The sequence below is a fragment of the Arachis hypogaea genome, chromosome 12, assembly GCF_003086295.3.
Source record: "Arachis hypogaea cultivar Tifrunner chromosome 12, arahy.Tifrunner.gnm2.J5K5, whole genome shotgun sequence".
NCBI lineage: Eukaryota > Viridiplantae > Streptophyta > Magnoliopsida > Fabales > Fabaceae > Arachis > Arachis hypogaea.
This window is the reverse complement of record NC_092047.1, coordinates 24,966,874-25,038,962: the sequence shown is the minus strand read 5'-3', so window position 1 is coordinate 25,038,962 and position 72,089 is coordinate 24,966,874. Positions and strand designations below refer to the sequence as shown.

The window sequence follows — 72,089 nt, the reverse complement described above, 5'->3', positions numbered from 1 at the left end:
TGTTTTTCATAGTAACATCAAAAGGGAATATAACAAATATGCAGTAGAATCATAATTCGTTATTCAAACCTTTACTTACTTTTTATGAGGAGCATAACATATGGATTCCACATACAGTATTGCTACGGTTATCAACATGTCCTCTAAGCAGTTATACTGACTAGCTAAGATAAGAGCTTTGAAATAAACAGGGTCCAAGGGAAGCTAAGCCATTTGATACCCAATAGGATCAGAGAGCTGATAGCCATCTGTTAAAGCACCTAGTGAAAATAGCTATTCCAATGATTTGATAATCACTGTCCTGTTCAAACATGAAAGGAAACAAGCTTTCAATAATATTTTGCATAGTATATTAGCATATAGAAACAGTAATATATATATATATATATCCCAGATGGCCCGAGTGTGGATCAAGGAGGGAAAGGGGAAGAAGGTGAAGAAATAAAAGTTAATGCCAGAAATAAGGATGCAGATGCAAAAATAGGAAAGTAAATATGAAGTTAGATGCGGCGGTAGTCCGCACGCATATGCAAGTTAGTTATGTAGTTAGATGTGGCGGTAGTCTGCACACATATGCAGATGCAGAAAGCTTAAATAAAAACACGAAATTGAAGTACTGGATATGGTTTTATTGAATAAGGTTGAAAAAGAAGAAAGGGAAAGAAGAAGAGCTGGAGAGCTTACAAAGGAACTCTCAGAGCTTCTCTCTCTAACTTCTCTCTATATTGTGTATCACTGAAGGATACCTCACAATGAGAACGAGGTCTCCTTTTATAATTGAAGATTTTACTGTTTCTACAGTACAGATGATGTTAACCGGTACTATTTCTACAGTACAAGTTGATATTCTTTTGATTTTTTGTGATTAAATGAATTTCAAAATTAAAGACTAGTCCTCTCCTAGGTCGATTCCAAAGCAGTCATCTTCATTTTGATGATAACCGCTTGAGGATTCTGCTGACGAAGTAGGATCTTCTTTGTGTTTTTTATCTTCTTCATTTGCGTGATTTGTTGAAGATGTTTTGCTAGCGTTTCCTTTCATTGGGCTCCTGCGAGGGCTGCAGCAATTTGGGCTTTCTGATTGAGAAACAAAGCCGCTTCTGGATCCAAAATCTTCTGATTATCGAGATTATTTTTGAACCATTCTCTGACCCTTTCTGGATAGGCCATTGATGAATCAAATTGAGACCACCATTTTACGTAACCATGCCTTTGTAGGACTGAAAATGATTTGGGGTGGTCTAGTTTTGCATATTTGTATTGCCAGGAAAATACCCATGCCAATGAAAAAGTTGAGAAAAATTTTAATATTACAGAAACACATGTTTCCTGGCTGTTAAATTTTGATTGAAAAAGTTTATACCCTTTATCCGTAGATAAGGGTAGAATTTCTGGAATTGGCCCAAAGAAGTCCCACCATTGGTAGAACCAATTTGGAAAAACATAATTGGTTTTTCTTTTAAAGTAAACTAACCATGAATGTCTGAACGGAGTATTTTGAAACCAAAATACTTTAGTCCAGGCTTCCATGTAGTCCTAATAATTGAAACCTATTGGGTCATAATTTTGAGAAAATTTTTTAATTTTGTTTACATTGTTCCCAAATTGCTTTGGGGACAAAATTCTAAGGATTTAGATAGTTGAATGGGTTATGAATTCAGGATTGGTTTTCTCCTTGTAATGTTTAATAGATACTGAGTCAGTATCTATTAAGATAAATTCGTAAAATTAGCGAGTTTTGTTGGGTGCCAATGGCCTAAAGTGGAATCCAGTAGGGAAAATCTTTGGGATGACTTTGTTTGGCGAGCTATCCCAAAATTCAGGCTCCATATGGATAATGTTTGAGGGTTTGTTTGTGGACATGTAACTGGTTTAGGCTTTCTATGTTTTGGTAGTGATTGTGGATGTTTGGGGTGTTTGGACAATAGCTTTTTCTTTTGGTTTTTGTATGACTATTTTTTGATTGGCTACTTGGGATATCAGTTGAGTTAAGTCAATTTCCTCATCTGACTCACTGTAAATGTCAGCCCAAGATTTTTTGTTAAGCTTGGTGAGACCTTGGTCTTGTAAGGCCAGGAGGGTTTTGATTGGGAAGGCGTAGTCTGCCTTGGTCTGTTTGGCTTGATTGTTTGTTGGTTCATTGGATTGTTGAGTAGCTTGTTGGGTAGATTGTTAGGTAGATGACCCAGTTGGGGTGCTGGACCCTGATTTTTTTATTCGCCCAGGAAGGGCTAGGCGAACGCCTCTGCCTCTAGCAGAGGCTAGTGTTGCCTTTTTAGGCATTATCGTATCCTTGCTTGCCTCCCTGCAAATATTCACGTGTGAGAAAGTCAGGGAGAGAATTTGAGTTATCCTTGATGTGCTCAATATCAAAATCAAAAACACTTAAAATGGCTTGCCATCTGGAAAAAATTTATTTTGATGTGAGATTTTTAACATCATTTTGTAAAACTTCTTTGGCCGATTTACAATCAACTCGGACTAAAAATTTTTTATTGAGTAAATCAGACTGAAATTTTGTTATACACAAAACGATGGCTAAAACTTCTTTTTTGATGGTGGAATAGCTTTGTTGGGTACTATTCCAATGCTTTGATGTGAATGCAATGATACACTCTTTACCATTCCGTTTTTGTTTTAAGATACAACCATATCCTAGGTCAGATGCATCTGTTTCAATGATTTTGAATGCATGGGGAACAGGTAGGTATAGACAAGGAAGATTGCGAACTTTGGTTTTGAGAAATCTGATGATTTCGGAATGTTTGTCCGTCCATGGTGGGGGATTCTTCTTAAACCTATCATGAAGAGTCTTAATGAGATTGTTAAGATTTTGGATGAAATCGGAGACATAATTGAGACATCCTAGGAACCTCTGGAGCTGAGGTTTATCAAGGATATAGTCTGGAAATTTTTCTGCAAACAAAATTGATCTTTCGATAGGAGTTATTGTTCCTTGGAAAATCATGTGACCAAGAAAACGAATTTTTGTTTGGAAAAGGACAATTTTTTATTCTGAAACTGCAAGCCCGTTTTTTTGGATGATGTTCTAAGCGTTACCTGAAACTGGAGGTCGATCTCGGCTGAGATCTTCTGTACGGATCGGTGCCGACGTGTCCGGCTGGTGAGTGGCGGCCGGAGTTGTCGTGTCCGACTTGTTGGACTGACTGCTCTGCTGATTCTTGGTCACCGAAGGGTGGGGGGTACCTGCAAGAGACTCCGATGCTTAAGTTGGCATGAGTATTGAACAGGTTTTTTGTAGAATCAGAGTATGAGTTATACCTGGGTGCTCCAGTGTATTTATAATGGCGTGGAGTGACCTTTTTAGGTAAGATAAGTTAGTTATCTTATCTTATCTTATCTTTGGGTGAGGTCAGCTTATCTTCTATGGAGCCGCCCTTATCTCTATAGGCGTGGGCTGCCTCTGGATATGGGTCGCATTCCTTGAGTTGGACCCTTCTTTGGGCTTTCCTGTCGATTTGGCCGAGTTCTTCGTAAAGAAGTCGGTCCGCTTGACATAAAGAGGTCGGTCGCTTTGCTACTGAACATCCCGGTTTAGACAGCTTGACCCAGGGTATGAACAGTGCCCCTGCTTGAGCTCGGTCTTCTTTGTTTTGGGCGAGTCCTTGACTTCGATCCTTCTCTAATGAAGCCGAACTCAAGCATTTCATCGATTCCTTTGTAGCGGCTTTTGAATATAGAACGTTTTTCTCTAAAAGCGCGCGCTTTTATATCAACGCTTTGGGAACGTGTGAGGGTTTAATACTTTTATTAATTAGTATTAATTGCCCCGTTTTTCTTTGGCTCTTTATTTTGATTTTTGAAAAACCAGAAACGGTTTCTCTTCTTCGCTCTTTTCGTAACTTCTTCGTAATTTCTTCTCGCTCTCTGTCTTTCGCCCACATTTCTGCTTTTCTTGCGTTACGGCGTCACTCGGTGATTTTCTGGGCAGCTTTCATTTTTACGTCTCCTTTTTCCCTTGAAGCTTCTTCCTTCTTCAGGTTAGTTCTTCTTTTTCTTTCGTTGCTTTGGCTTTGTGATGAAGTTTTGATTTTGCTTTAGAGAAAGTTTGGATCTTTCTGTTTTTGTCGCGCCTAATTGTTGTTGAAATGTGTGTTCTAGGAGTTTCTTTATCTTCTGCATGATCCTTTTTGCCTTTTCTGTTGCTTGATGCTTTTTAGGGCTTTGCATGTTCTGTTGTTTCTGTCTGATACCAATACCCAGAAAATCTGCATCTTTTCCTCGCTTTGTTTGAAGATTGCTTTTTTGTTTGATTCCGAAAACGGTTGTGCCTTTGATGGTTTCTTCTTGGCGTGTATTGATGTTTGGGGATGCATGCTTTTTTGATGGTAGACCGTGAGGCAATGATTTTGATGACTTTTTTGTGTTTTGCTTTGATGAAAAATGCCATCTGTTTGCAGTCTTCTTTTCTTGTTTGAGAGGTGTTGGGGTGCGAGCTACAGATTTTTCCTGAAAACCTTGCTTTGTTACTGCCTCCAAAGGATGCCCCGAGACTTTGGTTTGAGTCTTGGGGTTTTCCTTTTCTGTTTGTTCGCCTGTATCAGTTTGATCGAGTTGTTTTATCCCTCGTTCGAGATATTTTTAGTAATCCCATCTCTTTTTCTTATTGTAGGATTAGTTGGCCTCATGTCTTCTCGCAATAACATTGTAGAGATGTCTTCCAGAGTTCCCAAGGGGATGTCCGATTGGCTGGACTCCCTTGTCTTGATGTGTGTTTCTGTTGTGGATGCTGAATTTTGCATAGAGCTGAGGAAGCTTCATAGGATTTGTGGTAACAGTGCCTGGGAGAGGGATTATGACCTTGTTGCTCCTGATTCTGATGAGAGGGTTTGTTTTCCAACCTCCATCGAGGGGGAGCGTCCCTTCTTCTATGCCTATGAATATTTCTTCAGTCAACTGGACATTACTTTTTCTTTTATTGCTTTTGAGACCGACCTATTGTGGTCGTGTAATATTGCCCCATCCCAGCTTCACCCCAATTCCTGGGGTTTTATCAAAATTTTTCAGCTACTTTGCCAAGAGTTAGGTGTAACACCTTCTCAGGCTCTCTTCCTTTATCTGTTTATTTCTGCCAAGCCTGGTGGCTCTTCGAAAAAGAAAGCTTCCTGGGTTTCTTTCAGGTCTGCCCAGGGCCATAAAGTGTTTGCTATGTATGATGAGTCCTTTAAGGATTTCAAGAATTACTTCTTTAAAGTTCGTGCTGTCGAGGGGGCCTGCCCCTTTTTTCTTGATGAAAATGATGAGCCTTCTTTTCCTCTAGAGTGGCAGAAGGATGTGAGAGTGTCTCGCTATTCCTGGGAGATGCTTGACGATGTTGAGCGTGCCTTTGTTGTTGTTCTTGAGGATTTATGGGGAGAACCACCCCATCTTGATACAAAAAGGTTTTTGAATGACCCATCCCTGGTCTGGGCTGTTTTGGGTATTTGCCTGACTTGTTTCTATGTTTGTTTCTTAGTTTGGCTTCCTCATCTTGTGATTGTAACCCTTTACTGTGGCTGATTTTGTATTTGCAGAGATGTCAAAAAATAATGATTCCATGAAGGCCTTCAAAAGGGCAAAGAAGGTAACTGCTGCTCAGAATATCTCGGCCAAGGCGGCCAGGGAGGGATTTTCCCAAGTGTAAGTGAAGCCGCCTGTGCCGAGTTCTCCTGGACCGATGAAGGTGATCCCTACTCCTCGGGTTCGTCTAGCTGACCCTCCACCGACTTCTGTCTCTAGTTCTGGTGCTCCTCCCAACAAGAAACAAAAAATAGTTGAGCCTTTCAACCTTGATGCTCCTGACTTTAATGCAATTGAATTTGTGGATCAGCAAATTGGTCCCTACGGTGCCCTTCCTATGGATGATGTGTCGCTCCTTCGTCATCTGGACTTTATAACTCGAAGTAGTGTTAGGATGGCATATATGGGGGCTGCCCTATACCGGACTGCTCAAAATCTTCCTCTCCATGCCACCAAAGCCTTTATGGAGGAGGCTAAACAGGAGTTTGATCGGATGAAGGGCCTGAAGGAGGAGCTTAAAGTAAAGGAAGCCAAGTTGGAGAAGGATCTGGAGAACGAGAAGGCGAGTTCACTTTCTCTGGCGGCCTCTGTGAGGCTGGCCGAGGATGCGGCGCTGATGCATAAGGACAGCTATGTCACATCCTATCGGGAGGGGATGCGTCTGAAGGAGGAGTTGGAGAACGCCCGAGCTGATTACTCCGAGCTCCAGGGTCATCTTGTTGGCAGCGTAACTGCTGCATATGAGAACCTGAAAGAGCAAGTTTGGATTATTGCTCCCGAGGCTGACCTTACTCTCTTCAGCCTGGATAATGTTGTTAGAGATGGTAAGATTGTCCCTGATGATGAGGATGATGATGTCGAACCCTTCCCTGTGTCTTCTGCCAAGGTGTCAGCTCCTGCTGTTCCTCCTACCGAGGTCGGCACTCCCGCTTCTGATCCTGACTGCCAGATCTTAAACCGGGACGATGGTACTGTGGATGCTATTCCACTCCAGGCTCGCCCTCCTTCTCCTCAGGCTGATGTTGCTAAAAAGTCTTCTAATCTTTAGCTGATTTATTTTGAATTTTTGTGTAGTTGGCCCGGCTTGTGGGCTTTTAAACTCTTTATTTCGTGGTTGATTTATTTTGCTGACACTCTTTCTGGTTGCTTGTTTAGCAACCCATTATTTTGAAAAACACAACGAGTAGCTTCTAAGATTTTGGGTCTGACCCTGAAGCTTTTTTATGTCATGCTTGCTTGCGCCTGTCTTAGCTTCTTTATATGTTTCGAGAATGTTGAAGCCTTGTTGCTCAGAATATTTGAATTGCTTTGTACTTGGAGGTCGTAGATGCGTGGATCCAATTAGCAATCCATGACCGACTTCTTTGTCCTTTTTCAAGTGGTTGACCGACGTCGTCATGTCGATCTTTTCTCGGTTATTTTTAGTAATCTTCTTTTTTGGACCTTGGTCAGGTCTCTTTCAGAGATTACTTTTATAACTTGTTTGTTGTAGGAGACCGACTTCGTTATGTCGATCTCTTCTAAGTTATTTTTGTAATCCTCTTTCTTGGATCTTTATCAGATCTCTTTCAGGGATTACTTTTATAACTTGTTTGTTGTAGGAGACCGACTTCGTTATGTCGATCTCTTCTAAGTTATTTTCGTAATCCTCTTTCTTGGATCTTTGTCAGATCTCTTTCAGGGATTACTTTTATAACTTGTTTGTTGTAGGAGACCGACTTCGTTATGTCGATCTCTTCTAAGTTATTTTTGTAATCCTCTTTCTTGGATCTTTGTCAGATCTCTTTCAGGGATTACTTTATAACTTGTTTGTAGGAGGTCGACTTCTTTGCGTCGTCCTCTTTCTAAGTTATTTTTGTAGTCCTCTTTTTTGGACCTTTGTCAGGTCTCTTTCAGGGGCTACTTTTATAACTTTTCATTTTGGGCTGACTTTGTCGTGTCGGGCCCTTCTAAGTTAAAGTAATCCTCTTTAATAGGGTTGGCCAGATCTCTTTCCAGGGTTTACTTATAACTTGGGTTGACTTGGTCCGACTTCTTAACGTCGGCTAGTCTTTAAGTTATTATTTAGCAATCCATAAGACCTCGTCAGGTTCTTTTTCCGGATCACTTTCAATAACTTCTTACATTATTCTGTGTTCATCTTTGCCGATTTGTAGAAGGTGGTTGCTATCTTTAGATCGTCTTTTAGGTGAATCGCGTTTTCACCTTTATCGGACGATTGTCTTTATCGTGATCGTGCAGTGAAATTGTTTTTCACTTTATGCCGATCTGTTGCTTTATAATCGGACGATGAATGCTTCAGATCAATGCATCTTGGAAACTTGTAGATATCTAAAATATATTTTATCCAAAGGAAAGTGCAAATATATACATGTGGGAATTTTTCATCCCTTTAAGTCGGATAGTGTTTGAGTCTTAACTTGGTGCCTCATTAAAAAACCTTTTCAGGAAAAAGAGTGCATCCAATAGTGAGATCTTTTATCTTTTCTAGCTGTAGTACCTTCTTAGGTTGCAGGCGTGCCATGATCTGGGAAGCTCTCGTCCATCGAATTCGGACAGTCTGTAGTAGCCCTTCCCAAGTACTTCTACAACTCAGTAGGGTCCTTTCCAGTTTGCTGCTAACTTTCCTTCTCCTGGTCGAGTTGTTCTAATATCATTTCGGATTAGGATGAGATCATTCTCCTTGAAACTTCTCGGCACTACCCTTTGATTATATCTGGAAGCCATTCGACGTTTTAGTGCTTCTTCCCTGATCCGAGATCTTCCTTGGATTTCAAGTAGTAGGTCGAGCTCTTCTCTCTGAAGTTGGAAGTTTGCTTCCACATTGTAATGAACCACTCTAGGCGATACTTCCTCAATCTCTACTGGGATCATTGCTTCTATTTCGTATGCTAACCGGAAGAGGGATTCCTTTGTGGTGGAGTGTCGTTCGATACGCCCATAGAACTTGTGGAAGCTCTTCTGCCCAGGCTCCCTTTGCGTCTTGTAATATCCATTTTAACCCGGCCAATATGACTTTGTTGGCAGCTTCGGCCTGTCCATTGGCTGTTCCACGGAGGTGTACTGGTGCTTTATGTTCAAGTCGGCTACTAATTTTCTGAAGCCTGCATCCATGAATTGAGTGCCATTGTCTGTGGTGATGGAGTGTGGAACCCCGAACCTTGTGACAATGTTTCTATATAGGAATTTTCGGCTTCTTTGAGCAGTGGCGTTGGCTAGGGGCTCTGCCTCGATCCACTTTGTGAAATAGTCTACCCCTACTATGAGGAATTTAACTTGTCCTGATCCCTGGGGGAAGGGTCCGAGAAGATCAAGTCCCCATTTTGCAAACGGCCAAGGCGAAGTTACGCTGATAAGCTCTTCTGGCGGGGCGATGTGAAAGTTGCTATGTTTCTGACATGGTGGACATGTCTTTACAAATTTTGTAGCTTCTTTCTGTAGAGTTGCCCAATAAAATCCCGCCCGGAGTACTTTTTTGGCGAGAGCTCGTGCTCCGAGATGATTACCGCAAATGCCGCCGTGTACTTCTTCTAGCACTTCCCTTGTGTTGGAGGTCGGCACGCATTTTAGTAATGGTATTGAGATCCCTCTTTTGTACAGGATGTTGTTTATGATAGTGTAGTACTGTGCCTCCCTTTTTAACCTCTTTGCCTCCTTTCTTCTGTGGGGGAGTGTTTCTGCTTTGAGGTAGTTAATTATGGGGGTCATCCATCATTGGTCTTGACTTGTTATGGCTAGGACTTTTTCCTCTTCCGAGATTGACGGGTTTTGTAGCATTTCCTGGATGAGGCTTCTATTGTTACCCCCTGGCTTGGTGCTAGCTAGTTTCAAGAGTGCGTCAGCTCGGGCATTTTGTTCGCGGGGTATGTGGCAGATCTTATATTCCCCGAGTTGTCTGACCTGTTCCTTGGTTTTATCCAAATACTTTTTCATGGTGGGATCTTTGGCTTGGTAGCTCCCTGTTATCTGTGAGGTGACTACTTGTGAATCGCTGTAAATGTTGAGTTTTTGAGCTCCAACCTCTTTAGCCAGCTTCAAACCAGCTAATAACGCTTCATATTCTGCCTGGTTGTTTGAGGCCGGGAACCCGAACTTGAGGGAGAGCTCAACTTGGGTTCCTTGGTTGCTTTCTATTATCACACCTGCGCCGCTTCCAGTCTTATTTGAAGAACGGTCCACATAGAGATTCCATTCTGTGGAGATTTTCAGGACATCTGTGAATTCTGCGATGAAGTCGGCCAGATACTATGATTTGATGGCCGTCCGAGCTTCATATTGGAGGTCGAACTCGGATAACTCGACTGCCCATTGTAAAATTCTACCTGCTAAATCTGTTTTCTGCAATATTCTTTTTATGGGTTGGTTAGTTCGAACCTTAATGGTGTGAGCCTGGAAGTACGGGCGAAGTCGTCGAGATATTAGAATGAGAGTATAGGCAAAATTTTCTATCTTCTGGTAGTTCAACTCGAATCCTTGTAGCGCTTTACTAATGAAGTAGACGGGTTGTTGCCCACTTTCGTCTTCTCTGACTAGTGCTGAGGCTATTGCCCGACTTCCTACTGCGAGATATAATATGAGCGGTTCTCCTTTTCGTTGCCGAGATAGGATAGGTGGCCGTCCTAAGAATTCCTTGAAGTCTTGGAAGGCTTGTTCACATTCTGTTGTCTATTCGAACTGCTTTCCCTTCCTTAAAGTAGCATCGAAGGGAAGAGATCTTATTGCTGATCCTGCTAAGAACCTGGATAGGGCGGCCAATCTCCCGTTGAGTTGCTGTACTTCTTTGACACAGGTTGGGCTCTTCATGTTGAGTATGGCTTGACATTTATTCGGATTTGCTTCAATTCCTCTTTGTGTGAGCATGAAACCTAAGAATTTGTCCACTTCTACTGCAAAGGTGCATTTTGCGGGATTGAGTCGCATGTCATGCTTCCTTATAGTGTCGAACACTTGAGCCAGGTCGGACAATAATGTCTCTTCACTTTGTGTCTTTATCAACATGTCGTCCACATAGACTTCCATGATTTTTTCGATGTGATCTGAGAAGACTTTATTCATTAGCCTTTGATAAGTGGCTCCCGCATTCTTGAGACCGAAAGGCATCACAATGTAGCAGTAATTTGCTTTCAGCGTTAAAAACGAGGTCTTTTCTTGATCTGGTGGATACATGGGGATTTGGTTGTATCCCGAGTATGCGTCCATAAATGAGAAGTATCTATATCCGGATGAAGCATCTACCAGAGCGTCGATACTTGGGAGTGGGTAAGGATCCTTTGGGCAGGCTTTGTTGAGATCGGTATAATCGGTGCACATTCGCCACTTCCCATTTGATTTTCTCACCAAGATGACGTTGGCTAGCCATAGTGGGTACTTGACTTCTCTTATGAATCCTGCCTCCAGTAATGCTTGTACCTGTTCTTCCACAGCTTGGGATCGCTCTAGCCCAAGTTTTCTTCGTCTTTGTTGTACCGGCCGAGATCCTGGATAGACCGCCAACTTGTGGCACATTAGCTTGGGGTCTATGCCTGGTATGTCTGCGGCTTTCCATGCGAAGAGATCGACATTATCTCGTAAGAATTGTACCAGTAATTCTTTTGAGTCTCCTCTCAGGATCGTACCGATATTAGTCGTTTTGTTCGAGGTGTCTCTGATCTGAACCTTCTCTATCTCACCTTCTGGCTGCAGACGGAGTTCTTCTCGTTTCTGAACTCCGCCAAGCTCAATTGTATGAAACTCTTCTCCTCTGCCTCTGAGGTTTAACTTTCGTTATAACAGCGGCGTGCCATCTTTTGATCTGCTTTTATTGTGGCTATCCCCTCTGTAGTTGGGAATTTATGCATAGATGTGGAGTTGAGACTATTGCGCTGAGTTGATTTAGTATTGTCCGACCTATTAGAGCATTGTAGGCTGAACTCACATCGACCACAGTGTAGTCTATTTTGAGTGTCCTGGATTAGTTCCCTTTTCCGAAGGTTGTATGTAGTGATACGTATCCCAGTGGTTGTACCAGGGTATCTCCCAACCCGAACAGACTGTTCGGGTATGCCCTAAGCTCCTTGTCTTCTAGGCCGAGCTTGTCGAAGGTAGTTTTGAATAAAATGTCGGTGGAGCTCCCTTGGTCTATTAATGTGGGGGTGGAGATTGGCGTTTGCCAATATGATGGTGATGACCATGGGGTCGTCGTGTCCCGCGATGATACCGGATGCGTCTTCTTTAGTGAATGTGATTGCAGGGATGTCGGGTGCTTCCTCCTTTCCCTCGACATGATATACTTCTTTGAGATATCTTTTGCAAGATGATTTGGAGATTCCTCCCCCTGCGAATCCGCCGTATATCATGTGGACGTGTCTTTCTGGTGTACGAGGTGATCACGCGGTTCGTCCGATATCTTCGTCCCTCCGTCTCTTTCTTTGGTCATCATCTCGGGTGGCCAGAAACCGATCTAGTTTTCCTTCTCTCACCAATTTTTCTATGATCTTTAAATTGAAGCACTCGTTGGTGAAGTGCCCTCGCACTCGATGATATTCACAATATTCATTCCGGTTTCCTCCTCCTCTTTTGCCTTTGAGTGGCCGGGCTGGGGGTATTTTCTCCGTATGGCAGACTTCTTTGTATACGTCGACTAGGGATGCCCTGAGAGGGGTGTAATTGTGGTATATTTTGATTTTCTCCCCTTGTCGATCTTATTTCCTTTTTGATTCCTTGTCTTTATCTCGGCAGGGGACCCTGGATTTTGAGGTTTCTCCCAACCGAGCGTTTTCTTCCATGTTGATGTATTTTTCTGCTCGCTCCTGTACTTCGTCTAAGGATGTAGGGTACTTCTTTGATATAGATTGGCTAAAAGGTCCTTCTCGTAGGCCATTGATGAGTCCCATGATGGCGGCCTCTGTTGGCAAGCTTTGTATGTCCATGCATGTTTTGTTGGATCTTTCCATGTAGTTGCGGAGGCTCTCCCGATCTCCTTGCTTGATCCCCAGTAAACTGGGGACGTGCTTGGCCTTATCTTTCTGGATGGAAAATCTGGTTAGGAATTTTTTGGCCAGGTCGTCAAAGTTTGAGATGGGGCATTTTTTAGGACAAACGGCATTACATTCCATTCATATTGGCCGAATAGAACTGTAAATGCAGTTTTATACCTATCAGATTCTTTAATCTGAATTTGCCAAAAACCAGATTTCATGTCAAATTTTGAAAAGATATTTGCTGAGTTTAATCTATTGAGCAAATCTTTTTTGTTTGGAATGGGATAACAGATCCACTGCAAAGCTTGGTTCAAAGGTTTGTAATTGATGACAAGTCTAGGGGTTCCTCGTTCTATCTCAGCTTGTTTATTGACATAAAAAGCTGAGCAAGACCAATGACTCTTACTAGGGCGAATTAATCCTTTATCCAAAAGATCTTTTATCTCTTTTTGACAATGCTGCAAAAGCTGCTCATTCATTTGAATAGGACGAGCTTTTGTAGGGATTTTTGATTCTTTGAAATCTTTTTCATAAGGAAGATCAACAATGTGTTCTTTCCTTTTCCAGAAGGTATGAGGCAAGTTAGAACAAATAGACTTTTGAATTTGATTAAAGAGATTTTTGATTCTATCTTGGATCTTTGGTTGAGAAAGTTGTGATTCAAGGGTTTTAAAAGATATTTCTTCCTTCAAAAAGAAAATTTGTTTGGTCTTGGATTCAATTAAGTTTAAAGATTTTTGGGTTGGTGAGTCTAGAAACTCAAAGAAAGTTACGTGTCTTCCCGTAAAAGAGGTAAGTCCAGGAAAATCTGCTAGGTATGAAAACAAAAGGATTATGAAAGGTGTCCCCAAGACTACATCGTTTTTTATGTTTTTTGCTATGATGAAATTAGTAGGAATCCTAAGATTACCCTTTTCAACAAAAGCATCGGTTAATTTGAAATTGATATTTAGTCTTTCACCCGTTATCAAGCTAAGACGTTCAGTACTCTTTTCAAAATATTTTGTGGGGATCAGACCTTCCTTAATACAATTTGAATCTGCACCTAAGTCAAAAAGTGCTATGGTTTCAAGAACAAAATCTTTAACGACAAGTCGGATATGAACACGATGTTTCATAAAAGAAAACACATTTATTATTCTCAGGATTTCTTTTCCCTTATTGTCGTTAGAAATTTTTTCTTCTTGTTTTTTAGAAAACTCAATTTGGTTTATAAGAGGATCAAGTTCCTCATCAACAGATTCTTCTTCTTGCATAAATTGTGAGAGAATAAGTTGATGGTTGTCTTGATTTCTTTTGATTTTTCGGATTTCCTTTTTAAGGTTGTTAACCTCAGCCTGGAGATCCTGAATAGTTATGGGACGAATAACTTGTTTTTCTAATTTTTTGAAAATTGGTTTGACGTCATATTTATTGATAAGGACCAAATTTTTGGGCTTCTTCTTTTCTTTTTGTAAAGATCCTTTTAGTTTCAAAAGAAAGTATTTCTTTTGTTCTGGATTGTCAATAGCCTCAATAGCATCAAATAAGAGATCTTGGTCCTTGGATAAAACACTAATTTGCTTGACATCGGAATCTGAGGATGATCCAATATCATCGACTTGGATATTATTGATATCATCCGAAGATTCTCGACCAGAGTCCTCATCTGAACTTTCAACTAAAAGATTATTAATCTGGTCCTCAATCTGAGGATCAAGGTTCAGATTATTAATCTTTCTTTTCAACCTACAGAACTTGCTAACATGTCCTGGTTTTTTACATGTGTAGCAAATAATGGGATTTTTTGTGGATATTATCGAAAATTATTTTCATTTTTGGAGTTTTGAAAACCTTTTCCTGATCTCCTGAAATTCTTTCCAGGATTGGGTTTGAAAACCTTTTTATTGGATGGTCTTTTAGATTTCCTTGGATGACAGGCCGGAAGACCGAATTGTTCACAGAAGGTTCCCAAGTCGATACGATTCTATGTTTTTTTCTCGAGCAAGTTGCCGTTGTATCTTGTCATCCTGACAAATCTTTAGAGAAACTTTTTGGATGAAAGAAATAAGTTGGCCATAACTTAACTCGTCATAGGGTATTATCCCGTCCGGAGTTAAGCTACGAATTTTGTCCGTTACTTTATCTCCCAGGGATTTGGGAAGTCCTGCAAGGAATTTTTCTTTCCAGAAAGGTTGTTGACTGTCTTCTCTAGTATAGACCCTTGTAAGAAAGGTGTCCTTATACCATCGAAAGTCAGATAGAGTTTTGCATCTAAGATTGGAAAGTAATTCAGCAGAACGATCTTTCCAAAGAGATGGGTCACCTATGAAGTGGCTAGCTATGGTGAAGATTAAGGTATTGACGGCATCAGGGATAGGTTCCCCATCGTCTCCAATAATGGGTTCGTTTTTATCATTGACCTTTATGGCAAAAAAGATAGACTATTTTTGAACATCAGAAGGGTAGTTATCCCACCATCCCTTGAGTTGGCCTGAGAATCCGGAAACAATAACATTGGCTATTGCTTCCTCAGAGGTTTCATGAGCAGCTTGATAGGTTGTTCCTACCATGGTCATGTGTTGTAGCATGCTCATGATGTTGTATTCTGTTTTGCCATCTATATTCCATTCATAAACATTATTGGCATTGAAGCTGACAAAACCTAGTTCCCTTTCTTCGAGAGCTAGATCAGGGGCAGATAAACGATTATAATGAGAGGTAGAGGCTTTGGTTAAACCCTTCCACTTAGTCATAGAATTGGTCATGATGGGGCTAATTTTGAGAGATGATTTGTCAAAATCATCATTTTGGTCAGAAGAGGATTCATTGGAGTCATCGCCAATGGCATTAATGGCCTTGGATGAGCGAGTTTGTATGCGAGAAGTAGATTCACCAGAGTTTGTAGGAGTTTCAGGGACAGTACTAAGACGATTTAAAAGTTGGCCAATCTTTTGCATGGCTTCAGAATCACTAGATCCTTGCTTAAAAATAGAAGTTTTAAAACTTTGCTTTGCCTTGCTGCTTATTTTGAAAGGTTTGAAAAGGGATTTTTCAATGGATTTAGAAATAGAGATTTCAAGGATGTTTTTTTAAGACAAAAAGGATCCTGAAGATGAAGATGAAAGGTTGTCACCCAGATATTGTAAAAATCTGTTAGTATAATTGGATTGTTCAATAAGATTTTTAATATCTTTTGATGCAACAGCTTCATTTATATTTTTGGTTTTGAATAGGGAGGCCATAAATGGGTTGTGTCCTTCCGTATTTGAAATAATAAAGCTCCTTTTGGAGGAAACTCAGATCTAACTAAATTTCCATCTTTAACTTTTCAAGTTGAAATAACATTTGCTGAAAGCGAAGTCTGTTTGTTTTTGAAAGGGTAATCAATGTTATTTTTTATGGAATAAGCATGAAACCATTCAAAGAAAGGAATATGCATTTTAACATCGTTTAGAAAATTGTAGTACTTTTCTTTGAATGATTCAATCTGAGCAGCTGTGTATGTACGTAAATACCATTCTCTGTGGAGGTCATATTTCTCAGAGTAAAGGTTTTTACGTAAAGCTTCTCTATTTATAACAAATTCTGTGCTACTCATTGGCATTGGCATCATTCATAGAAGAGTAGGTTGGAGATTGAATAGAAGATTCTATTTCAATATCATCATCGGTTTGATAAACTGCTTGAGAAATGTTTGAATTATTTTGTAATCCTGAAATATGAATTTCAGATTTTATGGGTCTTGAAATTTTTGAAAACTGAGATTGAGAAGTCACTGAAAAAGATCTTCTTGCTGAAGCAAAATCATTAGATGTTCTGGCTTCAGATCTAGAGGAAAAGGAGTTTCGTCTGTCAAAGAAAATCTCTACTTTCCCTGATTCATCCTGTTTTATTTCTCGTAAGAGAGGTGCTTGTCTAGGCTACGTAGGAATGGCTCGATCAATTGACCATGATTGGGGAAGGTCAATTTCATCCCATTTTATGAGCTTTGAGACCGTGACGTTTGCCTTTGTCATGTCAGTGACAAACAAAGTGGTCTCACGATCTTGGGATTTAAGAAGGACTCTAGAATTACAAGTATTCATGACCTTGTATTGAATCCTATATATTAAAGCGGCTAGGATGGATCCTTCCTTCATGTTAAGACCATGAATTCGGATGTTTAGGAAAAGAGAGTCAAGAATGTTGATATCAAGCAAACTGAGTGTTTTATTTGTTCTGGATTGTCAATAGCCTCAATAGTATCAAATAAAAGATCTTGGTCCTTGGATAAAATACTAATTTGCTTGACATTGGAATCTGAGGATGATCCAATATCATCGACTTGGATATTATTGATATCATCCGAAGATTCCCGATCAGAGTCGTCATCTGAACTTTCGATTAAAAGATTATTAATCTGGTCCTTAATCTGAGAATCAAGGTTCAGATTATTAATCTTTCTTTTCAACCTACAGAATTTGCTAACATGTCCTAGTTTTTTACATGTGTAGAAAATAATGGGATTTTTCTGTGGATATTTTTGAAAATTCTTTTCATTTATGGAGTTTTGAAAACCTTTTCCTGATCTCCTGAAATTCTTTCCAGGATTGGGTTTTGAAAATTCTTTTCATTTTTGTCAGCCCTTCGGTCGTGCTCCTTGTCCCCCTTTAGCTCAGTCTACTCTGTTCTAGGTTCTAGGTATTAATTTTTTTTGTAACTATAATTGACCAATTGTTGTTAGTTAATCTGTGAACTGTGATTTTTCATTACTGTGATTTAGGATTATGGATAATTTTGAATAATTATTGTTAGTTAATTTGTGAACCTTGCGGTTGTTACTGGGTTGAATAATTTTGACTGCGGGTTGCTGTGGATTGCTGTGATATTGTAATTGAATTGTATTGTTTGCTCAGACTGCTCAGAACGAAGGCAATGACTTTAGTTGATTTTAATTTTCATTTTCAATTCTTCTTCATTCTTTGATCAAAAAATTGATTTTTGTTTGGGATTCTGCTAGTAGTACGCACATTGAAATTTGAATCATTGAATGGTTAGCTCTGCTTTAATGCTGTATTGTACATTTGTTACCTTATTTTTTTATTTTGGATTGAATCATTGAAGGATTAGTTGATTTAGTTCACTGGTTAACCTTGTTAGTCTTTATTGAAATTGTGCTGTTGTTTTGTGTTTTTTATATATAGTGATGTATTGTTGTGTTTTGTGACTCAATTGTACTTAGATTGTGACTGACTTGATGACTTAATTGTGCTTTAGATTGAAATTATTGAATGATTAATTGATTATTGATTATTGATTGAGCATGGTTGTTCTGTTGTGATGCTGTTGTGTTTTGTAATTTTTATACAGTAATGTGTTGTATTGTGACTATCTTGATGACTTAGTTGTTTTTAGATTGTATGAACACAAATCGCTCTGACACAGCCTGCCATTTCTCGACCATATGACCGACCGGATCATTTCACGAGGTTGAATCTCGATGCAATGACTTTCGATTGGTCGTTTACCCAAGGAGGCCCCGAAGAGGATCCAAGCAACGAGTTCGAGGTTGGACAACAATTTAAGAACAAGGAAGAAGTCATGTTGGCAGTTAAGCAGTATAGCATCAGGAGGGCTGCGGAGTACAAAATAGTAGAGTGACTAGTTGAGGTATAATGCACAATGTATCCAGTTCGAGCCCGGTTGTAATTGGAGCATACTCATATCATATCGCCAAAAGTAAGAAAAGTGCGAGGTTAGGAGATATTCTGGTCCTCATACTTGCATGCAAGCATCGATGAGGCAAGACCATCGTAGGTTGGATTCGAAGGTGATTGCGCAACACATTTTCACGATGGTCAAAGTCGATCCAACAATTAGTATCAGGGTTTTGCAAGGAGGTGCAGAGAATCACTTTGGTTACAAGGCATCCTACAGAAAGGTTTGACTTGCAAAATAGAGAGTCATTGCTAGAATATATGGCGATTGGAGGAGTCATACAACGAGCTTCCTCGTTGGTTATTCGCTATGCAGATGAACTTATCTGGTAAGATTTATTTCATTATGGTTATTCGCTGTTAAAAAATTCAAACATGTACAATAAGCTAACTGAAAATGTGTCTTTAGGTACTTGGGTGCAACTAGTGGCACAGCCTTGGCCTGGTTCCGCCAATGCTGTCATGTTTCATCAAATTTTTTGGACGTTTCCACCGTGTGTTGAGGCTTTTAAGCATTACAAGCCACTTATTTCTATTGATGGCACCCACTTATATGGTAAATACAGCGGTACAGTCATGCCAGCACGGCCAAGCCCCCATGATAATTGGCCACACGTCTCAAGGTCCTCTAGTAGGGGGAGCCACTTGATGTGCACCCAAGAGTCAGATGCATATGGGAATAGTATATCCCCTATCAAAGGCATCATGTACCCTCTCGTGTACCTCAACCTGCGCTCCTCTGTGACGTCCTGCTCCAACTCTCTGCAAACCATGTTGTGAAACCAAGTGAACTTTATAGTTCACTTTGTCTATCACTATCTGTCCTCTGGACCAGAAACAACACCCAGAATCTGCTCAGATAACTCCTCAATGGTTTGTCCCTAATGGTGCTGCTCCCACCCACCTATGCATCTACTCACAGGATCACCGTCGATCCTGAGTCCCAGCTGATAGGTCACGTCCTGCAGGGTGATAGTCATCTCTCTGCATGGTAGATGAAACATATGAAGGCCTCCACTTCTCTATCAACACCGAGGCAAGTGGCCAGTTGTGCTTGAACTCAACCATATATGCCACATACTTAAACCCGACTCGTCTGAGATATGGCCTAATCTGCTCCGGCGGCCATGTCATCAAATTCCGCCTGGTGCGCAAGATCTGAGGCGCCTACCAAACAGAAATAAAAAATTAAAAAAAAGGGACGATGAACACATAAAATAACAAGTTCACTGTTTATTAATTACAATAAAATAAACAATAGTGAAAAAATTGTACCACTCGATCAAGCCTGCCAGTAATGTGCTCAGCCTGATCCAATCTGTACATCGTATCCTCGTAGCCCAATAACTGTTGCTCCATCTAAACACACTCTAGTAAAATGAAATCACATACACTGAACTCATGTCCTTTTACGTTAACTAAATTATTAAAAAATATATTTAAATCTATAATTGCTTATAAACTTACTAATTTAAATTTAACCCAACTACATGACGCCATCAACTAACACCTAAACAACCCTAATTAATAACTAGCTGAATCTTAAATTTTACTAATCAAATTTTTTTTAATCTAACTTAACCTAATTAATTATTCTACTAATTACCTTCTAATTCACAACTTAAACTAATTATTTTGACTAAACTAACTAACAATTTACTCTAACTAACATGTCAACAGTTAACAATAAGTCTAACTAACATGTAAACAGTAAATCTGTTACTTTAACTAACATGTGACTTCTAACTAGTAACTTTATCTAACATGTAAACAGTAACTTTAACTAAGCTTAAAAAAAGTAACTCTAACTAACATATTATTTACTGACCTGAAATTGAGAATGTCGTCCACAACAAACTTCACGAACGTCAAAAAGACAAAAAGGAGGAACAGAGTAAATTTAGAAGAGAGATTGTAAAAGAAAGGGACAAACAAAAATTGTCCCACTAGATTTTTATAATGTGTCGAACTCATCTTAGAGTTTGTCGGAGTACGACAAACTTGCCTTAATTACAAAAAAAAAAATATTTCGAGAAATAAAATTTAAAATTCTTATTTTAAGAATTAATTAATTTTTTATTTTATATTAAAAAAAACTCCATGGCACTAGGTGTGCAGCCAAAAAGGGTTGAAACCATTTGCTTTTTATGTTTGGCATATAAGGATTTGAATTAGAAATTGATGAAATGTTTGTTGGCTATTTTGTTTCTACCTTCACTCATGCATCCTAGATTGGAGTGAGTGAGATATTCCAGGCATTAGTTTGTACTTTGCAGGCCGTGTTTGTCGTCTATAAATGAACAAAACTATATAATCCACTAAAATAGATTTTCTATTTTTTTTAATTGATTTTGTTGAATGTTATTTTTTATTTTACAGTATTTTTTCACATATCTTCTTCTTATTTCACTTAAAATCTCTAATGTGAATTATGATGCACGGACACTCACACAGATACGGAACACGACACAATACGGGACACGCTAACACGCGAATTTTAAAATCTTATAAGACACGAGAACATGTATACATATAAAATATAAAGTATTTTTTTAAATAAATCGTAATGATATTTTTATATTTTATTGATATTGAAATATAAATTAATTTTTTTATTATTTTTAATGTCTTATTTTAATTATATCAAGTATTTAAAATATTTTTTTGGTTTAATAAATAATAACATATACTATATCTAAATTTATTTCAAGAATATATATTAACAATAAGACTGGATACGCTGACATGTGATAGTATTTAGGTGTGTCCAAATATATTTGAAAAAAAAAATTTATTAAGACACAGTTGGACACAGCAGACACGCGTGTCGGACGAGTGTCGTGTCTATAGCAAACTCAACCAAGTGTCCGTGTTTCATAGATTGTGAAAGAACACATTTGACAACATTAACTAAAAAGAATTGAAAAAATCTATTTTTGGCAATAATTTAATTTATATACTTTTGTTTTTTGAAATTTAGTTAATATGTATTTTAGGACAATATTAAGATTATTATTGAAAAATCTCTAAAGAAAAGGATTATCGTTGAGAAAGTTTTTTATAAAAAATATAAAAAATTAAATATTTAATATATTTTTTTTAAATATTTATAAAAATGAAAATTTTAAAAATTTTATTAATAATAATTTTAATATAATACCTATAAAAAACATATTAGCTGCCTTTTAATCTTTTTGCTCTTTCCTTTTTTCCTCTCTTCTAACTCTACTTTAATTTTTACATGTAAAAACTAAAATGGTATACAATACGACCCTGTTGTTAGGTGTTTTTATCACTTTATGGGAAGATGGGGTAAATTGAAGTCACGTCACTCGTCAGGTTCTTCCCTTCGGCTCCCATTGACCTCTAATAGAAGAAACCAACAAGAATCTCAGGACAATCTATCTAAGCTTGGGGTGATTCTGATTTTATTTTAGTATAATATATATTATTTGAATAGTTTTATATGTATGGTTACTGGTGGAATTATGTTTTGGTATAAATAAATTAACTGAAATAATTTTAATCATTAATCGAAAAACTTTTTATATAAAATTTAACATTTTAATTAATTTGTATTATTTATTAAAATAAAAAAATGGAAAAAAAAAAAAAACTCTTGTCATTGAGAAATTTTTATATTTTCAACTAAACTTTTTTTTGAGGAAATTGGTAGGATTGTAATTGTAGGTCAGATAGAGAGAAGTGGGACCCACGTGATAGTAACGCGTGTGTGCAAAAACAGAGTTTAGTTCAGCCTATAGGCCTATAGTCCTATTCCTATGGCAGTAGCCTCAATGCTATTGCCCTATTAGCTACCAACAAATCTGCCATATATTAACATCATTCTCTTTCTTCTCTGCCATTGAGTAATAAATAAACAAGAGCAATAAATACACTTTAAAAGTAATAAAATTTTGAACTTTTTATTTTTTATATTGAAATCACAATGGTATTTTATTAAAATGTGGACTCTTGAGATGTTATTTTTAAATATAAAATTATTTAATTAAAAAAGTAAAAATTAAGCAATTTAATTTATTAAAAGTATAAAAATTGGATCATTTAATTTATAAGAGATACAAAAATTATATTGTCTGATTTGTGTTAAAATAAATAAAAAAATTGAAGTACAAAAATCAAATTTTTCGATTTATATACTTTTTACAATTTTAAAAAATACAAAAAATTATAATGTTAAAATATATCACTATTTTTATTTTCATAAAAAAAATTCTAAAAATCTCAAAATTTTATATTTTTGTAAATTTTTTTATAGTTAACATCTTAAAATATTTGTATACGTAAAATACTATTTAAGGTGCATTTTAACAGTATAAAAAAGGGTGAATTTTAAAAAATTAAATATTATTATTTTGACTATTTTAAAATTAGATGCTATTTTATATATTAATTATTTTTAAACTATAACGCGAACAAAAAATACATTAATATGCACTTTATAACTAAAATTAATACTTAAATGTAAATTATTTTAAATTTTTTGAATTCACGAAGAAATTAATATATAGAACTACTTTAAATTCTCTTAATAAACTCTATTAGGTATATTAATTTCTCAATAGAAATTACTTATACATTTTTAAAGAATTTTATTAAAGAATGTCTTTTAAATGCTAATTAAGATCATCAAATAGAAATTGTGTATCAAAAAGTTTAAAAGGTTTAATTTTTAAGTTATGAAATAAATTAAAATTTTAAAATTATTTTAATAAAATTATATTGAGTTGTTAATTAGAGAGATAATCTCGATAAAAATATAAAAATAGAAAGTAAAAAAATATTTATCTTAATAATATATAGGAGAGATCTTTTCATCTTTCTCTTTTAATTATAGATTTTGCAAACAAATATTTTTAGAATATTTCTTAATTTTTTAATTTTTAATAAATACATTATAAATTTATTAAAAATTTTAAATTAATAAAATTTCATTATTTCCCTAAATATTGCAGGTAAATGAGAAGAGACCGTTAAACAAACATTAAACTAATATTATGAAAAAGCTGAAAAAAGAATAAAACACATAATGAGATGCAAAGAGAGAGAGAGAGAGAGAAGTGAAAGGAAAAACCTTGGACTATGAGAACGTGGGGTTATGTAATGTTGTGTTGTGTTGTGTTGTGTCGTGTCTGTTCCTTCGCTCTTTTCTCTGTCTTATAAATACTTGTCGGATTCTCTGCAGATTCTGCCATGGTTACTTACACTGCAACACAAACGCTTCGGCTTCTCATTGTTTTGACCTTGAATTACAAAGACATGTCATTTTTCTATTATTAATGTCCATAGGACTAGCGATTTTAAATTAGAGTGGAATATTATAAAAAAATAAAAAGAATCATTTAGATGAGAGTATTTATAAAATAAAAAATTCATAACCATTTAAATTGTATTTTTTATCTTTTCTTTTTATTTTAAAAGAATTTGATCTATAAAAAATAGATATATACATAAGTTAGATAGTTAAATTTCAATTTTATCTAACTATTTTATTGGATTAATTTTCAAATTTTGACTTGTTTTAAACTAATTCGATAAAAATTAGATAAGATTGAGTCAGTCACACATATAATTGACATATATATAAGGACAAGTTACCGAAATAAAATATTTAAAAATTAATATTATCAAAATACAATTTTTAAACATTGTAGACGCAAATACAACTTTTATAATCTATAAAAACCGTGAGAGAGGCATAGTGGATTATGGATTGCACGTAAATCGTTACAGGATGCAGCAGTTTACATTGAAACACGTGTGAGGAGAAACTGCCACACCTTGTAGCAGTTTCTGAAGAAATTGAATAAAAAAGAAATTCCGGCACTCCTATAGCAGTTTCTTCACAAATGCCACATAATGGTTTCTAGTTGGTTAAAAATACTTATAAATACCAAGCTGGAGGCAGTGGTGTAGCACTGTAATGCTTTTGAACTGGGTTAAGCCTTATTTGGATTATATTGGTTGTTGATATTCAAAACTTTGCGAAATTTTTAAAACAATATGAAATCTTTATATAAAATAATTTATATGTGAAAAAAATATTGAATATCTAGTTTTATTAGAATGGTTACTAGATGAAAAATATAAGTGGATCTGGAGGTACTAACATGAAAAATAGACATGCTAAACTATGAAGGCACAAATAACGATAAGCTTTACTCATACCAAATAATCATAAAAAAAAGTATCATAGTCACAATTACAATCACTCAATAAATATAAAACAAGACACACAGAAAATTCTAATTCTCTTAATTTGTGTAACTATGACTAAAATCATCGCCTATTATTCCTCCTTAATATGAATTTGGGTAAGCGCTCAACGTTTTGTATCTACGTCCTTGATATCTTGCTCCTAATAGTGCACTTATCTTTTCACCTCAATCGAGCAGTGTATTACTTTGTACTGCGTCGTTCCCGAAGATGGTAAGGAGAGAGGGATGAGAAACAAAAATTTTTCAGTAATTTATCTATATGGTGTCATCGAATTCCCTAGCTACTCCGAGTTTTAAAATAAAAATAGTGATGATGCAATGTTGTTCAATTATTATTTTCTAAAGTCTTTGTTAGTCAGAGTGGTGTGACTTTTAGATGCTTCTCATTTACTTATGTTATGACATGTGTGACGCATACAAAATGTCTATAGCATGAAAACATACAAAATGCAAACTCATAAACATTGGTTTGATGTTCTCATAGATCATAAAGAGGCAAAATAAATAATAAATAGGAGAAGAATAGTAACATTGGCATAGATAAGTCAAACAGAATAGATCTGAATAAAATAAAAATCTTAAACAATATCATACATCAAACAAAAAGAAACTTTGGATAAAATAAGAATCTTTGAATGAAATAATAAACATAATCATAAATAAAAAAAGGATTAAAGAAAAACAATCATGATCACACTTTTCATTACTTTTTCTCATAGCTTTTATGGAAGGTATTGAGCTCAAACTGGTATAAAAGGTGGGAGTCCCCTTCCCTTACCGAAGGTTCTTATCCTAAACGTTTTGGCGATCACCTTCCCTTACCGAAGGATCATATCGATATCTTGTCTTTGGGGGTCGCCTTCCCTTACCGAAAAATCATTCCCTCAGTTCAATTTACAATCAAGGTTATTTAGACATACACAAGAAGATAGTTATGTAAACAAAGATATATTATTATATAAAATTGATGGGAGTCCCCTTCCCTTACCAAAGGTTCTAATCCCAAAAGTTTGCCGATCACCTTCCCTTATCGAAGGATCATCTCGATTCGATCACCTTCCCTTACCGAAAGATCATCTCGATTATCTTGTCTTTAGGGGTCACCTTCCCTTACCGAAGGATCATTCTCTCAATTCTTTAATGCATATAAGATTGTTATTATAATGTATAATGCGTATGTAAGAAAGAGACATTATATCATGACATGCAATACTAACATCTATATTCAAAAATATTTAAGATAGGTCATATAAAAATTAGCATAAAATCCCATACCTCAAGTGAAGTTCCTATATGTATTCCGATGCAAATAGACGCGATTTGTTAGTAAGAGAAACTTGTTCCATGACTAGACTTTGTATATATTTTGATGTAGGTATGAATCCTTGACTAGATAGAAAGAATTTTCATATTCCGTAATGTGCATAATTCGAAAAGAATATCTTCTTGAATAATATATGAGTGGACTTTATGAATACTAGAATATTTTATATAGAAAAAAGGGAGTAGAATGAAAAAGGAAGGACTCAAATAATTCTTAGGTATATACAGATCATGTTAGGAGAATCTAATTCACGTTTATGTGAAATCTCTAATCTAAATCATCACTTTGTAAGCCCTATAACATTTTCTACGTTTAGAATTTGAAAATAGCTATTAAATACAAATTTATAGATAATTGAGTTAACTTTAAAACGAATCTTAAACAAAGTCAATTGGATAACCACAGATTGAGATATTTCCAAAATACTGTTAGTATATCAGGCTGGCTCATAATAGCGCAATTTTCTACTATGGACTTGTGACAGATTTATCTACCTAGCTTAATTTGAATTTGATTTTGTACTGAACTTAAGGGATAAAGCTAGTTTTCTTATCTTTTCATGTAACTAAATATCATTCAAATTCAATAAATATAGAATTAATTATGACTATATTTTAAAAGGTTGTTTATTGTCGGTTAGAGATTTACTACCACTAGTGCATTCATATATTTGAATTTTAAATTAGATGTGTTAGTTTTTCAAATGTATTATTTCCTAATTTTTTTATTTTGAATTTAAATCTTAAATTATTTCTATTTTAATTAATTAATTAATTATTGATTAATGACTTGATTCAAAAAGTTGGGATGTTACAAGTGGTATAGTAGTAGATTGTCATTTTCACAAATTTCCAAATGGATAGTGAGGAGAGTTTTTTAGTTTTAGTCCATTGTTCTGAAAAAATTCAAAAAAACAAAAGACACGGTGTTAAATTCACTGATAGAGAATCGGTGAGTGGCTTTATCCGATCAACAAATACGTTGCCAGAGCTAAAAACGAGTATATTGCAAAAGACGGGAGTTGTGTAGGATAAAGTAGGCGAAGAAATTGTTCTACAAGATTTCGATTGCGGTTGTGTCAACTGGTGTAAAGTATGAAAAATTTGTGATAGGGTCGGATGAAGATATGCAGGTTTTGTTTCATTCTCGGCGAAGTTTTCCAAAAGTGAGAATACACGAGCTGTATGCCAAGTTGGAAGATGGCGTCGACAATTTTGGGGCATCAGCGCCGAATCCTCAGTCGACTACGGTGGGAATGCTTCTACCTCGATGCTTGTCGTTAGCTGATCCTCCATCTGTTGAAGTTAGAATAGCTAGGTCACTCCATATGATTCCGGGTATTTTAAGTGACGGTAAATTGGATCGGGTTGAAAATATGATGCGAGAGGATGATTCAGACGAAGAGCCTGCTTGCATCATGGGGGACAGTGATGAGGATACTCCAAGGAACCCACCTACACATCAGGGGCTATGAAGTTCCGGGACACGGCAACATCCTCCACATTTCACAATGCTGAACTTGGAAGCTGTCGGCCAGCAACCGAACATATATCTTACCTTTAGGGTCAAGGATTACATGAGGGAAATCCTGCTGTGGAATTTCAGATTGGCAAATCTTTCCGAACTAAGGAGGAAGCTATGTTGAGTGTAAAGAATTATAGCATTCGCATGGAGTTGAGTACAAGGTGATAAAGTTAGATCATCTCATCATGGGAGATGCAAGGAGTTCGGTAAAGGTTGCACGTGGTTGATTCGCATTACACTTTGGCAACGAAAGAGTACTTGGGAGGTTAAAAGGTACAACGAATCTCACACTTGCTTGGCTACATCGATTTCGAATGATCATCGACAGCTTGATCATCATGTCATTTGTGTGAGGATCTTTCTGTTGGTTAGATCTGATGCAGCGGTTAAAGGTATTGCAGGAAGCTACTAAAGCAACCTACGGATTCAGACCTAGTTACAGGAAGGTTTGAATGGCAAAACAGAAAGCAGTTGCACAGATCTACGGAAATTGGGAAGAGTCGTATACCGAGTTGCCCCGTTGGATCCTTGGTGTGCAGTCCACCATGGATGGAACCGTGGCGTTGTTAAAGACTTCTCCAGTGCGTGTCGGTAATCAGGTTGATGAATCTACCGTGTACTTTCATTGTCTTTTCTGGACATTTCCTCCATGCATTGCGGCATTTCGACATTTCAAGCCATTAGTCAGCATCAATGGTACTCATTTGTATGGAAAGTACGGCGGTACTTTGTTTCTGGCTATCGCGCAAGACGGTAACTCGAATATCTTGCCCATTGTCTTTGCACTTGTGGAAGGGAAAAATGCGGAGTCTTGGGCTTTTTCTTATCCAACTTGCGTCAACATGTGACTCCGCAAAAAGGTATTCTAGTGATCTTTGACAGACACAATGGCATTAAGGCTGCACTGGAGGCACCTGACAGTGGTTGGCTACCACCTCATGCATATTGAGCGTTTTGCATTCATCATGTTGAAACTAATTTCTCCCTCAGTTTCAAGGGTCAGAGATTACTACTTGTAAATGCTGCTTATGCAAAGACTGAGGCAGAGTTTGACTATTGGTTTGATATTGTTATGAGGACAGAAAATCCAGCCATGTGTAATTAGACGAACCGAATGGAGTACGATAAGTGGACTCAACACCAGGATGACGATAGACGGTTTGGCCACATAACGATGAACATATCGGAGTGTGTTAATTATGTATTGAAAGGCACACGAAATCTCCTTATCACTGCATTGGTGAAGTCCACATATATAAATGTACTTTAGAACAAGTAAAAAATTCAACTTTTAAATTTATAAGTCCTACATTTTAAAATTTAATGTTTAAAATTTAAAGTTTAAGATTTAAATCTTAAATTTTAAATAATAAACTACGAACCTTAAATTCTATTTCTAAAATTTAAGTCTTAAATTTTAAATACTAAACTACAAACTTCTAATTTAAAAATTTTAAATTTTAAATCTTAGTTTTCAAATACTATATTTAAAAATTAAACCCACAAACCTTAAACACTATCTTTAAAATTTGAACCCTAAATCTCAATTACTGAAGGACAAACATTTTACTTTAACACTAAATTCTTAATTTTAAATTTTAAATCTTAAATTTCAAATACTAAGCTACAAATCTTAAATTCTGTATTCTAATTACTGCACCTAAATACTACATATTATGTTATAAAATTTAATAACTAAAAGAAAACAAACTTACCTCTTCATTGATGCCGCCGGCAACGTGAACAACGTCGTTAAGTCAGTACAAGCTGCCTTAGGAATTTCAAGTGGTCAAATCCTCTCTCTCTCAAAATGAAGAATTTGCTATTGAATCCGGCGGATTTATAGGCACATATAAATCACTATAGGGATACTGTGATTTCCTAAATGTAGCATTTGTGAAGATGTCGGTATAAGAGTGCCGTAATTTTTTTTTTTTGATTCAGTTCCTTCAGAAATTGCTATAAAATGTAGCTGTTTTTTCTCACACGCGTCCCAATATATACCGCTGTACTCTATAACAGTTTATATGTAATCCGTAATTTACTATACCCTCTTACAATTTCAATAAAATTATAAAAGGTATATTTATGTTTACAATATTTAAAAGTTATATTATGATAATATTAGTTTTTAAACATTTTAGTTAGGTAGCTTGCCCTATGTTTTAGTATTCTATACCATAAACAAATTGAAAATGGAAATGGAGGTGATGCACCATGGCTACTATCACTGCTAGTTATTTGACATTTTGACCCAAGCTTCAAATCCAGCAAGTTGACTCGTTGACCCATCAATACATCTTTTCCTTCCTTGTCTACAATTCTAATAGATAGAGTAGCAGTATTAGGGTGTTTACACTTTAGACTGAAATTAAAATTGATTTAATTTTAAAATTTAATTTTTTACTTAGAATGAATAAAAATATTAACTAAATTAATTTATAAATTTTAAATATTTATTTTAATATTTATCTCAATTTATTCCACATTCTTTTTTATGAAATTAGTTAGAATTAAAATAATTTAGTATGTTAAAAATGAAAAAAAATGTTTATACTTTAGATATTAATACAAAAAAGTTTAAAAAAAAAAAAAGGATTCGATGTAGTTTGACTAAATTTTTGGTAGCTGGAGTTTGACTAATTAATAATTTTTTTTACTATTGATGTTTTAAAATTATTTTTTAATAAAAATTTTAATTATTATTGTAAAAAATAAAATAAAAAGTATAAAAAGTAGTTGGAAATAAAAAATACCAAAAAAATGATAATATTAAGTTTGAGAGTGATAATATATCATGAAGTTAAATAGAAATAGTAGTTACTAGTTAAAGGTAGCAATATTGTTGAGCAGATATGACTATGACTGATGAGTGTATGTGTTGATTTGGGTAGATAGGTTAACATTGGATTTTTTTTTTTTTGGGGGGGTTGTCTTGGTTAACGTTGGATTAATTAATAGCATTACATTAGAATGTTTTGTTAATAGCATTAAAATAGAATGTTTTTGTGTTGGTCCAATGTGTTGTAGATTAGTACTAGTATGGTCCCACAATATCTACTCTGTCCAGCTTTCCATTGGAGGCTTGGAGCGGGGATGCACGCCCTTCAATAAACGAAACCATCGCAGTGATCGCACGCTTTTAAGTTTTGACTTTTGACCATCTGTTTCCATTACCAAATATCTATAATCCATCAATTAAATACCACGAAATATATTTTTTTTAAACGAAATCAGAATTCTATTTTCGAGCGGTAATTAAATATGACAATAAATTAATAAAAAAAAACTTACCATTCATTTAAAATTACATTTAAAAAAAAATCAATATTCAATTAAATTTTTTTATAATATCATTTTTTACATAATTTTTTTATATGAATTTGTTAAAAAATGAGTGACATTATTATCTATTATAAGTAAATTTTTATTTTTATTTTTTTTCATAAAATATTATGATTTGTAGAAATTTATGTAATGTCAGTCTCTCATAAACTCCCATAACTTGTAGCAGATTATGTTTTGTATGATGTTATACGTAAACCGCGATCAACTAAGACGAATTACATGCAAAAAGGTAAAACGCTACAATTCATAATTGTTTATTTAAAAAATAAAAAATAAAATATTAAATTGGTCTCTTAAGTTTGAGTATAATTTTATTTTGGTTTTTAAAGTTTAAAGTGTCATATTTTAATCTAAAAAATTTATTTAGTTTTAATGTAATTCTACTGTTAAGTCAAAATTAAATAAATAAACACAAAATTAACCGTAAATTCATCAATACATTTATTTATCATTCTTCTTACAATTTAAATGAAATATTTACTATAGAACTAAAGAGAATAATAAATAAATGTATTGATGCATTCACGGTTAATTTTGTGCCTCTAAACCAAAACAGGATTACACCTAAACGTAAGGACCAATTTAGTACTTTATCCAAAAAAAAATTACACAACATATAAACAAAACTCAATTATTATAATTACATAATTTTGAGTTTCAATTGATTTAATAATATAATTTACCCATAAATTAATGAAAAATACATGTAAAAAAGTTATCTTGAATAAATCAAATTTAAATTAAAATGCTATTTTTTTAAGATTAAATTATATTACTTTATTATGAAGCTATATTAGTATATTTCTCTATTTCGAGTAAAAATTCATTATCAATTCAGAGGTTTAAGCTTTAGCGGGTTTTGTTTTATTTATTTATTTATTCATTACGAAAAATATAGGAAATCAATTTTTAGAAATTATTAATATTAGCCAAGCTTAGAGTTTAGATTAACAATTTAAAATTTAGGATTAAGAATTTATAATTTAAAATTTAAATTTAAAATAAACAAAAATTATAAAAAAATTAGTTGATATTAACCGAAAAAAAGTTAGTTATCTAGCATTACTCATTCATAAATCGATACCTAAAAAATACATTAGTTTTATCGACAGCCATACCAATAGCAAGGTGTTGTAATTAATTTTACTGATATCTTGCAACAGTTTTATCTGCACTTTTTTATAGCAGTTTCATCTGCGTTCTGTTTCGACAGTTTCATTTGCGTTTTGTTCTGTCAGTTCTGTCTGCGCTCTTTTTCATCAGTTTCTATAGTTTTTTTTTTATTTCATTATTTTAAATAAATTTCAAACTCAAGTTGTCACTTGAATGTGAGAAAAAAAATTAAAATATATTAGGATCAATTAATTTTTATTAGAATTATTTAGCATATCTGAATATTAATTATAGAGTATTACGTCTTTATTGATTCTCTTAACACTTAAATATCCTTTTATATTATATCATTTAATACAACTTAAATAAATACAAATCTTTTTTCTATTGTTCTCTTTTACTTTTCTAACATGAATGTTATTGTAATCCATCAAAGATTCTCATCCTCATCGCAGTACGAATCGTCTAGCTCTGGCTCTCAACACGGTTCTTTCCCTCTACCTTTGGATCGGATTGCTTGAGACATGTTCAATCATCTTCGATATTGGTTCAAGTTTGCAGGAGGATTGTTCGTTGGTGATTTAGTTTTGCTGCAGTGGATTGGTGGCGGTGAGGTTGGGATTAGGATTGTTAGTAGCGATGGTGGGCTGGTGGCCTTGGTGGTTGAATTAGAAGGAGTCATGTTGTTTGAACTGGAAGGAGCTTGAAGAGGAATGGTGGTGGTGATGGAGTGGATAAAGTTTTTTTTTTCTTTTAGTTTTAACAAAGATAATTTAGTCCAAAAATTAAATTGTGGTAAAAATAAGATGATTTTAAAAATAATTGTAATGTTAGAAATAATTTTAAATTTAAAAAAATATTAGGAACAATTTTGATTTTCATTCTAAATCATAGAGATCAAAATAGTATTTATCTTTTTAAATAATGATAAATAATACTACTGTTAGAACACTAATAATAATTAATACCATAAAAGAGAATTTTATATTAAAAATTATTAAAAAATATTTTTTATATTTTTAATATATTGGCAATATATAAAAAATTTAAAACAATTTGAGAAAATTCTTATATACAATATAGAGGAACAATATTTTACTCCACATTAATTTATCATCACAAAATACATTATTCTCTTCTTAACAAAATATTCTTAGAACACCTTGTAAATTGTAATAATTCATTATATTAATAAACAAAAACATAGAATAGTATTCTATTATACTAACATGATAACTATTTTTTTTGGGCCCTAAATAGTATTCTATTATATTATATACTAACCATGACAACAATTTTTTTTTCTAAGAGCTAAGCATAATAAAGGCTAACAATAATAACAATGTCACTAATAATCATAGTTATCAGAACTCGAACCGGTAATTGACCCGATCATACGACTGGGTCATTGGGTTATTGGTTCAACAGGTGAATTACTGATTTATCTGGTTGATCCGGTCATAATTAAATAAAAATATAAAATTATAAAAATAAAAATAAAAAATGCATATTTTCAAAAATATATTAATAACAATTAAATATTAATTCTTAGATATAATTTATAATGCAAAAAGAGATAATAAATTAGTTACTAGTACAAAATATTTTTCAATTTAAATAAATAAAAAATAAAAGATAACACAATCAATATCAATATATCAATATATTTATATACTATGTATTGTTACTTGTTTGGAATCCATGTAAATTCATACTTTAAAAAATAAAAAAAAATAAAAAATCATTACGTTTTGTTATATATATAATTTTTGTCATATCTAATACTAAGAATTAATTTTGCCACAGCGGCAAAGGGGAGGTTGTCTTTTCACCCAGCTTTGTGTTCAAAGTTCAAACCCCACATTCAACATTTTTGGGTACAAGTGAGAGCTCCTACAATGGTTCGGCGTTGGTGCAATATGGACCTGCGGCGGGTTTAGTTTGATCTGACGCGCGAACCGGCCGGTTTTCAATGGGTTTAACTACCGTTGACCGGTTCAAATACATATTCGGTCCAATCTATCATTCAAACCGGTCAAACTACCAATTCATCGATTTTTAGGTCGAACTGGCCGGTTTGGTTCGGTTATAATAATAATAATAATAATAATAATAATATTTATCTATTGATCATAAAATTAAAAAAAAATTATCTATTGAGGATGATCCAAGTATTTAGAGATGTGTTTCTCAAGTCTAGTAAAATTATGTACCATATTTTTTCTTCTTCCCTCATTTGAACCTAAACCCCTTTCCGGTCTTCTTCTTCCTACACAGCAACACAATATTTTAACCCCTAACCCTCCCTTTAAATATTCACCACAATGTTCATTTATCCTTTTTTTGACTCTCACAGCACAATATCTCACTCTTTCTCAATATATTGTTTCCCTTGCCTACGTTTTGGCTTTAAAAAGACTGGTTTCACTTCCCATTGTCAACACGTGTCACGCATGCAAGGCTGGAGGCTGCCAAATGCAACTTGCGACTTGCTTTTATGCTGGCCAAACGCAATGCGTTTTGTGAACCCCAGATTGGTCAAAGGCTGCTTCTGTCTGCATGCAGGGAGCCACATGATACGTTTCGTTTTTTGGACTCCCTTCCCTGCCAAACGCAGCCTGCGTTTTGCGGCAGGTGGCAGAATTTTGTACTTCATCCCAAACAAAACGTTACCTGTGTTTTACAGGTGACTAATGTACGCAGGTTCACATTTGTAGACAACACACCATGTATCCATATTGATGATTATCACCATTATTTGATCCATAACTAAATTAATTTCTGCAAAACTACTAGTTATATATATATATATATATATATATCTTTAATTAAAAAATAATGTAATAATTTTAACATAGTCGTAAATAATAATTAAGTTCTGTATCTTGAGATAATTATTATCCAAGAAGACAAACATTAAATATTTTTATGAAGTTAATGAGACTTTTGTAACTAATATCATTTATGTATGAAAATCATTTAATTAATATAAATATTAATATGAACTATGTATTATTGTGACAAAATATTCGGTTTCATCAACTAAATTTTCAAAATTTATTACAAAAATATTAAATATATTATAATAAAAATTATTTTAAACTATTTATCATCATAACTAAACTTTACGTAAAAAAAAAACTTAAAAGCCATTATTTTTTATTTTTGAAAGATTCTTCAGAATATTCATTATTCAAAAATATTTCTATTATTTGTCAAATCAAAGTAAACATCAAATATAAAATGTTTATTCTTAAAAATTTTATATTATAAAATACACCATTATGTCTCGTCGTAAAAGAAAAAGTCATGTATACCATCATTCCATATTCACCAGCTCCCCTGTCAAGCTGCACAACTGCATATTTGACCTTCGATAAAATCCTTATTTATTCCACCAACAAAAATGGATATGACTCAAAACAATGTCATCTCTAATATTTTCATGACTACAAATTAAGAACATTTATTTAAATAAATGTGTTCATGACTAAAATTGGTATGAACTTATTTACCTTTTGCATAAAAAAAAAAAAAACAATTAATGCTCATTTTAGTCCTTATATGTTTGAGTAATTTTGGTTTTTAATATGGTAATAAATAAAAAATAAGGTATAAGTAGATAATGAAAATATTAAATAATGTGAATAATAAATATATCGAATGTTCAATTTACTAGGTGTGCAGATGGTTATTCTAATATTAAGATTTAGTTGGGTAATTTAGAAGTGTAAATAATAAATTTTGTAAGATAACTGTTGGACGAGTTGAATGAATTAATTTGATTTGTATTTATTACTTATAAACATTAAAATAACTCACATAGAGTAGTTAAAAAGAAATATAACTTGTTACATTATTAATTAATTATCATAAAACAATTTTCAAAAATATATATAATAATAGAACAAAAATATTTAGTAATAAAAAAAATTAACCAAAAATAATTATAATTTGTCTTATTTAGCATTTATTAATTGTTGCGATAATTAATAAATGCAAAATAAAGCAAGTTTTACCTGCTTTTTTTGTCTTCCTAGTATTACCGATACAAAAATGTTTGGTAACAAAAAAATTTAGCCAAAATCAGCCAAAACTTACCTTATTTAGTTTTTATTAATTGTTGTAGCAATTAATGAATACTAAATAAAATAAGTTCTGACTGATTTTTTTGTCTCCCTAACATTACTATATTTATACTCAAATACATAGTGACTAATTTTTGATGTGTACATAATATTTTTGAAAAATTAAACACACTATTTTATATAAAAATACTATTTATATATCAAAATTAGTCACTATATATATATATGTATTTATCTCTTTTTTAATATTTTATATTAATAATATATTTTAATAATTAATTTTAGTATATACTTTATATGATTAATTTTTTAAATTTTAAATTTTAAATTTTAAATCTAAATTATTAGTATTAAATATAATAAATAAAGAATAAAATTTACTTAAAACCAGGGACGGTTCCAAGTGTAGTATTGTGGGGGCAAGTGTCTTCACTATAATTTAGAATTTTTTTTAGTAATATATGATAATAATATTTATTTGCCCCTATTAGATTATTAAATTTGACCCCACAATAATTTTTTACTCAACTTTTAGTACTTAACCGTCAATTTAAGAATTTCATATTAAATATTCGATAGAATGATCAATTTTCAGATTTAAACGAAATTAGTGTTATTTTTTAGAAATCAATTCAAAAGAGTATTATTTATTTTCTTTTGAAATTAGCTTTAATTTTTGCGTAGCAATTGCATTAATTGAAATAACTTTTTTAACTATGAATATCAATAAGAGTCTACATCTAATTGTGTTGAAAAGTGAATTTCTAAATAATTGTTTAGTAATATATAGAAAGAGAGAAATTTTGATAGTAATGTTAAATAAAAAATTATTTAATTTTTTAAAAATATAAAACCTAAAACAATAGAATTTTAAATTATATATTATTATTTAAATTATTATTTTAGTATTTTAATTGGTATATTAAATATTTTAAAGGCTAATAGTATTTTATAATAATAAAATATAATCATAACAATAATCATGCTATATGTGTATAAAAAATAACTATTCATATAAAATATATATTAAAATATAAATATATATTAAAAATAAATTAAATAATAATATATTTATACATAAATACATAATAGTTAATAAAAAATTTAATATTTAATTTTTAATGTACATATATTATTTTTATTATAAAAATTATTGTGATGTTATATAAACTTTGTCATGTTAAAACAAATAAGTTTTACTTAATAAAAAGTTAATTAAGTATGAATAAAACAGAATATTTAGCAAAATCTTTGAAGTCACCGTAACACTGTCCCATCCCATCTTCTATCTACTAGTGCAGCTCGAGGATTCAAACTGTAGCACGCTCGTTCTCTCATTCCTTCATTCAATTCACTTTGCCACCTTTTCTCTCTCTCTCTCTCTCTCTCCACTCTTCTGTGTTTTCTTCACTCTTCAACATGAACACCACAACCTTCTTCAACACCACCACCACTACAACCACCATGAACAAAGAGAAACTCGTAGTAGAAATCATAGAAGCCACCAACCTCATGCCCAAAGACGGCGAAGGTTCATCCTCACCGTTCGTCGAAGTAGAGTTCGAGAATCAACGGCAAAGAACGCACGTCAAGTACAAAGATCTCAACCCTGTTTGGAACCAAAAGCTTTTCTTCCATGTCAACGACCTTCATAACCTTCCTTACAGAACCATTGAGATCAATGTCTTCAACGAGAGAAGATCCGCTAACTGCAGAAACTTTCTCGGTAAAGTTAGAGTTTCTGGTACCACCATTGTTAAAGAAGGCCAAGAAACTCTTCAAAGGTATCAACTTGACAAGAGAAGCCTCTTTTCTCACATAAGGGGTGAGGTCACTTTCAAAATTTACCTCACTACAAAGGATATTAATGGTGATGGTGATGGTGGTAGCACTGGAATAGTAGCTTCTTCTTCTTCTTCTTCTGTTATTGTTTCAAGGAAGAACAAGAACAAGAAGCTTCATGGTGGTTCTAACATGGCTACAACACAAGAGCATTTGGCTCAAGAGAACAAGAACGTGATGGTGATGCAGCAGATTCAGAACTACTGTGAGAACAAGAACGTTGTTATTAACCCTGCTATTTCACCTGTTCTTGGTGGTGGTAGTGGTGGTTCAAGGCTTGGAATTGCTGCTGGTAATGGTAATGGTGGTGGAATGAGTGTTTTCCATGGCGGCGGAGGCGGCAGCAGCAGCGGAACAAATGAGTTCTTGTTGAAAGAAACAAGACCACAACTTGGTGGTGAATCATTGAAGAAAGACAAAACAAGTTCAACGTATGATCTTGTGGAACAAATGCAGTACCTCTATGTTAGAGTTGTGAAGGCACGGGGTGCTGACGTGGCATGGTTCGGCAGCGGCAATGGTGGTGGTAGCAGTGTAGAGCTTGTGGCAGAGGTGAAGCTTGGAAACTACAGAGGAATCACAAAGAGGGCTAATTTGGGAAATTCAGAATGGGACCAGGTATTTGCATTCTCCAAAGACTCCATTCAGTCCTCAATTGTTGAGATTATTGTTAAGGAATGCAACAAAGATGATTTCATTGGTAGGGTTTGGTTTGATTTGAGTGAGGTTCCAAGTAGGGTTCCACCTGATAGCCAATTGGCACCACAATGGTACAGAATGGAGAACAAGAAGGGCGAAAAGGTTGCGAAATCTGGCGAGGTTATGGTTTCGATTTGGTTTGGTACTCAGGCTGATGAGGCTTTTGCTGAGGCATGGCATTCTAAGGCTGCAAATGTGAATTTTGATGGCTTAAGTTCAATTAAGTCTAAGGTTTATCTTTCCCCCAAGTTGTGGTACCTTAGGGTTTCGGTAATTGAGGCACAGGACATAATTTCAGGGGACAAAGGCTCTGTTTTGATGGCCAGGTTTCCCGAGTTTTCGGCTAAGGTTCAAGTTGGGAACCAGGTTTTAAGGACTAGGATTGCAGCACCAAGTGCCACTAGGAGCTTCTCAAATCCTTATTGGAATGAGGAGTTGTTGTTTGTTGTTGCTGAGCCTTTTGAGGACTATCTTTTGGTATCGGTTGAGGACCGGGTTGGGCCGGGGAGGGACGAGGTTGTGGCCAGAGTGGCTCTTCCGGTGGCCGCGGTTGAGAGGGGAATAGACGAGAAGCCGGTGACTTCGAGGTGGTTCCCAATTGATGATGGTAACAAGCTTATGACGAGGTTTGGTTCGCGGATTCACCTTCGAGTTTCGCTTGATGGAGGGTACCATGTGCTTGATGAGGCTACAATGTATAGCAGTGATGTTAGGCCAACGGATAAGAGGCTTTGGAAGCCTCACATTGGTGTTCTTGAGATGGGGATTTTGGGTGCCACAGGGCTTATGCCTGTGAAATTGAAAGAAGGTAAAGGGGGTGCCATTGATTCCTATTGTGTTGCAAAGTATGGAACAAAATGGGTTAGAACAAGAACTGTGGTTGATTCTTTGTCACCAAAGTGGAATGAGCAATACACTTGGGAGGTTTATGATCCTTGCACTGTTGTAACCGTTGGAGTTTTTGACAACTCTAGGGTTGATAAGAGCGCGGCCGTGAACTCCGTCGGGTCGCGCGATTCGAGGATAGGGAAGGTCAGGATCAGATTGTCAACACTTGAGACGGATAGAGTTTACACTCATTCTTACCCTCTTTTGATGCTTCACCCCAATGGGGTCAAGAAAATGGGGGAACTTCATTTGGCTGTGAGATTCTCTTGTGCTAATGTGGCTAATATGCTTCATATGTACACTACTCCATTTCTTCCCAAGATTCATTATGTGAACCCATTGAGTGTTAATCAATTGGAGAGTTTGAGGTACCAAGCTATGAACGTCGTGGCGTCAAGGCTTAGTAGGGCTGAGCCGCCACTGGGGAGGGAGGTGGTCGAGTACATGCTTGACCATGACTCACATATGTGGAGCATGAGGCGGAGCAAAGCGAATTTCTTCCGGCTAATGAATGTTCTCTCTAGCATTGTTGCCATAGGAAGGTGGCTCGAATCGATCCGGAACTGGCAAAAGCCGGTTTACTCGGCCTTGTTCTTGACAATTTTTCTCACATTGGTGATGCTTCCTGAGCTTATCATCCCAACTATGTTGTTCTACATGGCATTCTTAGGCCTCTGGCGATATAGGTCACGCCCTCGACACCCTCCACATATGGACACTAGGCTTTCACACGCTGATAGTGTTTTCCCGGACGAGCTAGACGAGGAATTCGACTCGTTCCCAACGAGCCGAAGCGCCGAGGTTGTTAGGATGAGGTATGATAGGCTAAGAAGTGTGGCTGGGAGGATTCAAACTGTGGTTGGAGACATGGCAACACAAGGGGAAAGGTTCCAAGCATTGTTGAGTTGGAGAGATCCAAGAGCTTCATTCTTGTTTGTGTTGTTGTGCCTAATTGCTTCTGTTGGTTTCTATGCTGTTCCAATTAGGGTGGTTGTTGCACTTCTTGGATTATATTCAATAAGGCCACCAAGGTTCAGAACCAAATTGCCATCTAGGGCTCTTAGTTTCTTCAGAAGATTGCCAACTAAAGCTGATAGCTTATTGTAAAATAATTTAACCTCTTTTTATGTTTTTTTTTTTTGTCAAGGGATGTTGATTAGGGGGTTATGGGTTTCTAGCATTGATAGAAGGTTTTTATTGATTGGTACTACTAACTAGTGTTTTGGAAAATTAGGTCCAGCAATGTATCTAGTTATGTTAATTAGTTAGGAAAATTATGTTATTTGAACAATGTTTCGGATATTTTGGGTCAAAAAGTTTATCTCATTGTCTTAATTTCTTCCGGCAATGTATGTTGCAGCTATGTTAATTGGCTGGGGAAAATGTGGCATTTAAACTTGGGGAATTATTTAGATTAAAAAAAAAAGAATTAGCAAAATTATGTTATTTTAAGTTTTAATAAACTATAATAAATAATTCAATTATATTAGGTGTATGTTAAAGGTAATTTATACATAAATACATAATAATTTTTGTAAGCTATTTATATAACTACTACTTACAAAACATTGGGAATGTTTTATTATTAAATAAACAAAGAAGCTGCTGCATGCTGCTGCTTCTTTTGAGAACAAACCATAGCTATGCTCTTTGAGAATGCTGCCGAATTTGCAACATCAAATTAAAACATTCAATAAAGTAATAAACATTTTGCAGGAAGAAATTTTTCTTTCTTCACTCCTCACGCATGTGATGTCACTTCAAGTTTTTAGCGTGCTTGGATGGGAAATAATCAAATTTAGATTTTCAAGTTAAAATAAGATAATTTACGACTAAACTATTATTTTTAACAATGAAATATTTGAGAGCAGATAATTCTAAGCTTTTTTTTCCACTTTATTTGCAATGGTGATTTTTTTTTATATTTTTTTTCGTTGGGAATGACATGGAGTAACACCTATGAATATCTGTTTAAGTGGCTAAGTACATAAAGTACAAAGGATAAAACAAGAAAGAGTTGAAATGTGAAGCATGAAGACAGACGCATGCTTTCACAGAAGCTAAGGTTAAAGAATCTCAAGTCATTGACTAAATACATAAACATGTCCTTCATGGGCAATGTGGTCAGCTCATAAGATCCATAATGGGTATGTTATCTTTTGCTCTTATTAAATAATAATCTCCCAACAAACTGTCACTGTTTCGTGTGATATAAATTTTGTTTGTCGTTATCTCTGGAAACCAACCCGGAAGGATGGTAATAAGAAAAAGCAAGTACTCTTTCAAAAAAAAAAATTTCTTGCTTCTTTCTTTGGAATTTTGAACAACTGAAGTAATAAAATGTATCTTAAATTTGCCAAGCATGTTTTGACATTATTTATCATTTCCACTGCTTTCTGTTTTATATTATATTTGGAAGAAAGAAAAAAGAGACCAAGAGTAATAGTTTCTTTATATTGTTTGCCTTATAGACAACATGAAAATGGGTGGCTATGGGGTTATTAGAAGTAATGCATATATTGTTCTTTAAAGAATATATTATGATGATTATGACCATTAGGGAGTAATACATATTACTATAAAATATCCATTAGTATATTAAAAATTTAAGATATAATAATATTGAAGACGAAAAATTCATTGATAGTATTTAGATCGAGTTGAATTAAAAACTAAATGGCTTAATTTTCACTAAATTTATTGATGACTTTAAAACAACCAACGAGGCAGAGAATTTTCACTCAAACTGCTAAAAATTAAAGATCTTGCAAGCAACATTGTCAAGCCAAGGCTAATTATTCAACGTCAATTCTCTTAATATACAATTCAATTATCCCTTTTTGGACTGCTAATATACAATTCAATTGAATAACACATTGATGAAATCTCTTATTGTGGAAAAAAGCGTAACTGGAACAAAATCTACTGCATGAAGGAAGCTATGCGTGGGTCAGCACGATATGGAAGACCACTGCGTGCTCCTAAATCTCGACACTTGGCAGCTGCCTGAAATCGCCATTAGAATGCAACAAGCCTCTTTATAACTAACCAAATCCTAACTAGGTTCAACAAATTCAATGCTTTTCAAGTTACTTAAGGTCACACATATCATTCAAAAAGGCTGGCATGACTTGTGATGTTTTAATCTTAATCTTAACGATTCATATAAGATCTAATAGACAAGTTTCAGTTTATCCATTTTAATGACTAAGCATGCACTTAATATGCTCCCTATTATATGTGCATATCACCCGAGAAGAGTGATTAATTATCAGAGGAGCGAATCTTGGCTATTAAACTATATATATGATCAAGAATAAAAGTTATTTGAAAGTCAAATATTCACTTTAATTCTTTAACAACTAACTTGTATTTTAATCTTGATCATATATACACACATGCGCGCACACAGTACTCACACATGATTGCTACTCGAGTACAAGACTACAACATACCACATTAGCAGCAAAGGAAAGCATTGTCTCTGGCGAAAAGTTGGCACAGATAGCTGAAAGCAAATCAAGAACAGAATGGATCTCATCCATAAATTCATTCACAGGAAAAACTAAACACAATGACCATGAAGTTTAAACACATGACGAGTGAAAGGGTTCGTCAAGTCGCATGTTGATATCATGATCTTTCAAAGACATAAGAAGTAAAGGGAATAAAGGTGGTACAATACCATAGATCACAGCTCCAATAAATGCATCCCCGGCACCAGTGGTGTCAATAAGCTCCAAAGGAGGAATGCTCTCGGCTGTTCCCACATATATCCTCCCATTGACTGTTCCTATCCCTTCTGCCTTCAGTGTTGCCACTGACTTCATGAATTGCAAAAGGAAAGAGACCAAAAACCCAAATAACTATGTCAAGTTCTGAAGTTGCAATCTCAGCTTTAAAACTTCAAAGATCCAAGCATTCATTGATGTCATTGTGAATACTTTATAAATGCAGAGCTATTATATGAGGTTCACATTTTTTTTTTCTTTTTCCTGTTTCCTCAAGAATGTATCCAAGCTAATAATACTGCTATATAATCTATACAATGTATCAGGTTCCCCCGCCCAAAAAGATATGGTTTTCATTTGAAAAGTAAATAATGAGTTACAGTTACAGAGGTTATTATCATAACAGTTAGCAAATGAAGGCCTGTTGGTTCAAGAGGGTGAGACAATGTCAACAGCACGAATGTCTGAAGAATGAAGAATAGAGGCCATTGCTTGGCTCAAGCATGCTATACAGCATTTTCTGAGCTGATAAATTTAAAACTGGAGGTCACTTTAAAAGGGACAGAAAAAGACCTAAGGAAACAACAGGAGAAGCCCTTAGAAAGGACATTATAGTGAGGTAAGGCTTATTTAATTAGTAGTGTTCTAAATTGCAAACTGCAATATTGAGCTAGCAGCCACCACCAACCACATCACAAATTCAGTGTGACATGCAATCAGAAAAATTAACCACAATGAAATTGTGATGCAGCAATGGAAACACAAATCATTACCAGAGACGAGCCCATTGTGGCTCCGATGCAGTTGCAACAATCCTATAATAAGCCACGACCCCAAAAGCAAAAGCGAAAAAGAATCTCTATTTAGCAATCTTAACCGTATCTATTTCATATAAGTAGTGGGTAACTCGAGTTTTGGTTGTTACAAGTGATTGAAATGTCATTTTGTTTTTATATTTGATATGAAAACACAATTTTCATACCACAATAGCTGCAAGTCTGCAATGCACTTAGTGACAACTGCAAGACCCACAATTGCAACAACCACAACAAAGGTTCAAAATGTTATAGGTTTCAATGGCATTACCGATGATATACAGGTTGGGTGTAATACACTCTCATTTGTTGTCATCTTCAGTGACTCCACTAAGCTGTCTATATCCACTTCCTCTGTGGAAGAGGCCACTACCAGAGACGGTATGATACATGTAAACCTGATTACACTAAAAGAAAACACAGCATAGAAAGAGTATAAATGCTAACATCTCTATGTACCATCAAGATTTCTCTCAAGCATTATGCAACCATCTTTTCCCAAGGTCACAATCACAAATCTGATGTTGGGCAATCTTAAGAGAATAGAAACAAGTGCTTGTGGAATAGTTGATGCTCCTGTCCATGCCTATCAGCAGAGAGAGGTACATTAATTAATATATGGATTTAATAATGATGCTTAGAAGAATTTTAGCACCACAATATTTGTTTGATTGATTTATTGAACAGAAAGTATTTAAACAAATGAGGTTAATGAGAGAATTCTAGCATACACATCTTACAATAGTGGTTTCAGAGAAAACAATGCACTTACTAGTGGAAACTTTGCTGAGCATACAACATAATTAGCAAATTTCAGGAGATCATCCAACCCTTCCCTTGGCCTTTCTGCATCAATTAAGATGGGTATATTCTTCCTAACTGCCTGCACTGGAAAAATATAATTTTTTTTTAACTTTCTGTTGAAGCTTTTTCTCTTATCCCCATCCTTAATTTCTAGTAGCAGAACAATAGAACAGGATCGTGTAAAAGGCACTAAGTTGAACTTGCAATTCTAGTAAAAAGTATGCATTTGGGATCTACAATGACTAAAGGAAAGTTAACAAATATTAGCATGAGCATCATAGAAAACAATAGGAAGAAAACAAAATAAAAATATAGTTTCAGTTTACCGATTGATGAACTTGCAAAATAAATTCCTTAAATATTATCATTTTGCAACATTTCTGCGTTATATAATTTAGTGTTAGAGGTAAAATATAATGATAGTGATGTTATGAGTTGATAATCTTTTAATATTGGATCATTAACTGTGATAGGAGTTAGCTATACACTAATTACCACAGCCAAAAATTTTAAACAAATAGGTCCTTAGAGTTTATATTAGAACTGCAAGAGAATTATATAGATTATAACCTCTTGGGCAACAACAAGAGCAGTTTCATATAACCTCCCATCAAAGTAAACAATGTTTGCTCCATTCAATGCAGTTAACAGACTTGATTCAGAAAGATCCTGTGGTATCATTGGAGGATATCCTGGGGTATGTATGCAAGTACGGGTCTTCCTGAAAAAATGTACAGATAGAATGAATGAAGGAAGAATTAATATTTTTAGCAGTGTCACTGGCAGCAAATGCTTGAACGCTTCTTGATTGCTATGAAGAATAAGACAACATAAATATTGTCTGCTAGTCGAAACAAGTCCCAGGTAATGTACTGCCTAAGGATGATAAACAATAAACATGAGAAAATGGAAACAAAGACAAGCAAGAGACAGAAAATAGAAAAGTAAGTGCAAAGTTTGCATCAATCCATTTTGTTTTTCTTTATCAAGAAGCAAAAAAGAAAAGATAATCTGTATAATGTTCTATGTCAAAAAGAAAAGATAATCCATTTTGTTTTTCTTTATCAAGAAGCAAAAAAGAAAAGATAATCTGTATAATGTTCTATGTCAAAACCATGCAGATCCTGACCAGAATGTCAATTAAATTCACCTATGTAATGCCTTTTGTCCCACCCACTTTTGTACCATGAAAACACACAGCAGAAAAGAAGTCAAGATTGGGTAATCATATGTAACAAAGAAATCAAAGATTATTACGTTTCGTTGTCCACAATAATATATGTAAATGGTGAAGTTCCCTCCTTAGACACCTGCAGATAACAAGGGAACTCAATCACATACATAATAGAAGTGCTCAGAAAACAACTGGAGCAATTTGAACTCCTAAATATCAATTCACCATTCTCACTTACTGCTTTAAATAACAAGTTCCAAATTACCTTGAAGGGGATGAACATTTTATTCAAATAAACCTTAGTCAGTTATATTTCTATTTGTTCATTCACATTTAAGTGAGGACAACTTGGAAAACTATAAGTAGTCCATGGGGAGCGAGAACAGATGGAAAACCAAGAGCGCCAATATCATTGCAAATATACTTCGATAACTAGGTAAACAGTAATGATGCAGATAATGGCCATAAAATATCATCAAGGAATATAAAATCTAAAGTTTTAACATCAAACTCAAGACTTATGGATGCTAAGAGGTCATAGTTCATGCTCTTATGATATTACAAACAGAAGAGTATTAAAGATAAATTACCACAATAAAGGATGCATCTACACCATCAGCGTGTAACTCATCTAGTATGCTCCTGCCTTGACTATCATCTGCTACCTAAGGATGCCAAACAGGTTTGCAACATATGCACGAACGCAATGGCATCAACATTGGGTTTAAACCATTATAAAACTTTGTCAAAAGATTTTAAACGACAAACATGCAGAGATTCTTTTTTATTTTCTGACTAAAAGAATAAAGGAAAAACTAAACTACTTTGGAGATGATCCTTGGCTTGAGGCCCAATCTAGCAACACAAGTTAAAGCATTGCCTGCATTTCCACCTCCTTGAACCTGAGTGAACAACACATATAGTTGTGAGTAAGTCCAAAATTTCTTCATTTCTAACAGCCTAGAGAGCTTAAAATTACTGAGAAAAATGAGTGCATCACATCCAATTCATGAGCATCAATTAATTAACAGAAGACTAATAACATACAATGGAGCACCAAAAATTAACAATAACAGTCAATTTTAGATTCACCATTTTCACAAAGGCAATCTATGCATCCATAATTTGGGGGACTTCAGTTACATTACTGGCAAATCTAGATGTTCAAAACCGTGTTAACCACTTGAAAATTTTTCTTTCTTCTTCCTAATGAATGTGACAACCAACAATGGAGACAAAACCCTTCCAAATTTACAAATCAAGATGGCATTTAATTTTAATAAACTGTATCACAAATATCCAATTGTATACTGTCATATACTATATATATTTAGTGGGGATATAGGAGATGTTTAGTGCACAATTTTCTTTCCTAAAATATCATTCATCCAATATAATCCATAAAAAAAAATATATTTTGTTATTTCTAAGATTTAAATCAAAGACCTCTAGGTAAAGTATATAAAACACTTACCATATTGACTAATATCATATTTGTTGTTATTGCACATATAAAAAGGTAAATTAATAGATACGTTAATACACTAATATATCAACAATAGTAATTAACTAGTCACCAAAAAAAAAAAAAAAAACAATAGTAATTAACTTTTACACCGCTAAATTTAACACTAAACACTAATATTCAAGACTATAGAAGAAGAACCTTCAAGTTGATGCTTCTGATTTTGTCATCAGGGTTAGGGTAAGAAGCAACGGTAGCCAAGAAATCCACCGACGCCGCTCCACACCCAACCTGCATTATTGCATTCAAGAAACTGAGAAAATCAAAACCTTCAATTTCAGTGCCAATAATAATAATAATAATAATAATAATAATAATAATAATAATAATAGTTCCAACTTAATCAAAATTCGAAGAGAGAAAGAGAAGACGCACAACGACGTCGTTTGGGGGATGGGAATTATGAGAGGAGCACATTGTCGCTCTGGAATATCTGCAAGGGCGTCTCTTCCTCCGTGACTGAAAGTCAATAAGTAAATAATAAAAAATAAATAAATAAAAGAAAGGTATGAAGGAAGAGAGTGAAAAGCGTACATTAAAGAAAGTGAGAGTGAGAGGTGAATGGGGTTGAGAATAAGAAGAGGAAGAAGGAGGAAGAAGAAGGAGAGAGTTGGACATGGCGATGGAAGAAGTGAAGCGAGTAGCGCCAGAAAGAGTATGAGCTTGAATGACATTTGGCCACAACACAATGTTTGGAAGATCAACTTTTGGCCATTTCAGGACACGTGGCGTTTCCTTAATCGGTTTTGAATTTTGATAACTACAATAAATTGAACACAAGTTATCTACCGAATCCTTAGAGAGAAAAGAATTTAAAAAAATTTTATAAATTTGACAAAAATAACAAAGGTGAAATAGCTAAATTAGTCTCCGAAAGATGATGCATTTTTTAAATTTGTCTCTGAAAAATTTTGTCAACCAAATTAGTCCTTTAAAAAATACGAATTAATCAAATCTTTTCTTCGGTTACTCCACTCACAATTTTCGTCAATGATAAATAATGTGAAATGTTAACTGATAGCATATATGACACATAACATGTTCAATTAGACGTAGACTAAATATGTTTATGAAAATCTGTCAATTTAGTCACTAGGTCATATTAGAAATAGGACTCTTGTAATTGGAAAAAATGACTAAATTAATAAATTTTCATAAACATATTTGGTCAATATCCAATTAGACATATCAGGTATTATATATGTCATCAATTAACATTTTACCATATCAATTTTTGAAAAAAAATTGTTGATAGAGTGACTGGAGGATAAATATGATTATTGTGAATGACCAATTTGATTGAAAAAATCTTTCAAGGATAAATTTAAAGAATGCCTTATCTTTTAGGGATTAATTTGACTATTATACCTCAAACTAATTAAGCCATAGCCCATAGGCTCATTTTTTTCACGTAGAAATATTATCAATCCCACTAAAGAACCAAGAGGGGTCTAAACAACAATAAACTAACAAATATTTTTAAATTATATTCTATACTAATTAATAACATTAATTGTCATTAATTAGTGGTTATTTGAATTTTTTTTAAAAGATACAAAATTAATGATTATTAATTGCCTCTTCTTACTCTAATTCACCTTTTACCATTTATTACGCAAACACTAATTATTCTTTCCAAAAAAAATTTCGAAACTCCAAAAAACAAAAGCACCAAAACATAAGATAAAGAATCATCTAAATCCTAATGAAAAATATACAAAATATAGGAAAAAGAATCATCCAAAACTAATAAAAAGAATCATCCAAATCCTAAGAAAAAACATACAAAACATAGAAAAAAGAATAATGCAAAACTAATAAAAAGAATCATCCGAAATGTAGAAAAAAGAAACACAAAAAACTAATTAAAAAAATCATTCAAAACCAAATAGGAGGAGGAGAAGAAGAGCCGTAGGGTGCCCGGCGACGACGTCTTGAATGGTGTTGCGTGAACAGTGGGAGGACTCGCGGTGGCGTGTTGCGACGAGTGGAGGAGTCACCATGGATCGGAGTAGTTGATCGCGCGTCGCGAATGGGGACCTAGTGATGGCTGCATCGCGACAGATGGAGAGTTGTGGGGTGTGAGTGGCGAGCGATGGGGAGTCGCGAGCGGCAAGGGTGCATCGAGCGAGCGATGGAGAGTCGCGATGGGACGCGAGGAGGGTGAAGTAGAAGCGCGATGGTGGCTGTCTTTCCTACACGAACGGCAGATGAAGTGGCAGAGAAGGATGCAAGGACGACTGGCGATGGCGCGCGAGGACGAAACCGCGGCAGTGTGGGGCATTGAGAAGAGGGATTAGGATTTGTGGTTTTGTGTGGTGAATGGTGAGTGGAAGTGAAAATAAATTAGGGTAAACTTTGATTAAAAAATGCCATTAATGTCAATTAATCAAATTTTGAATTTGAAAAAATAATTTAAAATTAATCATTATTAATTGAGTTGTTCAATTCTTGGCTGGTGGACACTTAGCTCCCTATACTTCTCCAAGTATTATTGGTGTTTTCAATTAAAATGGGGTGTTTAGTGTATTTGTAGAGATCAGTGGATGTGAAAGTTGGGCAGTTGCAACACGCGGAAGGCGTGCTGACTTAGTGGTGCGGAATTTATAAACCACAAACTAACCAGCAAGTGCACCGACTCGTACCAAGTAATATCTCAGGTGAGTGAGGGTCGATCCGACGAGGATTGATGGACCAAGCAACAATGGTTGAGTGATTCACGACAAGCAGAAAATGGTAATTGGGTTCCAATTGCATTAAATAGTAAATTCAGAGAATTAAATAAGCAAGCAGTAAACGGATTATGAAATATATATGAGAAAACAGTTAAGGTTTCAGAGATGTTTATTTTTCGGATTAACTTTTCTTACCAACGATTTTAATCATGCAAGATTCAATTCATGGCAAACTATATGTGACTAAACCCTAATTCCTTAGATCTTTTTAGTCTCCTCTAACCTTCATCAACCGCCAATTTCTTGGTCACTTGATTCTGATTAGAAGGTAGTTAAGTTCAAAACTAGTTTATATGCCACAGAAACTCTAATTATCCAAATATAAGAGGATTATATGTCATGTATCCCATTAAGTCCAGATAATTAGAAATTTTGGAGAAATTATTTTCAAGCTGTTGTTCAAGTAAATTGCTTTTCCAAGGTTTACAAGAACTCAAATAGAATAAGGGTCATACTTCCGTTCCACCTAGATTCATAAGGTGAAGAACGAAAACAAATTCTTGAAATTAAAATCAAAACAGTACTTAAAATAGAATAATAATAATATCAATCCATACAATAAATAGAGCTCCTAACCTTAACAGTGGAGGTTTAGTTGCTCATGGTTCAGAGAGAAAACTAGGATTTTGAAAAACTGTCAATTGTGGAATGAGGTAAGAGAGAAGAGCCCGAAGGACTGATTCTTTTTCCTTTTTATATCTAATTCTAATTGATGTAAAATATATTTTCTAAAACTAAATAATATCTTTTCCTATTTTAAAATAAACTAAAGTTTAATAAAAAATTAATAAAGATCTTCGTTGCTTGCTTCATCATGCGCTGGGACAATGTCTTGATTCAAGGTTGGTACCTAACTTGCAAAATTCCAAGTTAGGCTCCACCTTGGCTAAACGTTATTGTGGAGTTTGTGGTTCTGGCGCCTAACTTGAGAAATTCCAAGTTAGGCGCCACCTTGACCATACCAAATGTGAAGAAAGTGTATACTATTCTATATCATTAGAAAGCTCTAGAAGTTAGATTTTCAATGCCACTAGAATCACGTCAATTGGACCTCTGTAGCTTAAGTTATTCCCATTGGAGTGCAAGGAGGTTAGAGTTGACAGCATCATTCACTTTCATCTCTTTTTCTATAGAAACTCCATCAAATCCATTCAAATGCTACCTGAAATAAATAGAATTGCACAAAACTTAAAGTAGCATCCATAGTGGCTAAAAGATATTTAAATATTGATTAAACTCAACAATTCGAAAGCAAAGTCACTAGGAAAAGATAGAAAAGATGCTCACACATCACTTAGCACGTGAGGGACGTGTTGTCAATGTATCACATTCTGATTCGTTGGTGATGCAACACGTAGCCTGCATGTTGAGTGCTCTCACTATATAAGCCAAAGTTCAGTACTATTTTATTACGAAGAGGAGAGTTGTTTGAGTGTGTTTTTGGTCGGACGGAGGGGTACTGCAAATTTGATGGTGTATCACAATGGTGAGATTATATGAAATACTCATGAGGGAGTGAGCTTTGCGTGTGAGAATCCAGTTTCATTTGTGGTTCCATACACCGTGATGTTCATGGAGCTTCAGAACGGTCTCTGTCAAAGCATGATGAACGATATATTAAGGAGAGTGAGTAGTATTCTGTACCGAAATTCTATTATAGTATTTGGTGGTCTAATACAGTTTGATATTATTGGTGTGGAATTTTAAAGTCCACAAACTAACCGGCAAGTGCACCGGGTCGTATCAAGTAATACCTCAGGTGAGTGAGGGTCGATCCCACGAGAATTGATAGATCAAGCAACAATGATTGAGTGATTGGCTTAGTCAGACAAGCAGAAAATGGTATTTGAGAGTTCAATAACATTAAACAGTAAATTCAGAGAATTAGAAAGCAAGTAGTAAATGGGTTGTGAAATATATATGAGAAAACAGTTAAGGTTTTGGAGTTGTTTATCTTCCGGATTTCTATTTCTTACCAACTATTTTAATCATGTAAGATTCAATTCATGGCAAACTATATTTGACTAAACCCTAATTCCTTAGTAATTTAGTCTCCTCTAACCTAGTTAACTGCCAATTCCTTGGTCAGTTAATTTCAATTAGAGGTTTAAGCTCAATTCTAGTTTATTAGCCACAGAAACCCTAATTACCCAAATATAAGAGGATTATATGTCATGTATCCCGTTAAGTCTAGATAATTAGTGATTTAGGAAAATTATTTTCAAGCTGTTGTTCAAGTAAATTGCTTTTCCAAGGTTCACAAGAACTCAAATAGAATAAGGGTTATTCTTTCGATCTACCCAAATCTTTAAGATGAAGAACGAAAACGAATTCTTGAAATTTAAATCAAAATATTAATTAAAATAGAAGAGTAACAGTATCAATCCATACAATAAATAGAGCTCCTAACCTTAACAGTGGAGGTTTAGTTGCTCATGGCTCAGAGAGAAAACTAAGATTCAGAAAAACTGTAAATTGTACAATGAGGTGCGTAAAAGAAAAGTGAGCCCGAAGGGTTAAATATTTTCCTTTCTATATTTAATCCTAATTAATGTAAAATATATTTTCTAAAACTAAATAATATATTTTCTTATTTGTAAATAAAATAAAGTTTTAATAAAAAATAAATAATATCTTCATAGCCATCATCAATGTGGACATGGGGACCATTCCTTAGCTAGGATTGGTGCCTAACTTGGGAAATTCCAAGTTAGGCGTGGCATTGGCCGAATGCAATGGAGGATGTTGTGTGATCATGGCGCCTAACTTGGGAAATTCCAAGTTAGGTTCCACCTTGGCTGTGTTCACTTAAAAAAAGTATAGACTATTATATATTGTTGGAAAGATCTAGAAGTTAGCTTTCCAATGCCATTGGAACTGTGTCAATTGGACCTCTGTAGCTCAAGTTATTCTTGTTGGAGTGCAAGGAGGTTAGGGTTGACAACATCATTCACTTTCTTTCTTTTCTGCTACAAAAACTTGTCAAATCCATCCGAATGCTACCTGAAATAAAAAGAATTGCAAACAACTCAAAGTAGCATTCATAGTGACTAAAAAATATTTAAATCTTGATTAAACTTTACCATTCAAATGCAAATTCACTAGGAAAAGATAGAAAAGATGCTCACGCATCACAACACCAAACTTGAACTGTTGCTTGTCCTCAAGCAACTGAAACTAATATAAACTTAGGATGTGAATTTGCATGAGAAGTGAGTGCTCAATTAACTCCTGTCTTTTCTCAAAGTGGGGTTTATACACTGAAGCTCATCCTAGTTTTAGCAGATATCTCACTATCCTTTGAATCTGAGGAAAGTCATTGTCATTTGGAACTAGAATCCGAATAATATTATGAATTCTCTGGCCTTTTTACTTCTGATTAATCCTTGAACACAATAAATTTTCTCTTGTTCTTTTTCTTTGGTGCTTTGCACCTTGAGCCTAGCCGTGAATTTAAATATTTTGTCTCAAACTTTACTTGACACAAAAACACTACAAGCACTGGGGAACTCTCTTTTAGTTCTGATTTTTTTTTTCAGTTACTCCCAGACAGTGGTGCTCAAAGCCTTTGGCATACTCTGTTAAATGCACTTGATCTCGACTCTTAGTGTTATGTCTCAAGGGTTACTTGACACATTCACACCACAAGCATATGGCTAGGAAAATAACTCTTTGAGCTTTTAATCATATTTGACCTTCCTAGCCATTGATGCTCAGAGCCTTGGACCTTGCTTTTCTTTATTTTCTTTTGCTGTTTCTTTTGCTTCAAGAATTAAGCTTTTGTTTACTTCAGAGAATTCATAATAGTCCTCTAAATTCCTGTTCCTCATGCACCAACATCCTTTGATTCAAATTCAAATATGCACTGTTCATATCATGCATTCAGAATCACAGATAATTGATGAAGGAAAAATTTGTCGGTATAGAATTTCTCAATGAAATCTCGTTGCAAGTATAGTTCTAAACCAACAAATAATCCTCAATCAAAATTTAATTTGTTTGTCACAAGAACAAACCCCCAATAAAAATAACTGAAGTATTTAAACCTCGGGTCATCTCTCAAGGAATTGCAGGGAAGTGTTCTTGTTATTGGTTATGGCAAAGTGTTTTTGGGGTTTTGGAATAAGAGACATGAAAAGTAAATGACAAGTGATATATGAGAATTACAATGGTTCGGAAATTTAGCAAAACAATTTCTTCGTTGATAGAATAGTCCAAACAAACAAATAATCTTCTCAATCAAAGTTTAATTTTCAAATCAATAATTAACCGAGAGTAATTCAACCTCGCGTCGTTCTCTCTTGGAATGCAATTAAGAGTGTTACGCTTTCGGTTGTTAAGGGCAAACAGAGTGGTTTCCAAATCAAAGAATGAAGGATTAAAAGAACTAAGTAATAAAAGAACTAAGAGATAATCAAAATTATAATTAATGCAATTAAAGAGAAGATGAGATCAAAACTAGTGAAAATGCTATAAATACAATAAAGAGCCTTGACTTGGGAACAAGAGGACCTAAGGAATCCTATCATGGTCATAACCACAACTATGATAATTATGATGAGTCAATCTCGCTTAATTAACTCCTAATATCGAGGAATAGGTCAAGCAAGCATAATTGACCTTGATCTATAAGTCCTAGCTAACTTACCAAATTAATTGGTAAAAAGCTAGCTTTAATGGAAACAAGAGTCAACTAACTACCCAAGAATTACCACTAAATATTGGGTATCATGACTCTAGTATCCTAGGAACTCAAATCCCAAGCCAAGGTGTGAAAATCTACTCAAAATCTAAAGTTGGCATTTTCACAAACACCTTGTGTGCATAAAAACAAAACATAGAAAATTGCAAAGGAAAATAGAAAACTATAACCAACTACTCACAAAACCATCAATAAACAATCCAACAAACATAAAGAAAGCATGAAACATTAAATTCATCAATCAAAACTTCAAGAAACTCAAAATTACAAATATGAACAAAATAACTTGAACCAAGAGAAAGTAAAAGCAAAAGTGATGGAATTAAAGAGGAAATTAAGAGTACTTACAATTAAAGAAGCAAAATCCAAAATCAAAGGTTGCTATAAAATGCTACAATCAAAACCCTAATTAAAACCCTAAGAGAGCTCTCCCTAATCTACACTACTCCTACTCCTACTATATAAAGAAAAATGTGAAAAATAAAATCTAAGTCCTAATTCTAGCTAATGCCTTCATATGTCTTTAATTCCCTTTGATATAGCACTTCAATTCAGCATCTAACCTTCCAAAATTAGGCCAAAAGTCTTCAGAAATCGCGCATCATGTGTTTCATTAATGAAACCACGTGCAGGGTCCTGTGCGTACGCACACTTTGTTGAATGTTCTCCTGTGCGTACGCACAGAGGGTTGTGTGCATGCACACATGCTAATTTCTTCTTGTGCGCACGCACACTTGTCTGTGTGTGCTTTTCCTTGTTTTCTTCATGTGTTCTCCCTTGTACATGCTTTCTTCCACTTTTGCCTAGCCAATCTTGCCAAAATGACCTGAAATCACTCACAAAACATATCACGGCATCGAATGAAAAGAAAGTGAAATTAAAATTGCTAACTTAAGCACAAAAAACACATGTTTTTACATTTAAGATCAATTTAGGGACAAAACACAAAAGTATGCTATTTTGGTGCTTAAGTGTGAGTTTATGTGATGAAATCCATTCAAATCAAGCTTAAATATATCGCAAAAAAATATGGACTCATTAATTCCCTCACACTTAAATAATAGCATGTCCTCATGCTAAACCAAACAAGGAGAATAATCAAAGGGGTAATCAACTTATTGAATGCAACTATCTATATGCATGCAAGTATACTATATACTATCTATACTATAGTTTCCTATGATTTGGTGAAACCAAACAATCAAATCTCCAAGCAAGAATATAGAAAAATAGGGCCAAGCAAGGAATTAATTTAATGTAACAAAATCTAAAGAATTGATTTAACTCATCAAAATGGAGCAACTTGCAAGAATACATGATAAGAGGTATAGAAACATAGAATTGAGTAATCAAACCCTCACTAGGTGTGTGTACACTCTAATCGCTCGGTGTTTAGGGCAATTCACTCAAGTTTCCTCCTAATCATGCTTTCAAGGAATTACTTTTCATCTAACAATCAACAAGTAATTGATGCATGAATATAATTATCATGAGGACTTTATAGGGTTGTAATGGGGTTAGGGCTAAGGTAGGATAAATATGGCTAAGTGGACTAATTCAATTGAATCCTTGATTAGTTTAGGTATCCAACTCAACCTATATCAATCCAACGACAAAAATTATGCAACCTAACCTTCCTATTCTCACTTTTTCCATACATTCATGTATACTCTTTCATTTAGATCACATATGCATTCCTTATTTGTTTCTTTTCTCTTTGGGGTACCTTTTGTCCCCTTCTTGAGGTTTTTTTTGAAAGCAAGATAAATACATATGGTTCAATAGTTCATACATGAATGCATCTATTTTCCAAAATTTTTAATGAAATACCCAAAACAAATATTTTCATATATTACCAATGTTTCCTAATATTCCCTCACACTTAGATGAAACACAATCCTCAACCTAAGCTAATCAAGGATACAATCCAAGGTAAATTCATGGTTTTCTGCTTAAGATTGTAATGTGGTGATATTATAAATAATGGGGTCAATTAAGACTCAAAAGGGGGTTAACAAAGGTAGATACAAAGGTAAGTCTATATGGGTGAGTGAGTTATGCAAAGATGGCCTCAAATATGCTCAACGCATTCAAATATCAATCATTGGAAATAAAGAATTAAGCAAAACCAAGATCACAATCATAGAAGAGATATAGCACACAATGAACAAAATTAGTGGTTAAAAGGTGTAATGACGATGACCAAAAGCATAGGTTTGGATTTTCACACTAAAAATAGAATTTGTCCGTTGCAAGTATAGTCCAAACCTAACAATTGATCATCAATCAAATTATCATTCTAAAGATTGTCACAATTCAAGACACAATTATAACCGAGAGTATTTAGACTCCCGGGTTGTTCTCCCTAGGAACTAATGCTAATAAGTGCACAATTTTGGCTGCAAGAACAAAGGGGGTTCAATGATGAAAGCAAACAAAATAAAGAGATAAAAGAACTAGACAAAATTGTAATTAATAAACTAATAAAGGAATAAAGAACTATGTATGTAATATGAACAAGTAAAACTATAAAGTGATTGAAAAGTGGTTCAAAACATAAATGAAACCTTGACTTGGGGTGAGTCATGGAATCCCTTCCTTGCCATAACCACAACTATGATAATTATGATGGATTAATCTTACTAAGCCAACCCTCACATCGGAGAGTAAGTTAAATGAGCGTAAGTGTTCTTAACCCACAAATCCTCACTTGTTTGCTAATTACCTTAGCAACAAATTAGCGTTAGTGGGAACAAGAACAATTAATGATCCAAGAATTATCACTAAATGTTGGACATTATGGCTCTAGTAATCCATACACTCATTTTTCCCAAGCAAAGGGGTGAAAATCTACCCCATAACTAAGATTGGCATTTCATCAAACACATAGCGGGCATAAACATAAAATATGGCAAAATTGGAAAAATCATGAAAGATATGAACCATAAATGATCAAAATTAATAAAGACAACTCAAACAAACATAAAATAAGCATCAAACATCAAATTCATTAACTAGAAATCGAAATTGCAAAACTATGTGTATATTGATAAAGAAAGTGAGAATGCAAGAAAGTGTAGAACAAGTGGTGCAATAAGAGAGGAATTAAAGAAATACTTACAATAGGAAAGAAAAAATCCAAAGCCAAAATTGAAGTATAAAATGCTACATTGAAAACCTAATTAAAATCCTAAGAGAGAAAACCTAAGACTAAACTACCCTAAAACTACTCCTAAAAACTCTCCTATCAAGTATGGTAGTGTATGTTATGATATATGGTTGCTTTCCCCTTCAAATATGCTCCAAAGCCTTCAAAAATGGGCAAAAAAGCCCCCAAAATGCGAGTTCACTTGACTTTTTAATGGAGGCATGCGCTGGTACCTGTGCGGACGCACATGTCTGTGCTTGGGCGCAGATGCTGATTTTCCTCCTGTGTGTGGGCATAGGTCCTGTGCGGACGCACAGGTCCTGATTTCCATTCTGCCCTGAGCATGGCCACAGCCTGTGCGTGGGGACAAGTTCTGACTTTGACCCCTGTGCGTGGGCACAGAAGGTGTGCGGACGCACAGGCTGAAATGCTTTTCTCGTTTATTTTTTTCATCTTTTCTCCCTTTTTGCATGCTTCCTTCCACTTCTACCAAACTATTCTTAGCTCTATGACCTAAAATCACTCAACAAACATATCACGGCATCGAATGGAATAAAAGTGAGATTAAATTGCTCAATTTAAGCACAAAAAAACATGTTTTAACATTTAGGCTCAATTTAGGAATCAAACACAAAAGTATGCTATTTTGGTGAATAAGTGTGAGTTTCTGTGATGAAATACATCCAATTATAGCCAAAATATATCATCAAATATGGATTCATCATGTAACCACTCATTCAAGCTAAAAAACTCACAAGGTATTTGTTCTTTCCTCTTCTATGTTCCATAAAAATCATTCAAGCAAGTGTAAAAATAATTTTCCAAATCAATTCAATAGAATGCCCTTAAAACAAAATTCTTGAAAATTTTTGTTGTTTTTCACCAAAATTATTTCTTATATGTATGTATGATGTTATGATGGATGCAAAATTTTCAAAATTTCCTAGTTCTTTTTCTAATTTTCAACAACCAAAAATTAACATGAACAATTAGGATAAAAATTGAACTAGGCACATGCAATTCACATCATTCAATCACAATCAATATCTATAAGCTATATATCAAGCAAAATAAAGTGGAAAATATATATAAACCATAATAAAAATGAAATGCTAAAGATAAGCTGGAAGCAACTAATATATGCACAAACTAAAGTACTAAAGTGTAGTGTATAAGACAAAATATTAGAATTATCCACAAAAAGCAAAATAAAAACTGAAAATAAACTAAATGACAAGTGTTGAGAAAAGAATTTTTACACCCAAAAATAGAAGATCCTCCCCCACACTTAAATGGTTGCACAGTCCTCCGTGCTAAAAGAATCGAATCGGGGGTGGTCAACTCTGGGAAGCTCCACCGTCTGGTGGCGGTGGATGCTGGTGTCGCTAATACACAATAATCGCTCGGGTAGGCTCTGTGGTGGTCTCAGCTGCTGGCTCTTGGACGGCCTGGTCAGATGGCTCTGTTGGCTGCTCAGCTCTCTCCTCAGCTCTGTCAACTGCTGGCTCCTCTACTGCCGCCTCCTTGATCTCAGCCTCAAGCTCTGGTGTATCCGAAGGAGGTGGCCCAGGGTCTCTACCCTCAAACTTTGCCACAATCCACTGAAAACGATGCGCATTGTGGCGCTCATAGCGGTGGAGGGTCTGAAGAATCTCCCGACCCAACTCATAAGGTGTCTGAAGTTGAGGTGTATGTGCGGACGGTGCAGTAGGTGCTGAGGGCTCTGATGATGATGGCGGCTCTGTGGTCTTCCTCTTCTTTTGAGGCGGCCCATCATATTCCCCGTATGGCAGGTACGGGTGTTTGCTGACATAGACAGATGTCCGATTTGTCAGACGTCTCTCCACCCTAGACAAAGTAGCTAATCTGGTGATCATCGAAGGGAAGAGAATGTTGTACTTCTGTTGTTGGGTCACCTTCCACATCGAGTCTCTGATAAGGGGAAGAACAAAGATCCTCTTCCCCTCCAGAATACCCAAAGAAGCACGGCCACACGAACGCGAATATGAGTAGCATGCGTGCTCAGCAAGATGTAGTCGGCAATGATCTGCTGCCAGATCCTCGCCTCTAGAGTTAGGTCGGAGCACGCAATGCTTAGTGGGACCGTATTCTCGCTGCTGCTGTATTCCCATCGGGCCTCTGGTAGCCCAATCTTCTTCAGAACAATGTCCAATGAAAGCTTGCCTGATGTCAAGTCCTTCACTATTTTAGGGTAAGCATCATTGGCCGGAGAAATATGCGGAATCTGCAAGAGGGTCTCTAAAGCATGGTCAGAGGTGTCTAGTGTGACACCTCTCAGAAAAACAGTGGTGGTCTCTCTCTTCAGTAGATTTTCGTAGAATTCTTTGACCTGGTGTTCATTAATTTCCACCGGGTCTAATTCTATGAACTTCCACTGGCAGAAATTGAGTCTATTATGAATGAGTTTCGCATATTTATCCGGTACATTGAGCTTCCTTTCATAGTGAAAGGCTTTGTTTTCTAATTTTTTGTATTGCTCTTGGGCCGTTTCATTGACGAAAGTGTCCGATTGAGTGCTTAGACGTGTAGGAGGAGGAGCCGAAGGGTTGGCTTTCCCCTTTTCTTTGCGAGGCATCCTGAAAAAGACAAAAAAAGAATACAGCTCAGGAGAAACAGATAGAAATCACAAAACAAAGAGGAAATAGTCAAACCATGCATATTAGAGCCGATAAGATAAACAGAGACTTAATTGAAGAAAACATAATCAAAAGAAGTAATATGCTCAAAGGAAACGTAGTTTTCCACAATCAAGCAACCTACGTAACAATTAAAGGAATAATTTGAAAATCAAAGCAAAAACAACTTAGGTATAATCAATGCAAGTGAATTGAATCAAGACTTGGGTATTGCAAATTTTGTCTTGAAGTTGAAAGACTTAGCAAAAATTGGCACAAAGGCAATAATCAAGTCAAAAATGAAAGCATGTGCCTACTCATGTTAAAAAGATAGAGAATAATCACATACACAACTCTTGTTCAAAGCAATAATTGATTGAAATCAGATTGTATTGCTAAAAAAAATAAATTCAAAGAACAAGTTGTGGTATATGATCATTTATGTTCAAAAACATATGAGTAAGCAATTCAGTCAATCCACTAACACAACATGATATGCACTTATAATACACCAAACAGATTACAAAATCTGTAAGTTCAAGGTCAGTTTGGTGTTTAAACTAGGTCCACATTTAGTGCATAATCAGAATTCATGATCAATCATCCAAATTGACATAAAACTGCACAAGTATTAATAAAAATGCCAAATGAAAACAAAATTCAAAGCCCATGTTGATCAGACAAGAGAATCGAATAAAAAATACTCATTCAGGTAATATATCAAGCAGGTTGTGTGCAGGAATTTCAGGCAGCATTCTTAGCTCATTTTCATCATCAATCAACCCAGAAAATTCAAAACAATCAGCCAACAACAGTATTCAATCCAGAAACACAGGAAGTCATCTAACCTAAGGCCTCCTAATCACTAAAAAGCAGAATCCAAATGCAATGAAAAATAAAGAAAGTAAAACAAAAACAGGGAGAAAATGAAAGTAACCTGCGCTGAGGAAGAAGAAGGGCGAAGAAAGCGGGGCGAGGCGGAGGTTGCAGCGGCACAGAAGTTCGCTGCTGTTGGTGGCTGCTCACCGGACTGAGGGTTGTGAAAGGAGACTTGGCGTGGGCCCTAGTTGCTGTCACGGAGACAGGGTTTTGCCCAGAGAGGAAGTGAAATGATGAAAGAGGAAATGGAGAGGAAAGAGAAGAAGGAAGAGAGAGAGAGAGTGGGCGAAGGTGGTCACTAGTGGTGGCGTTGTAGTTGGACGGAGGTGGCTGGGGTTGGGTGGTGGTTTGGGTGGTTAGGGTTGTGGTTCAGAGAAGAAGTGAAGAAGAAAGGGTTTGAAGTGAAGATGAAGCGTGATTAATCTCCCCTTTTTGAATTAACATTCGAAAAGGGGCTTGTGCGTACGCATAAGTATTATGCGGATGCACACTAGAGAAAATGGGGTTATGTGTGTGCACAGCAGCGTGCGAGTGCTACGAACAGAAGATAATTTGGTGTCTGTGCATACGCACAAAAGAAGAAGGAAATGGTGTTCCTACGCACAAAGGGTGCGTGTGCTGCGAACAGAGAGGTTGTGCGTGCGCACACACAGGAGGATTTTCCTTTTTTTTTTTTATTTTACAAAAGGGTAGTATAGGGGTGAGTGTGCGTGTGCACAACAGGTGTGCATACGCATGGAAAGAAAATTAGATAGAGTGCATGCGCACAAGTGGTGCGAGTGCTGCGAACAGAAGGGGCTTTTTTGGAGTGTGTGCGCGCACAGGGCTGTGCGTGCGCACAAATGATGAAAAACAGGGAACGTGTGCGCGCGCACAAGTACGTGCGTATGCATAGGACTCTATTTCTGCAAAATTTTTAGTGCCTTAATGGCACCAACATGACTTCCAAAACAGGTTTTCAAGCCCCAAAACATGCCAAAACTCCAAAAACACATTATTCCATCAAAATTACCTAACTAACATCAAAATGCAACTAAGCTATACTAAGCAACATAACCATTTATTCAAGAATTAAAAGCTAAGAGAGAGAGGGTTAGAAGGATATTACCATGGTGGGGTATCTCCCACCTAGCACTTTGGTTTAAAGTCCTTAAGTTGGACTTGTTGAGGAGATTGTTGTTAGGGTGGTTTGTGTTTCCACTCCTCTTTGAATCTCCAACCAAATTTGCTCTTGATTTGACCTCCGGGGTCCCAAATGAATTGCATCAAACTCTTGAAAGATTCCATGCTAGCAACTAGGATCCATAAGTGTTGACTCTTGAAACCAATGCTCGGATCCCATACTCTAGTCTCTTGTTCATCTTCTTGTTGATCTTCATTGTTGCACTTAGATGAACAATTTCTTGAATCACCATTAACACACTTATACACTTTCCGAAATCCACTAAATTGACTCTTGCACCATAATTGAGCTCCAAATGTTAAATTGGCTTCTTTGATGAACTTTCTATCTCCTTGCCAATTGACATTATTCTCTCTACTATCCACTACTCCAAGAAGGTTTTGAAGTTGGCAAAATTTTTACCCACTCAATTTGCTCTTGTGTATGTACCTTCACTTCTTGGTAGCTAAAATATTCCTTAATCTCCTCTAAATCTTCCTTATCATCACTGAAGTAAAAAACTGGAGGTTGTGTGAAGTCCACATCAACATCGCCTTCAAATTCAATCAAGGGAACTTCATCATCTTCTTCTTGATTTTGCAATTCTTCATTCACTCTACACTTTGCACTTAACTCCACACATTCATCCACTAGAAGTTCTTGGTTGTGGCATGAACGCAATGAAGCTAACCGGTCAAGAGTTTCCGCTAAGGTAGACATGACTTGCTCTTACTTCTTCTGAAACTCTTGTTGTTCTTGAATGAGCATGAAAAATGCTTCTTGTGTGACTTGATCCATATATAAAGATGAAAATTGAGGTGATGAAGGTTTACAATCAAACTCATAAGGATGAGGGTTATGGTTTTGTATGTAGTGATGTGATGGTGTATAGAATTGGTGACTAAAAAAGAAAGTGTTTGGGTTCCATTGGGTTACACTATGGTAATGGTGTGAAAAAGTCATAAAAATAATATAAACAAAACCTACTAACAAAAGCAATCAAACAACCAAAAAGTAATATTTACACTATTAACATATTTACAACAACCAAAAGATAGCGCTCAATTGCATTCCCCGGCAACGGCACCAAAAACATGATAGATGAGAATTATGATGGTTCGGAAATTTAGCAAAATAATTTCTTCGTTGATAGCATAGTCCAACCCAACAAATAATCCTCTCAATCAAAGTTTAATTTTCACATCAATAATTAACCGAGAGTAATTCAACCTCAGGTCATTCTCACTTGGAATGCAATTAAAAGTGTTACGCTTTCGGTTGTTAAGGGCAGACAGAGTGGTTTCCAAATCAAAGAACGAAGGATTAAAAGAACTAAGTAATAAAAGAACTAAGAGATGATCAAAATTATAATTAATGCAATTAAAGAGAAGATGAGATCAAAACTAATAAAAATGCTATAAATGCAATAAAGTGCCTTGACTTGGGAATAAGAGGATCTAAGGAATCCTATCATGGTCATAACCACAACTATGATAATTATGATGAGTCAATCTCGCTTAATTAACTCCTAACATCGAGGAATAGGTCAAGCAAGCATAATTGACCTTGATCCATAAGTCCTAGCTAACTTACCAAATTAATTGGTAAAAAGCTAGCTTCAATGGAAACAAGAGTCAACTAACTACCCAAGAATTACCACTAAATGTTGGACATCATGACTCTAGTATCCTAGGAACTCAAATCCCAAGCCAAGGTGTGAAAATCTACTCAAAATCTAAAGTTGGCATTTTCACAAACACCTTGTGTGTATAAAAACAAAACATAGGAAATTGCAAAGGAAAATAGAAAACTATAACCAACTACTCACAAAACCAATAACAAACAATCCAACAAACATAAAGAAAGCATGAAACATTAAATTCATCAATCAAAACTTCAAGAAACTCAAAATTACAAATATGAACAAAATAACTTGAACCAAGAGAAAGTAAAAGCAAAAGTGATGGAATTAAAGAGGAAATTAAGAGTACTTACAATTAAAGAAGCAAAATCCAAAATCAAAGCTTGCTATAAAATGCTACAATCAAAACCCTAATTAAAAACCCTAAGAGAGCTCTCCCTAATCTACACTACTCCTACTCCTACTATATGAAGAAAAATATGAAAAATAAAGTCTAAGTCCTAATTCTACCTAATGCCTTCATATGTCTTCAATTCCCTTTGATATAGCACTTCAATTCAGCATCTAGCCTTCCAAAATTGGGCCAAAAGCCCTTAGAAATCGCGCATCATGTGTTTCATTAATGAAACCACGTCAGGGTCCTGTGCGTATGCACACTTTGCTAAATGTTCTCCAGTGCGTACGCACAGAGGGTTGTGCGCACGCACACATGCTAATTTCTTTTTGTGCGCACGCAAACTTGTCTGTGTGTGCTTTTCCTTGTTTTCTTCATGTGTTCTCCCTTGTACATGCCTTGTTCCACTTTTGCATAGCCAATCTTGCCAAAATGACCTGAAATCACTCACAAAACATATCACGGCATCGAATGGCATGAAAGTGGAATTAAAATTGCTAACTTAAGCACAAAAAAATGCATGTTTTCACATTTAAGATCAATTTAGGGACAAAACACAAAAGTATGCTATTTTGGTGCTTAAGTGTGAGTTTATGTGATGAAATCCATTCAAATCAAGTTGAAATATATCGGAAAATATGGATTCATCAATAAGAAAGTAAATGAAACTCAAATGATAAGAAGGTCTTGGCAAGGGTTGATGGTTAAGGATCTTTATCCTCGTCACTAACCACAACATGATAATTGCAAGGATCAATCTCATTAAGTCATCCTCTAACAAGTGAAGGAAAGTCAAATGAGCTTTATCTATCCTAATCCATAAGTCCTAGCCACCTCACTAATTAACTTAGTGGAAGCCAAAGTCAATGGACACCAATAATCAATCATTTGGACATTAGCAACTCAAGTTCACCTAAGTTACCATCCCAAGCCAAGAACACAAAAATCTACTCTAACATCCTTCCAAGCATTTTATCAAACACTTGGAAGGCATAAAAGGAAAGCTTGGTAAAAGTGCAAGAATAATAAATCTACCAACTACCAAAGCAAGGAAACAATAACAACAACTCAATTAAACAACAATAAAGGAACATGAAACAAAAATTGTATTAAAGGAAAACCTAAATCTAACAAAGAGTTCGTAAACTTAAAAGAGGCATAAAAGAGAAATTAACAAGAGGAAACTAGAGAATTAAACTACTAGAGCATGGAAATGTAAAAGAAACAAGATGAGAACAAGAAATTAAACTTAGATCTAAGAGAAATTAACCTAATCTTAACCTAATTCTAGAGAGAAGAGAGAGCTTCTCTCTCTAGAAACTAACTAAAGCATGGTGAAAAACTCCACTAATTGCTCCCCCCTGACCCATCTTAAATTTTGCATGTAATAGCCTCTGAAATGAGTTGGATTTGGGCCTGGGAAGCTCAAAAATTGCCCCCAGCATTTTCACTTTAATGAGGTCGCGTGCGAGCTGTGATGCGTATGCATGGGCTACGCGTGCGCGTCGTCTGGCGTTTTGCTTCTCACGCGTACACGTCATCTCACGGGTACACGTCGCCTGGACAACCTCATTTTTATGCGTGCCCATCTGTCACGCGTGCGCATCGATGTATGCACTCCAAATCCTTGATTTTCCATGAATTCTCCACTTTGCATGCTTTTCTCTTCACTCCTTTGATCCATTCCTAGCCTTTTCAACCTGAATTCACTAACAAATACATCAAGGCATCTAGTGGAATTAAAGGTGAATTAAAATTAGAAAATTAAAGGCTTAAAAAGCATGTTTTCACTCTTAAGCACAAATTAGGAGAAAGTCATGAAACCATGCCATTTCAGTGAATAAATGTGAAAAAAGTTGATAAAATTCCCTAAATTAAGCATAAAATAAACCACAAATTGGGGTTTATTAATAATACCACCATATTTAAATAAATAAGACTACTCTTAAGCATAGACTCAATTTCTCATGCAGTACATCACTTCTTTTTTTTTTTTTTAGATTCAAGCTCAGTGAGAGGTACATGAGACAACTTTTTTAAAACTAAAAGAAAATAGCAGAATGAAAAATAATAGAATTAAACTAGAACCTAGGAGTTAAAATTACTAGAAATCATGCAGACATTCAAACAAAACAGTAGAAAACAGGAATATAACATAATAAGAACGGAAGAAAATAGAATGAAAGGAACTCAACCACCTCAGTTATTCTGGTGACCATTTCATTCCTCAGGTTGTCCTCCTCCATGAAGATGATCCACCTCCCTTTGGTGTCACTAATGATAAGGTAAACGTAGAGTGCGCTCTACAACACCAAACATAAAAGTTTGCTTGTCCTCAAGCAAAGAAAAACTGAAAAAGGGGGACATAAAAAAAACGTATGGAGGAGAAAAAACAAATATTAATGCAAAAGAATTCGAAAATGATAAAAGGACAAGAAAGATAAAAATTAAAACTTTATTATTATATATATATATATATATATATATGTATTTATTTATTTATTTATTTTATTGTATTTTTTGAGGGGGGTATATATATATAGGAGGGGGTGGGGTATATATATAGGGAAAAAGGGGGGGAGGGTGATAAACCACTATTTTATGGTTTATCTTGTGCTCAATTGAGTGGATTTTATCAACTCTTTACCCACTTATTCATACTATTTGCATGGTTTTACATTTGCCTTCCTGATTATGTGCTTTGATTGAAAACATGCTTCTCTGGCCTTTAAATTACTAATATTAATCCTCTCTCATTACCATTAGATACCTTGATATGTGTGTTAAGTGATTTCAGAGATTACAGGACAGGAATGGTTCAGAGGATGGAAAGGAAGCATGCAAAAGTGGAAGGAATACAAGAAGCTGGAGAAATTGTTAAGCTGTCCAGCCTGACCTCATCGCACTCAAACGGCTATAACTTTAGCTATAGAGGTCCAAACGACGCGGTTCTAGTTGCGTTGGAAAGATAATGTCCAGGACTTAGATTTGATATATAATATGCCATAGTTTCCCTGATGCTAGCCAACGCGACCGCGTGCTCCCTGCGGCCGCGTCGCAGTGACGGAAATCAGCGTGTTTGAATTCTTCTCCAGCGATTTCTAGGCTGTTTCTGACCCAGTTTGCGGCCCAGAAAACATAGATTAGAGGCTATAAAGTGAGAGAATGCATCCATTCATAAACAGGCTTTCATATTCACAATTTTAGGAGTAGATGTAGTTTTTAGAGAGAGAGGTTCTCTCCTCTCTCTTAGGATTAGGATTTATGACTTCTCTTAGTTTTAGGAGTGACTCTCAATCCTAGGTTCAATGTCCTTTTATTTATTTTCTCAATTTTGTTTATGACTCTTTATGTTTAGATTGATTTTCTATTTAATATATTTTGAGGTATTTCATATTTATGATTGCTCTCTTTAATTTATGTTACTGTTACATCCCATCTGAAGGCATTTTTATTCTAGTAGATTTACTTTTCCCCTTTTGGTTTTGGTTAAGAAATCAGTAACTCAGGAGTTATCCAATTCAACAGCATAATTGATAATTGTTATCTTTCCAATTGAGTTGAACTTCAATAATCCCAATATTTTCTTAGGAAATAAATAGGATTCGAAGATCAAACCAATTTGTCCCTTGACTTTCCTTTGCTTTAGTAAAGGTTAACTAAGTGGAATTAAAATTCAACTTTCATTATTATTGATAAGGGTAACTAAGTCTGGACTTCCAATTTCTTATACCTTGCCAAGAGATTTTATTATTATTATTTTATTTTACTTGTCATATAACATATTCCCTCCTTACTTCCAAAATCCCCAATTTACAATCTTCATAACCAATAATAAGAACATACTTCCCTGCAATTCCTTGAGAAGACGACCCGAGGTTTGAATACTCGGTTATCAATTTCAAAGGGGTTTGTTACTTGTGACAACCAAAACGTTTGTAAGAAAGGTTGATTGCTTGGTTTAGTAACTATACTTGCAACGAGTATTTACCATAACTTCTAAACCATCAATCTTCCGCTCTTTTAAAATGGCGCCGTTGCCGGGAAATTGCAAACGTGTGCCTTATTATTGGTTATTGTAAATATTTAAAAAAAAAAAAAATCAATTTTCAATTTTCAATTTTAAAAAAATTCAATTTTCAAAATTTAAAATTCAAATTTAAAAAAAAATTCAATTTTAATCTTCAAATTTCAATTTTAAAAATTCAAAATTCAAATTTTAATTTTCAAATTCAAAAATTTGAATTTCAAATTTGCTTTTATTTTTGTTTTTAAATTTTTATTAACTAACTATGAGTTCTCACCACTCTCGCTTCAAGTTTGATTCCAATGTTGTTGTTAGGAATGGAAACTATAATGAGAACAGGCATCAAGGTTGGAAGAATCAAAGCTGGGAGGAGCCACAAGGATTTGATCAACCCTCATGGCAACAACCACCTCCAATGGACTATCAACAACCATTCTGTGATGCATATCAAGGCAATGGCTATGGTGAGCAATCTTTTGATTATCAACAACCACCACCATACACCTATGAACCCCCTCCTCAACATAACTTTGGACCACCAAACTCACAATCCCCTTTCTGCCATTCACCTCCATATGACCCTAACCCTCAACCACCATACCAACCACCTTATGAGCCATATGAACCATATATAGAACCACCTCAATTCCAACCCAATTACTCACAAGAACCACCACTTCAATATTCACCATCTCCATATCCATCAATCCAAGAGCACTATGATCCTATTTATGAAAGCCGAGTGCATCAAGAGACAAAGGATCGTTTCAAGAAAATAGTGGATCGATTTTAGGCAACCATCCGTCAATTGGAACAAGCGATAAATCAATTAGCTTCCCGACGTTAGGACACTCAAGGAACCCTCATGGCTTCATGTGGGCAATCTAATGAAGAACGTAGCATGAAGGAGATACTAGAAACTCCAGTGAACAGTACAGAGCATGACTTTGTACTGGAACAAGTGGAGGAGGCCGGAATTATTGAAGAAGAAGAAGTGGTTGAAGACTTAGGAGATGCAGAACCTCCATGGAAAAGTCCAGTCATAGAACCCCCTTTCAAGACGTTTGAAATCGATGCTGAGGAGGGTGTACAACCTCCAAGGTATATCACAGTTGAAGACTTGGAAGAGGTTGATCAAGAGATGGAGATTCAAGAAGAAGAAGCACAACCTCCCATGCCCTTGGAAAGCAATGAAAAGGTGATTGAATTGGAAGAAAGCTACCAAGAGGAAGAGGTTGAAATTGAAGAAGCTTGCAAAGAGGTGGTAATTATCAGAGAAGAGCACAGGGGAGTGGAGCTTGCAATTTCATTAAAAATACCTCCCCCTAAGTTGCCATCATCCTTCACAACATTCAAGTGGGTAAAATTCATATCCCTTAGCTTTCTAATTCCACTTGAATATGGGCTACTAGAGACGGATGGTCAACTTAGAACTCTTTGTGGCATTAAGAGTAAGAGGAAGATGGTTAGTGGTAAGAACTGTCCTGCAAAGTTCATTATGGTTGGAAGCTTTAAGTTTAGACGCAAAGGTTGGTGTAGAGCTCAACTGAATGGGTCTAGGAAGTTGTTTGGCCGCTTTAGTGAGAATTCAGATTGCTTGCCACTCGGAAGGGAAGCGGAAGACGTTTACATGGGGAGACAGACAAGTCCATCTGCACAATCCTTCGAGAAAAGCAACAGTTGAAACAACCCGTCCACCTGCAAATCTCAGCATGCACCGAGGACGGTGCAATCTTTAAGTGTGGGGAGGTCGATACCGATCTCCATGGGTTAGTACTTTCTTGTCTCAACACCAATATTTAAATTTTCTTTTTAGGTTAGTTGTTGCATTTGCATGTTTGTTTGATTTTTGTGCATTTAGTTACTACTTGGTTGAAGTAATATTTTCTTTTTCAAGAAATTTTATAGCATTTCACTAATTTGAAAAATTTTTGTGTTAAATTTGTTTGAAGTTGTATTTGGAACATGGTTTTTGAGCCAAAGAACACACAACCTGTGAGATTTTGAGCTTATTTACATGGTTACATTATTTAACCATAAATTTTTATTCCTGTGTGTTTCCTTCTCTATGATTGTAATCTATATTTTGTTCCAACCTATATGTCTATTATTTAGTGTATTTACATGCTTGCATATGATTGATGCCATTGTTTGATTTTAGCTCACTTATCCCAAATAAGCCTACCCTTTAAATCACCCTCGTCAGCCACTTTGAGCCTTTCAATCCCCATTTGTTCTATATTCTACCACATCACTAGCCTTAAGCGGAAAACAAATTAATTATCCCAATTGAATCTTTAGTTAGCTTAAGATAGTGTGTTAATTAAGTGTGGAGAAACTGTGGAAACTTGGGTTAATAAGGGAATGTATCATGTTTCTAATTTTGAATATTGGAAAATTTGGGTACCTACTCATGTAAAACAGAAAATTAAAAATTCCATATGCATTGATATGTTATTCTAGTTTTTATGTCTCTCTAAAAAAATAAATAAATAAAATAAAAAAAGAGAGAGAAAAAGAAAAAAGAAAAAAAATATATAATATAAATAAATAAATAAATAAGGGGACAAAATTATCCCAATGTTAAGTTAATAAAAGATCAATGCATATGTGATAAAATTAAAGAAAAAATTGATTCATGAGTATGTAATGCAAAAGTGGGAATTATGGGTAGCTAGGCATGAATTTAAAAGTATATAGAATATATGTATATTAGGTGAGAGCTTAGGTTAATTGAAGATTCATATTATAGCTCACTTGGCCATACATATATCCTTACCTTTACCTCAGCCCCATTACAACCTTGAAAAGACCTCATGATGTTTGCATTGGTACATTAAATATTTGTTGATTGGTTAGATGAAGAACAAGGTTTAGAAAGCATGACTAGAGAAGAGTAGAGTGAATAACCCTATACACTTGAGAGATTAGAGTGATATACACTACCAGTGAGGGTTCAATGCTTGATTATGTGTTCCTTGCTTTCATGAGCTATCTTCTTACAAGTTTACTTGTCTTTTATTGTATAATTTGAATTAGTGAAATCTGGTTTATGTTTGTCTTGAAGAGCTTATTTACTTTTAACCAAGTAGATAGAAACATCTTAGCATGTAGTTGCATTCATATAGATAGGTTGCATTTCATACTTTCTTACATTCCTCTTTATCTCTTATAGCTTCTCTTGAGCTTAGCATGAGGACATGCTAATGTTTAAGTGTGGGGAGGTTGATAAACCACTATTTTATGGTTTATCTTGTGCTCAATTGAGTGGATTTTATCAACTCTTTACCCACTTATTCATACTATTTGCATGATTTTACATTTGCCTTTCTGATTATGTGCTTTGATTGAAAACATGCTTCTCTGGCCTTTAAATTACTAATATTAATCCTCTCTCCTTACCATTTGATGCCTTGATATGTGTGTTAAGTGATTTCAGAGATTACAGGGCAGGAATGGTTTAGAGGATGGAAAGGAAGCATGCAAAAGTGGA

General features: G+C 35.0%; 4 protein-coding genes across 5 annotated transcripts; 2 read left to right on the top strand and 2 right to left on the bottom strand.

Annotated features, from left to right (window-relative positions):
- The first annotated feature begins 27,696 nt into the window (after positions 1-27,696).
- Positions 27,697-28,092, top strand: LOC112729864 (uncharacterized). Its single transcript, XM_025780006.1, has one exon. It carries the CDS (start codon positions 27,697-27,699, stop codon positions 28,090-28,092), a length of 396 nt encoding a protein of 131 aa, XP_025635791.1.
- Positions 28,093-37,077: 8,985 nt separating this feature from the next.
- Positions 37,078-40,628, top strand: LOC112727180 (FT-interacting protein 3-like). Its single transcript, XM_025776853.3, has one exon. It carries the CDS (start codon positions 37,213-37,215, stop codon positions 40,327-40,329), a length of 3,117 nt encoding a protein of 1,038 aa, XP_025632638.1. The 5' UTR covers positions 37,078-37,212; the 3' UTR covers positions 40,330-40,628.
- Positions 40,629-41,956: 1,328 nt separating this feature from the next.
- LOC112727179 (uncharacterized) lies at positions 41,957-48,060 on the bottom strand. 2 transcript variants are annotated; one of them, XM_072209071.1, is made up of 13 exons: positions 47,806-48,060; positions 47,647-47,730; positions 47,413-47,502; positions 46,568-46,648; positions 46,337-46,411; positions 45,830-45,882; positions 45,143-45,293; positions 44,541-44,651; positions 44,228-44,354; positions 44,040-44,137; positions 42,908-43,046; positions 42,678-42,730; positions 41,957-42,228 (listed from the first exon to the last, which is right to left on the bottom strand). In XM_072209071.1, the coding sequence occupies exons 1-13, from the start codon at positions 47,887-47,889 to the stop codon at positions 42,145-42,147; spliced, it is 1,230 nt and encodes a 409-aa protein (XP_072065172.1). In that variant the 5' UTR covers positions 47,890-48,060; the 3' UTR covers positions 41,957-42,144. The 2 variants fall into 2 exon arrangements, with proteins under 2 accessions (XP_072065172.1, XP_025632637.1); XM_025776852.2 differs by having other exon boundaries at positions 46,571-46,648.
- A 10,915-nt stretch (positions 48,061-58,975) lies between these two features.
- Positions 58,976-61,732, bottom strand: LOC112729196 (uncharacterized). Its single transcript, XM_025779526.3, has 2 exons — positions 61,430-61,732; positions 58,976-60,453 (listed from the first exon to the last, which is right to left on the bottom strand). Exon 2 carries the CDS (start codon positions 60,450-60,452, stop codon positions 59,769-59,771), a length of 684 nt encoding a protein of 227 aa, XP_025635311.3. The 5' UTR covers position 60,453; positions 61,430-61,732; the 3' UTR covers positions 58,976-59,768.
- Positions 61,733-72,089: the final 10,357 nt, after the last annotated feature.

Bases quoted from the DNA above. Each gene is read 5' to 3' on its own strand.
- LOC112729196 (XM_025779526.3), bottom strand. From the start codon at position 60,452: ATGCCTCGCAAAGAAAAGGGGAAAGCCAACCCTTCGGCTCCTCCTCCT.
- LOC112727180 (XM_025776853.3), top strand. From the start codon at position 37,213: ATGAACACCACAACCTTCTTCAACACCACCACCACTACAACCACCATG.
- LOC112727179 (XM_072209071.1), bottom strand. From the start codon at position 47,889: ATGTCCAACTCTCTCCTTCTTCTTCCTCCTTCTTCCTCTTCTTATTCT. The intron at 45,294-45,829 runs GTAATAATCTTT...ACATTTTTTCAG, and splicing joins ATTATTGTGGACAACGAAAC to GAAGACCCGTACTTGCATAC. The intron at 44,652-45,142 runs GTTATAATCTAT...TTTCCAGTGCAG, and splicing joins CTCTTGTTGTTGCCCAAGAG to GCAGTTAGGAAGAATATACC.
- LOC112729864 (XM_025780006.1), top strand. From the start codon at position 27,697: ATGGCAAAACAGAAAGCAGTTGCACAGATCTACGGAAATTGGGAAGAG.